At 41.8% G+C, this 67,001-nt stretch overlaps 1 protein-coding gene across 6 annotated transcripts; it reads left to right on the top strand.

Moving 5' to 3' along the window:
* The first annotated feature begins 9,490 nt into the window (after positions 1–9,490).
* Positions 9,491–66,648, top strand: fam131ba (family with sequence similarity 131 member Ba). Of its 6 annotated transcripts, none has more exons than XM_062990048.1 (11): positions 9,491–9,615; positions 39,479–39,516; positions 40,861–40,989; positions 47,245–47,280; positions 51,874–51,976; positions 58,593–58,811; positions 60,798–60,938; positions 62,190–62,479; positions 63,628–63,885; positions 65,865–66,112; positions 66,198–66,648. In XM_062990048.1, exons 1-10 carry the CDS (start codon positions 9,588–9,590, stop codon positions 66,090–66,092), a joined length of 1,470 nt encoding a protein of 489 aa, XP_062846118.1. In that variant the 5' UTR covers positions 9,491–9,587; the 3' UTR covers positions 66,093–66,112; positions 66,198–66,648. The 6 variants fall into 6 exon arrangements, with proteins under 6 accessions (XP_062846118.1, XP_062846113.1, XP_062846128.1 ...); XM_062990043.1 differs by having other exon boundaries at positions 66,237–66,647; XM_062990058.1 differs by having other exon boundaries at positions 51,874–51,967; positions 65,865–66,648.
* Positions 66,649–67,001: the final 353 nt, after the last annotated feature.

Here is a 67,001-nt window from a genome sequence, read left to right as displayed (position 1 = left end):
TCCTGGGAGAGTCCTGACCACTGAAGAACAGCATGAAAGGGGGCTAACAGCATGTAGAGAAACAGATGGACTACAGTCAGTAATTGTAGAACTACAAAGTGCTTCTATATGGTAAGTGAAGCTGATAAAATGGACAGTGAGTGTAGAAACAAGGAGGTGGTTTTAATGTTATGGCTGATCAATACGATAATACTGTATATCAGCATAAAACTCGATGTATCAGGCTGCACACTGAACAAATGAGAGCTAAATTAGATTTTGACAAGTATTAAAGCTTTACATCATTGTGACTGAATACAGTGCAAGCAAGTGTGGCTTAAGGTCCTTGTTCAGGGATTTAATTTAGGTGGGAATTGAACAAGCAACCTCCTTAATACTAGTCCAGTACAGTCAACACTGAGCTACCGGTGGCCTTTTAGCTGCTAGTTTAAGCACACTATAGGAAATTATGACAGTATTGTCCTCTCTGCTCCGTGTTCATTTACATTTGTGACATTTAGCAGACACTTTTATTCAAAGCAATTTACACTTATGACTGAATACAATTTGAGCAATTGTGGGTCAAGGGTCTTGGTCAGGGGTCCAACAGGGTAACTTGGTGGTGATGGGGCTTGAACTGTCAATCTTCTAATTACTAGTCTATTTGCTTAATTGCTGACCTGGCACTGCCCAGCATAAATCAGCTATTGTCATTAAAACTATCTGTCATTTGACTAATTGTAATATTTTTACATAAATCTTCTCTTTTTATTATTATCTCTATACACTGATTAGGAATGCAACTATGCGACTACATCCTCTGCTGGCTGATTGATGGCACCTGCACAGAGACGAGGAAAGAGTGCGTTGATCAGGGTGTGTCTCTCCGTACACAGGGCTGATCCGCATATGCACTCGTCAAGAGTAGGTGACAAAATGCATACGGCTGCTGCCCACGTGTCGGAGGGGGCATGGGTTAGCTTCGTTCTCCTCGATCAGAGCCGGGGTCGGCATTAGTGGAGAGGAAGCATGATGCAATCTGGCAACTGGGCGCACTACAGTTGGGAGAGAAAGGGAAAAAATGCATAAACACACAAAAACAAAATACAAAATTGTATCAAAAGAGTGTAAAACATGATGTTAAAATCCTAATAAACAAACAAACTGTCAATCAGATTGTGTCCTTGGTGGAAAACTCCACGGTCAGTGTGTAGTAATTTGCCTGAAGGATACATTTCAGCAGCAATGCTAATATGCATTAATGGTCTTGAGCACAGTATGAAGAGAGATCATTATGCCACTTTTTTTTTAGACAGACTGGCTATCAAAATGCCTGTAATGTTCATTAGGCGTAAGGGCAAACAAACACATGGGGTACAGACGTAAGATGACTGTATTTCTGTAATATGAAAAAAATAAAGGCCGTTATTTGAATGTGAGCTGTGCACAAGAGTATTGACGATCATCTACCAGCCAAATTGAACCCAAACAGAACAATTGGATTAATGTAAGAAATCGAACTTCACCAATAATTCAATTACTATAATTATACACTATATTGAACATCTAACCATTATCTTGCTGGACGTTTCAAACCAATGGGCCTCTTTTTGTGAATATAATGGCCTCCACTCTCCTTCAAGTGAGAGTTTGGAGTGTGTTGTGAATATTTGTGCTCATTCAGTCATCACGCCACTTACTCCAATGAGTTTTTACTGTGGTTGTATTTATGGATCTGGATTTGTATACAGGGGCACAATACTGTTCAATAAGTTAAATAATACTTAAGTATATTTTCCAAACATACTTTTCAGATGTCTAATATTTTCTTATGAATACATTTCCATACAAACATGACTTGCCAATACTGGGGCAGCACGTTGGCTCGTGGCACAGCAAGAAGCACCTGGGTTTCGATCCCCAGGTGGGGCGGTCCGGGTCCTTTCTGTATGGAGTTTGCATGTTCTTCCCGTGTCTGTGTTGGTTTCCTCCGGGAGCTTTGGTTTCCTCCCACAGTCCAAAGACGTGCAAGTGAGATACAAAACTGTCCATGACAGTGATTGACATTAAAGGCTTGAACTGATACATCTTGTGTAACAAGTATCTACCTGCCTTGTCATGAATGTAACCAAAGTGTGTAAACTATGACATTAAAATCGTAATAAATAGACAAATAAATGAATAAATTGCCAATACTGACCCTCAGTTGTGAAATATGCTAGTAAAAACAGTAAACAATTAATTGTATAGAGTAATTCATATTAAATTCACACACTGCATGTGTGTGTGTGTGTGTGTGTGTGTGTGGCTATTTTGAGAATGAAAGACAAGGGGGCCAAAGTGAGAGAACGTGAGAGGTAAGTAAATAAGGAGTAAAAGAAAGATGACTCATTCTTTGAGAAAACCTCCTGTAACTTCCGGCAAGCACATCAGTCCCATGAATAAATAATGTAAGGTCCCGATGCAGGATTTAGAAGGAAGAGATGAGGCATATCTCTTCTTTTGTGTCACTAAGAGTCAGAGATCCCTTTTTTCTTGTCATAGGTAAACTCTTTAGTACAACCTCAGATCAGAAAAAGTTGGGACGGTATGGAAAATGCAAATAAAACCCAGTGTTTATTAAATTTACTTTGACTTTTATTTCATTGCAGACAGTATGAACCCATTATACTGTATATATCTTTTATTTTTTTTTATTTATTTTTTTTTTACAACTTTTACCAACTGCATTATGCTTCCACTCTACTGGTGCTGACCCCCATCCATGATAGAGGAACAGACACAGATTGCATATGCTTGACTGGCCTGCCTGCAGTTCAGGTCTGTCCCCTGTTTAAAATGTACAGCGTATCATGAACAGGAGACTCGGACAATTGCAACCATGGATTGTAGAGCAACTGAAGTTTTGCATTAAGCAGGAATGGACAGAAATTTTATTTGTAGAACCTCAACAATTCGTATCCACAGTCCCAAATGATGAAACAGTGTAATTAATAGGAAAGGTGATGTAGTGCAGTGGTAATTATGCCTCTGTCCCAACTTTTTAAGATGATAGATAGATAGATAGATAGATAGATAGATAGACAGACAGACAGACAGACAGACAGACAGACAGACAGACAGACAGACAGACAGACAGACAGACAGACAGACAGACAGACAGATAGATAACTAACATTGGATAGATAGATAGATGGATAACATTAGATAGATAGATAGATGGATGGATGGATGGATGGATGGATGGATGGATGGATATAAAGACAGACAGACAGACAGACAGACAGACAGACAGACAGACAGACAGACAGAGACAGATTCTAATAAAGTGGTTGGTAAAATCATTGAAGATCTTTGGTTTTGCATCTTTATCAGTTAAACGAAGGTACAAGAAAATTAACAAATTACAGTTTCTTGTTTTTACAAAATGTATCATTTTGGGGACACTGGAAACTGGAGATGGGGTTTGTAATATAAATAGAAATGTGTTTTCTTGGTGGATAAGAAGTCAGCCTCATCAGTTCCTTAGATAGCTTTCAAAACACACACACAGCTTCTTTTAGATCAGAGCAGGAATAAAACAGTGAATCTTCAGGCTGAAGGCAACAGGAGCGTGCACGCTGATGCAGTCGGATCTGTCCCCTGTGCACACAAGCCCGTGTGCATTCAAGGTTACAGAGCCATTCGAACAGACTGCACATGACAAACGCACAAGATGTACAGATGCAGGTTTTTTTTGCCCTGCAGCAGAGTGTCTGTGCTCGTATTTTAAGGAAGGAGGAGATGGGTGACTTTCACGGTGGTTTATATGTCAGTGGTCTGCAGGGGATTATGTGCAGTGGTAGCTTAATGGTTAAGGAATTGGACTGGTATTCAGGAGGTTGCTGGTTCTAAATATAGATGGTTGCATTTTTATGGGTGTTATGATGTGACATGGAATAAGGGTGATAAGGATGGATGAAAAGAGTGAAGATGCCTCGGTTCTATGAATTAGAATCAAGTAAATGTAGTAAATATAAAGAGGTATCTCTCTACAGACACAGTTGACCGTGTCAGAGGGAGGGAGGGCTAAATGCCGTAAATGTGAAATGCAAAAAGTCAGAGCATCAGAGCTAGGGACTGGACTAGTATTCAGTAGGTTGTCAGTTCAAGCCCCACTGCCAAATTGCCAGTGTTGGGTCTTTGATCACACAAGGGAGGGAGGTCCAGATGTGGCAACAGCGACTCCTACTGTCTGGACAAGGCGCTAGACAGTATTTAAACATGTTAATGCTTTAAGCAGGAATCTGTGTGTCTCAGGAGGTGTGTGCTAGCCTGTGTTCGACAAAATTCACATATGAACTAAAAGCAAGCATAACAAAAACCAGGTCTGTTACATTACCTTTAGTTGGGACTTCTAAATGCCCAAAAAAACCAAAACGTGTGCAGTCCACCAACCCCTTCTTATTCACCCATACTTCAGAGGTGAGACCAGTCTCGCGCATGGAGAGTCACACACTGATAACAGTGTTCTTCCACTTCTGTACAGGCGTCTCGTGCTTCTAACCAGGGTCCCTTCACAGCATCAAAGACCCCACCCTTTTATTTGTTTGGTCTTTTCCCACCCAGCTGACTGGTGGCCTATTTTGTCTGATCCAGGCACTGCCAATTGTGCCTGCTAGATGGCACCCTGCTGACTGGTAGCAGAGGTGAAATTTAAATTCGGGGAGTTCAGAATCCTAGTGCTGGAGTGCTAGCGGAATATCTGTAATAGTTAATAATGAATTACTATAGCATGAAATGGGGCTAACAAAGTATGCAGAGAAACAGATGGACTGCAGTCAGTAATTGTAGAACTACAAAGTGCTTCTATATGGTAAGTGGAGCTGATAACATGGACAGTGAGTGTAGAAACAAGGAGGTGGTTTGAATGTTATGGCTGATCGGTATATATTATGGCAAGCCAAACAGGAAATACTGTATATAGCAAACACTGATGTATATGGAATGAAACTCAATATATATGGAATGGAAACTGATATATAGATCATTGACAAGCTCCTCCCGTGTAATTCTGGACTGACCTCACCTTTCTCAGAATCATTCTTACCCCACCAGGTGAGATCTTGCATGGAGCTCCAGAGCGAGGGCGATTGACTGTGATCTTGTATTTCTTCCATTTTCGAATTATCACACCAACAGTGGTCTCTTTCTCACCAAGCTTCTTGCTGATGGTCTTGTAGCCCATTCCAGCCTTGTGCAGGTCTACAATCTTGTCCCTGACGTCCTTTGATAGCTTTGGTCTTGCCCATGGTGGTCGAGAGATTTAAATGGAAGAAACTGATTCTGTGACAGGTGTCTTTTATACAGGGACAGGACTAATTTGTGTGCTTTTTGTGCACATAACCAGTCTGTGGGGGTCAGAATTCTTGCTGGTTGGTAGGGGATTAAATACTTATTTCCCTTAATTAAATACAAATTAATTTATAACTTTTATTTAATGTTTTTTTTCTGGATTTTTTGTTGATATTCTGTGTCTCTCTGTTAAAATAAACCTTCCATAAAAATTATAGACTGTTCAAGTCTTTGTAAGGGGGTAAACTTACAAAATCAGCAGGGGATCAAATACTTATTTTCCCCACTGTGTGTGTGTGTGTGTGTGTGTGTGTGTGTATGTATATATATATATATATATATACAGTGTATCACAAAAGTGAGTACACCCCTCACATTTCTGCAGATATTTAAGTATATCTTTTCATGGGACAACACTGACAAAATGACACTTTGACACAATGAAAAGTAGTCTGTGTGCAGCTTATATAATAGTGTAAATTTATTCTTCCCTTAAAATAACTCAATATACAGCCATTAATGTCTAAACCACCGGCAACAAAAGTGAGTACACCCCTTAGTGAAAGTTCCTGAAGTGTCAATATTTTGTGTGGCCACCATTATTTCCCAGAACTGCCTTAACTCTCCTGGGCATGGAGTTTACCAGAGCTTCACAGGTTGCCACTGGAATGCTTTTCCACTCCTCCATGACGACATCACGGAGCTGGCGGATATTCGAGACTTTGCGCTCCTCCACCTTCCGCTTGAGGATGCCCCAAAGATGTTCTATTAGGTTTAGGTCTGGAGACATGCTTGGCCAGTCCATCACCTTTACCCTCAGCCTCTTCAATAAAGCAGTGGTCATCTTAGAGGTGTGTTTGGGGTCATTATCATGCTGGAACACTGCCCTGCGACCCAGTTTCCGGAGGGAGGGAATCATGCTCTGCTTCAGTATTTCACAGTACATATTGGAGTTAATGTGTCCCTCAATGAAATGTAACTCCCCAACACCTGCTGCACTCATGCAGCCCCAGACCATGGCATTCCCACCACCATGCTTGACTGTAGGCATGACACACTTATCTTTGTACTCCTCACCTGATTGCCGCCACACATGCTTGAGACCATCTGAACCAAACAAATTAATCTTGGTCTCATCAGACCATAGGACATGGTTCCAGTAATCCATGTCCTTTGTTGACATGTCTTAAGCAAACTGTTTGCGGGCTTTCTTGTGTAGAGACTTCAGAAGAGGCTTCCTTCTGGGGTGACAGCCATGCAGACCAATTTGATGTAGTGTGCGGCGTATGGTCTGAGCACTGACAGGCTGACCCCCCACCTTTTCAATCTCTGCAGCAATGCTGACAGCACTCCTGCGCCTATCTTTCAAAGACAGCAGTTGGATGTGACGCTGAGCACGTGCACTCAGCTTCTTTGGACGACCAACGCGAGGTCTGTTCTGAGTGGACCCTGCTCTTTTAAAACGCTGGATGATCTTGGCCACTGTGCTTCAGCTCAGTTTCAGGGTGTTGGCAATCTTCTTGTAGCCTTGGCCATCTTCATGTAGCGCAACAATTCGTCTTTTAAGATCCTCAGAGAGTTCTTTGCCATGAGGTGCCATGTTGGAACTTTCAGTGACCAGTATGAGAGAGTGTGAGAGCTGTACTACTAAATTGAACACACCTGCTCCCTATGCACACCTGAGACCTAGTAACACTAACGAGTCACATGACATTTTGGAGGGAGAATGACAAGCAGTGCTCAATTTGGACATTTAGGGGTGTAGTCTCTTAGGGGTGTACTCACTTTTGTTGCTGGTGGTTTAGACATTAATGGCTGTATATTGAGTTATTTTGAGGGAAGAATAAATTTACACTGTTATATAAGCTGCACACAGACTACTTTTCATTGTGTCAAAGTGTCATTTTGTCAGTGTTGTCCCATGAAAAGATATACTTAAATATCTGCAGAAATGTGAGGGGTGTACTCACTTTTGTGATACACTGTATATATATACACAGTGTATCACAAAAGTGAGTACACCCCTCACATTTCTGCAAATATTTCATTATATCTTTTCATGGGACAACACTATAGACATGAAACTTGGATATAACTTAGAGTAGTCAGTGTACAGCTTGTATAGCAGTGTAGATTTACTGTCTTCTGAAAATAACTCAACACACAGCCATTAATGTCTAAATAGCTGGCAACATAAGTGAGAACACCCCACAGTGAACATGCCCAAATTGTGCCCAAATGTGTCGTTGTCCCTCCCTGGTGTCATGTGTCAAGGTCCCAGGTGTAAATGGGGAGCAGGGCTGTTAAATTTGGTGTTTTGGGTACAATTCTCTCATACTGGCCACTGGATATTCAACATGGCACCTCATGGCAAAGAACTCTCTGAGGATGTGAGAAATAGAATTGTTGCTCTCCACAAAGATGGCCTGGGCTATAAGAAGATTGCTAACACCCTGAAACTGAGCTACAGCATGGTGGCCAAGGTCATACAGCGGTTTTCCAGGACAGGTTCCACTCGGAACAGGCTTCGCCAGGGTCGACCAAAGAAGTTGAGTCCACGTGTTCGGCGTCATATCCAGAGGTTGGCTTTAAAAAATAGACACATGAGTGCTGCCAGCATTGCTGCAGAGGTTGAAGACGTGGGAGGTCAGCCTGTCAGTGCTCAGACCATACGCCGCACACTGCATCAACTCGGTCTGCATGGTCGTCATCCCAGAAGGAAGCTGACGCACAAGAAAGCCCGCAAACAGTTTGCTGAAGACAAGCAGTCCAAGAACATGGATTACTGGAATGCCCTGTGGTCTGACGAGACCAAGATAAACTTGTTTGGCTCAGATGGTGTCCAGCATGTGTGGCGGCGCCCTGGTGAGAAGTACCAAGACAACTGTATCTTGCCTACAGTCAAGCATGGTGGTGGTAGCATCATGGTCTTGGGCTGCATGAGTGTTGCTGGCACTGGGGAGCTGCAGTTCATTGAGGGAAACATGAATTCCAACATGTACTGTGACATTCTGAAACAGAGCATGATCCCCTCCCTTCGAAAACTGGGCCTCATGGCAGTTTTCCAACAGGATAACGACCCCAATCACAACCTCCAAGATGACAACTGCCTTGCTGAGGAAGCTGAAGGTAAAGGTGATGGACTAAACCCAATTGAGCACCTGTGGCGCATCCTCAAGTAGAAGGTGGAGGAGTTCAAGGTGTCTAACATCCACCAGCTCCGTGACGTCATCATGGAGGAGTGGAAGAGGATTCCAGTAGCACCTGTGCAGCTCTGGTGAATTCCATGCCCAGGAGGGTTAAGGCAGTGCTGGATAATAATGGTGGTCACACAAAATATTGATACTTTGGGCACAATTTGGACATGTTCACTGTGGGGTGTACTCACTTACTGTATGTTGCCAGCCATTTAGACATTAATGGCTGTGTGTTGAGTTATTTTCAGAAGACAGTAAATCTACACTGCTATACAAGTTGTACACTGAAATGTGAGGGGTGTACTCACTTTTGTGATACACTGTATATATATATATATATATATATATATATATATATATATATATATATATATATATATATATATATATATATATATATATATATAAAGAAAGCATGTTGTGCATGTTGTGTTTCTTGTTTACCTTCGCTGTTACCTTTTAGCCTACTCCCATTTTTAGGAAGTAATGTTTAGATTTATTAGGACTGGCAGTAAATACGTCTACCTAAACCAAGTTATTCATTAAATTGGATTTGGGTGATTTTCTCCATACCATACACCACAAGGGTATCGGATAATTATTTACCACCTTTTGCTTACGGAGTTTGTCCATGTTTGACATACGCTGACATGAATTTTTTCTTTATACTATTAAGCCTATGGAAATTGGAAACATAAAAAATGACATATTAACGTTCTGTCAGAGATCATTTATACGGTGCTTCATTTATTATGTCCACCTCTTATGTTGTCAAATAAATACGAAATGCAGCCCACTCCCAGTCACACTGACTTACTGACTCCAACCTCCTTGCATACCACAGAGTCAGTGTGTGTGTGTATGTGTGTGTGTTCATGTGTGTGCGTGGGGTGGGGGGTGTAGAGGGAGGAGATGATGACGGGGCGAGTGAGCCAACCACACGCTCGCATGCATCCTTGCAGAGACAGAGGGACACCGAGATGAGGACAAGGGAGAGACAGAGTGAGAAGAAAGACGGCAATGTCTGCTGAAAAGACGCCTCTTCTTCAGTCACTCGCCGGCCCTTACTGAGACACCATGGGCTGCATAGGCTCACGCACTATCAGTAAGATGCTTGTTTTATTTATCACATCTTTACTAGCCTATAGATAGGAACCAGGATGGGGGGGAGTGGACGATGCTCGTGAGCACGCCCCCCCACCCCACCTCACGGGAAAAGTGTCTGGGTTTCTATGGAAACCCTCTGGTTAAAGGCTGTATGTCTTCAAGGATAGATCGTGATTTCTCATGGTACCCGAGGACTGCTAGGAAGAAATATATCAACTTAGGAAAGGTGGATGAGGATCGCGGGCGAGGGCTTGACCGCCGTCAATCAGTGAATCAGAGCTAGAAGTAGTGAGAATGTTTATGGGTGTTATGATGTGTGTGGAATAAGGGAAATAAGGATGGATTAAAGGTGTGAAGATGCCTTGTTTCTTGATGTAAATTAGAGTAATGGCAAAAAGCTGAGAGCTTGGATGTGAGACATGTGAGTGCATGTGTGTGGTGGCTAATCAAACGTCAAGAGGTGGATTTGCAGCCGAGCGCAATGCTTGCATTCAAGTGAAATACTGTTTAACAGCATGACCTGAAATATGTCAGTTCGCTCATGTTCATGGCTGATTGTTCTTCAGGGACATTCACAGCTGACACCGAGGGAGTGGAGCTTATCACAACATACCCAGCCAATGCTGGAGCCGGAATGAAACAATTGGCGCCATATTTGACCTTTGATTGTCATTGAGACAGCATGAGAAAGACAGGCTGGAGACAGAGTGCTGTTTTGTTGCCTATGCAAATACAGACCTATGTTCACTTGAAAGCTAAAAAGTGGCAACCGGGGGTAGAAATTCTGACCAGTTTTTTGGAGACCTTAGACTACGTTTTTGGGTTTGATCCCCAACATAGTAAGACGTTGCTACTGTGATAATGAAGCTTCTATTTCAATCCCAGACCTCAATATTTTGGTTTAGTGTTTGTGAAGAAAAGTGCGTCTATCATATTTAGCGTGTTGAGCTATAAATAGAGTCTGATTTAAAGTGAGGAAAAGAGACGAGTGTTGGGAAAATGCATCTAATACGGGTCAAGTGCTTCAAGTCCTTAATCACAAGATACCAAAAGCTTGTGACCAAAAGTTTGTGGACCCCTGACCACGTGCATTACTATTGGGTTGCCTTCCTGCATCCTTTATGATTAAGACTAAAACCCTTTGGAGATGCTGTTCACAAGATTTTGATACATACACTGATCAACCATGTACTTGTTTCTACACTCACTGTCTATTTTATTAGCTCCACTTACCATATAGAAGCACTTTGTAGTTCTACAATTACTGACTGTAGTCCATCTGTTTCTCTGCATGCTTTGTTAGCCCCCTTTCATGCTGTAGGACCACTACAGTGCTGCTGGAGTTTTTAAATACCGTGTCCACTCACTGTCCACTCTATTAGACACTCCTACCTAGTTGGTCCACCTTGTAGATGTAAAGTCACTAAAGACGGTCGCTTATCTATTGCTGCTGTTTGAGTTGGTCATCTTTTAGACCTTCATCAGTGGGCACAGGACGCTGCCCACGGGGCACTGTTGGTTGGATGTTTTTGGTTGGTGGACTATTCTCAGTCCAGCAGTGACAGTAAGGTGTTTAAAAACTACATCAGCGCTGCTGTGTCTGATTCCTTTATACCAGCACAATACACACTAACACACCACCACCATGTCAGTGTCACTGCAGTGCTGAGAATGACCCACCACCTAAATAATACCTGCTCTGTAGTGGTCCTGTGGGGGTCCTGACCATTGAAGAACAGTGAAAGAGAAATGGACTACAGTCAGTAATTGTAGAACTACAAAGTGCTTCTATATGGTAAGTGGAGCTGATAAAATGGACAGTGAGTGTTGAAACAAGGAGGTGGTTTTAATGTTATGACTGATCAGTGTAAATAGAATCTGATTTACAGTGGGGAAAGGAGAAGAGTGTTGGGAAAATGCATCTAATATGGGTCAAGTGCTTCTAGTACAATAAACCACTGTTTACCAAATGTTTGTGGACACCTAATCATGAGCTTGTTGGACGTCCCATTCCAAAACCATGTGCGTTATTACAGGGTCGCCTTCCTCCATCCTTTGATATAAAGTTAAAAAAAAACTAAAAAAAAACACCTTGATGACCCACAAATCTCTTTTTGCATCAGATCGCATCCAAGGAAACTATATTGGCCTGACACACTCTCCCTCTAACGAGTGTGGAGTCCACCAACCCCTTCGCATTCCTTCACTTCTGTGTATTTCGGGCTACTAACCAGGGTCCGTACACAGTCTCGATGACCTCTTCCGCTCTTTAGTCCGGTGTATTCACATGATAAAAGCAGGGGTGGCACGGTGACTCGGTGGGTAGCACTGTCGCCTCACAGCAAGAAGGTCCTGGGTTCAATTCCCAGGTGGGGCGGTCCGGGTCCTTTCTGTGTGGAGTTTGCATGTTCTCCCCGTGTCTGTGTGGGTTTCCTTTAGGAGCTCTGGTTTCCTCCACAAGACATGCAAGTGAGGTGAATTGGAGATACAAAATTGTCCATGACTGTGTGTTTGACATTAAAGACGTGAACTGATGAATCTACCTGTTCTGTTCTGTCCTGCCCTGTCATGAATGTAACCTAATTAATAAATAAATATGAATGATAAAAGCAGAAACTTCATTGTATTTTGTACACATAAACACATTTAGAATCTGATGCCTGCAACACACTTCAAAAAAGTTGGGACAGAGGCGTGTTTACCCCTGTGTTCCATCAACCTACCTACATTTACATTTTCAGCATTTAGCAGACGCTTTTATCCAAAGCGACTTACACAATGAGCTGAACACGATGAGCGATTGAGGGTTAAGGGCCTTGCTCAGGAACCCAACAGTGGCAACTTGGTGGTGGTGGGGCTTGAACCGGCAACCTTCTGTTTATTAGTCCAGTACCTTAACCACTGAGCTATCACTGCCCACTACCTATTAATAAGACTTTTTTAACTGAACTGAGGACACTAATTGTTGCAGTTTTGCAAGTGGATTGCAAGTTTTTTTGTCCATTCACACTTGATACGAGACTTCAGCTGGACTTCAGCTGGACCATACGTTTTGTACAAGAGACCGATCAGGACTGCAGGCAGGCCAGTCAAGCACATGCATTGTGTCTATGAAGCCACACTGTTGTAGTGCATACAGAATGAGGCCTGGGATTGTCTTGCTGAAATAATCATGGACTTTCTGTAAAAAAGACTTTGCCTTGATGGCAGCATTTGTCTCTCTAGATTCCCAATATGCATCAATGGTACCCTCACACATATGCAAGTGACACATGTTGGCTTTTGCATCTTTTACTGATAACAGTCTGGATGGTCCTTTTAATCTTAAGCACAGAGAGTTTGACGTCTGTTTTTCCAAAAAACAAGCCCAGAGAACAGCAAGACAGCCTCACAGCAAGAAGGTCCTGGGTTCGATCCCCAGGTGGGGCGGTCCGGGTCCTTTTTTTGCGGAGTTTGCATGTTCTCCTCTTGTCTGTGTGGGTTTCCTCCGGGTGCTCCGGTTTCCTCCCACAGTCCAAAAACATGCAAGTGAGGTGAAATGGAGATACTAAATTGTCCATGACTGTGTTTGATATAACCTTGTGAACTGATGAATCTTGTGTAATGAGTAACTAACGTTCCTGTCATGAATGTAACCAAAGTTAGAATGTAAAATCCTAATAAACATAAAAAAACATACTTGCAGTTCTTGAAGCAGCGGCAGCCTGTGTTTAGTGACAACGCTTTTCTGAAGTACTCTTTTTTTTTTCTATGTTGTTTATGCATTTTCTCCCCTTTTTTCTCCCTTTTAGCGTGTCCAATTGCCCAATTGTGTCATGCTTCCTCCCACCAATGCCGATCCCTGCTCTGATTGAGGAGAACGAAGCTAACCCATGCCTCCTCTGACACGTGGGCAGCATGCCGTATGCATCTTATCACCTACACTTTGACGAGTGCAGTGCAGCTCAGCGTTGTGTACAGAGAGACACACCCTGAGAGCACTCTTTTCTCATCTCTGTGCAGACGCCATCAATCAGCCAGCAGAGGTAATTCGTAATTGCACCAGTCATGGGAGAGAGACCCCATCCGGCTTAGTCCCGCCCATATCTGAACAACAGGCCAATCGTTGTTCATGTGGCCGCTCAGCCTTAGCCGGCAGGCAGAGCTGAGATTTGATACGATGTATTCGAGGTCCCAGCTCTGGTTCCAGCGTGTGTTTTTACCGCTGCGCCACCTGAGTGGCATTTTCTGAAGTACTCTTGTGCCAATGTGGCTATATTTATCACAACATCATGACAGTTTCTAATACATTTACATTCTTGGCATGTAGCAGATGCTTTTATCCAAAGCGACTTACAGTACACAGTCTAAGCAATTGAGGGTTAAGGGCCTTGCTCAAGGGCCCAACAGTGGCAACCTGGCAGTGGTGGGGTTTGAACCAGCAAGCTTCTGCTTACTAGTCCTGTACCTTGACCGCTCAGCTCTGCCTGCCGTCTAAGGCTGAGCGGCCACATGAACAACAATTGGCCGGTTGTTCAGATATGGGCGGGACTAAGCCGGATGGGGTCTCTCTCCCATGACGGGTGCAATTACGACCTCTGCTGGCCCTGCAATGCCATTCGAGAGCTTAAACGTCATGCACATTCAGTAGTGTTTTCTGGCTTTGCTTTACAAGCACTGAGATCTCTCTGGCTTCTCTGAATCTTCTCATAATATAATGAGCAGTAGATGGAGAATGACTAAATTATTTGCAATGTTGCATTGAGAAATGTTCTGTTTGTACTGATTGACAATTTTGGCATTGATGCCTTTGTCATCCCGGAACTGCCAACACACTCGGGCCACATGAGGCCGGGCATTGTTCTTCACCAGGTGGAGCCCAGGGCCTGACATTGGCAGCTAACAGCAATCAGGGTACCGTTGGCTATCACATAAACGTTTGTGCGACTCCCCAAGGATATGCCTCCCCAGGCCATCACTGATCCACCGCCAAACCGTCATGCTGCGTGATTTTGAAGGCAGCGTGATGTTCACCACGGCGCCTCCAGACTCTTTCACATCTGTCAATATCAGTCACGCTCAGTGTGAACCTGCTGTCATCTGTGAAGAGAACAGGAGCACCAGTAGAGGACCTGCCAATTCTAATGTTCTCTGGTGAATACCAATTGAGCTGCACAGCGCTGGGCTGTAAGCACAGGGTATTGCTAAAGGATGTCGGGCCTTCATGAAGTCTGTTTTTGACAGTTTGGTCAGAAACATTCACACAGGTAGCCCACTAGAGGTCATATTGCAGGGCTGTGGTGGGGATCCTCCTTGTTCCTTCTTGCACAAAGGAGCAGGTGTCGGTTCTGCTGGCTTGTCCAGCTCTCCTCATGTAATGGACAGTGTCCTGGTATCCTATGACCTGATGTCTCTGGAAAATCACAGAAAATACACACATAAAAGGGACAAAAGTGTGTGGACCTTCATACAAATCTAAAAAAATCAGTTGTTTTTTGTCAACTATTTGAGAGGCCAGAATGTTTACACAGACCATTTACACAGAGCGAGTTTGACAAGGGCCAAATTGTGATGGCTAGACGACTGGGTCAGAGCATCTCCAAAACTGCAGCTCTTGTGGGGTGTTCCCGGTCTGCAGTAGTCAGTATTTATTAAAAGTGATCCAAGGAAGGAACAGTGGTAAACCGGCGACAGGGTCATGGGCGGCCAAGGCTCACTGATGCAGGTGGGGAGCAAAGGCTGGCCCGTGTGGTCCGATCCAACAGACGAGCTACTGTAGCTCAACTTGCTGAAGAAGTTAATGCTGGTTCTGATAGAAAGGTGTCAGAATACATAGCGCATCACAATTGCGTATGGGGCTGCATAGTCGCAGACCAGTCAGGGTGCCCATGCTGACCCCTGTCCACCGCCAAAATTGCCAACAATTGGCACGTGAGCATCGGAACTGGACCACGGAGCAACGGAAGAAGGTGGCCTGGTCTAATGAATCACGTTTTCTTTTACATCACGTGGATGTCTGGGGATACTTAGGGAACACCAGAATGCACTATGGGAAGAAAACAAGCCGGCGGAGGCGGTGTGATGCTTTGGGTTATGTTCTGCTGGGAAACCTTGGGTCCTGCCATCCATGTGGATGTTACTTTGACACGTACCACCTACAGGGGTCTAGTGAAGTCAATGCATCGACGAATCAGGGCTGTTTTGGCAGCAAAAGGGGGACCAACACAATATTAGGAAGGAGGTCATAATGTTGTGCCTGATCGGTGTATACAAATATACAAACCTCAAATCTTTAATGTAAGTATTATGAACTTTTACTCCATATTAGGTCTATTTCCTATGTTTTTTGGAACTGATTATCCATCATATGGTCAGGTTTTCACATCATTTAACTTAATGCTGTGTGTAATAATGCATATTTCAATAAAGATTCTGCACTGGATTTATTTATTACTACTGAATTGGTTTCTAAGGCAATTTCATTAACTGTTACATAAAATCTTATTAAGTGTAATGACTTTTTTTAATTGCAGTCATTTACTGGATGCAGCAAGCATTTTAACTACATAGTTAAATGTAATGAGGCTACATTTACACTGCAGGTTGTAATTACTTTTAAATTTAGGCATTACTATAAGTATAAAACAGTGTTTTACAGGGCACTTGAAGTATTTCAAGATAACAAGATCTGTTGGCACCTGCAGGAAAGCGCTCTTTGTCAAAGGGTTTAAGTTAGTTAGTTAGTTGGACCCTTGACTGATGTCGTAGGGGTGCCATGCAGGAGAGGGCAATCAGCGACCTCCATTGCTCTCGGTCCTCGTTTTTTTGCAGTAATGTGCCAGGTCCGGTCTATTCTTTGATGTTGTCAAGCCAGGACTTGCGTCGACTCCCTCTACGCCGTTTGCCCTCCCACTGTGCCTTGGAGGATGAGGATTGTCTTGGCCAGTGAGTCATGGCGGGTCACATGGCCATACCAGGCAAGCTTACGGTGTCGCACTTTGGCAAGAAGAGGCTCCTGATTTCCGGCGAGTGTGGTGATTTGCTGTATTCGTTGGTCTTATGCTCGGTTTAGCGAATGCGCAGGAGTCGCCTGAAGTTCTTGTTCTCGAACGCTTTAATTCTGCGTTCAGTTTCAGCGTTTAGAGTCCAGCTCTAGCATCCATACAGGAGGATGGATACCACCAGTGACTTGTACAGCTTGACCTTAATGGAGAGGCTGATGTCTTTGTTTCTCCAGAGAGTGTTCAGCTTGCTCATGGCAGACGAGGCCAGGCCGAGTCTTGAAAGGATTTCTTTGGTGGAGCTACCATCTTTTGTGATCATGGACCCCAGGTATTTAAAATGGTCCACTTCTTCTAGTTTCTGGCCATTCAGCATGATATTGATTGCTTGGGTTTAAGACGCGTGTTGATGACTGGTGGCCAATTTTGTCTGGTGCAAGCACTGCCAATTGTGCCCAGCTGATCGGTAGCAGAGCTGAGATTCATTTACATTTACATTTTTGGCATTTAGCAGACGCTTTTATCCAAAGCGACTTACAATACTGTGACGGTATACAGTCTAAGCAATTGAGGGTTAAGGGCCTTGCTCAAGGGCCCAACACTTGCAACCTGGCAGAGGTAGGACTTGAACCGGCAACCTTCTAATTACTAGTCCAGTACCTTACCCATTGGGGAGTTCAGAATCCTGGTGCTGGTGTGCTAGTGGAACATATTAGTCTGGTCGTTTCCCACCGTAGACAAAATCACTAACCAGAAAACATTTTCTTCAGGCATGAGTAATGATGCGCTCATGAAACGGTGCGACATGCCCATCAGCAGCCAGTGCAGTGCTGCCATGACTAAAGACAATCAACAGAAAAGTTCTGTCAGTGGTGGAAATGTAGGATCAAAATCTCAGTGGGACTAATGCTACAGGGATCATCTAAGACAGGGTGTCTCATTTTCACAGAGGGCCACATTAAGGTGGCCCTCAAAGGGCTGATTGTAATGTATCCTGCTGTGTCCTGGACAATTTGTTTTTCTGGAGGCTAAATTCTTTGTTTGGTGTCAAAATGGCAAATTTATACTGTATATTTATAATATATATCTACTTTTATATTGTACTCCTTTACCACAGACATGGCCTCATAACACGAGAGATGTACCGGTTTTCCTTTTTGAAGCACAAACTCGTGTTCACTTTGCCATATTTCATTAAATGACCTTCCATCTACTTCAATTTTCTCCTATTGGACATTTTGGGATTATTTGTAGATATTTCTCAACATCACTTGTTGGAAAAACCGCCTCAGTTAAACGCTGATGTGGAAACACGGCCATCTAGTGGCAGGATGCGGTCACTTTGCGGGTCACAAAATCGGCATGCATTGTGGGAGATGCAGTTTATGTACAATTTTACAGTGTATTTTAATGCATTCATACATCTTTTAATCTCCCACCACGTCAGATTTGGCACGCGGGCCTTGAGTTTGACACATGTGATCCAAGATCTAAAATAGAAGGACAGCAGAAGATTACTTTTATAAACTAGTACAACTCAACTCTAAGTCTTTGAAACTCAACACCCTTCGAAACCCTTAAATTAACACTAAACAGCCTCTTTGTTCAGCGTTTGGCTTGAGCGGTGCAGTAAGACGTCATCAAAGTGCGAACAGAGACAAATCTATGTCTGTGTTTAGCGGGATTTTTCTCATGTTTCACTTTTAAACTTGTCTTATAGCTCGGGGTTCTGACAAATTGTAAGAATCAACTATTCTGAGAGAGTCTAAAATGTATTAAAAGAACGACAAAGAAACACTAAAAGCGGGATATTCCGCTAGCACACCAGTGCCGAAAATCTGAAGTCCTCGATTTGAAAATCGGTGTTGCCACCAGTAGGCTGGGCACCATCTAGCAGGCGTAATTGAGGGATGACTCAAACGCTTCAAACGCTGTGTAAGGACCCTGATTGGTGAATAGAGGCACTTGTGCGGAGTGCATGGGTGGAAAAGAGTTCCGTTAAAGACTGCGAGGGGGTTGGAGGGGGTGTGAGCAGCAATAACTTTGTAGTTCTACAATTACTGACTAGTCCATCTGTTTCTCTGCATGCTTGTTAGCTCCCTTTCATGCTGTTCTTCAATGGTCTGGACTCTCCTAGGACCACTACATTGCAGGTATTATTTGGGTGATGGATCATTCTCAGCACTGCAGTGACACTGACATGGTGGTGGTGTGTTAGTGTGTGTTGTGCTGGTATGAGTGGATAAGACACAGCAGCGCTGCTGGAGTTTTTAAACACCTCACTGTCACTGCTGGACTGAGAATAGTCCACCAACCAAAAATCCAACCAACAGTCTAGAACAGACCTGGGCATTGTACGGCCCGCGGGCCACATCCTGAGGTTCGTGGCAATTAAAAATTAGATGTAAATAAATGTACATCAAACATGCAATATAACAGGATTGATTTTGACGGGGCGCTGTGTCTTTAAATATCCACAAGTTTCGAGTTGCGTATGCGCGTGTGTGCGCGAGTGTATCAGCTTCACTGTAATGCGTACTGAACTGTGTGTGATTGACGGTGGAGTTTTTAACAAGACATGAACTTCTGAATTGTTTATTTACTAAAGTCAGATGTAACGCTGGTTAAGGATCAGAATTTAGGCTCTAAATCGCTGTTATGGTACTAAACAGAAATACAAGCATATGAACGATGTGGAGCGTCACACCTGAAGCTTCTCTAACTAAACTGCAAAAGCAACAAATACTGTTTTATAAAGTTTAACACATCCAGAACTGAAGCAGTTAGGACCAGCTCTGTGATTTTAAAAATAATATTAAACAATAACAAAGGACTGAAAAACAAATGAGGTAATTAGACTCAAAACAAAATAGTGTAAAGTTTAAAAACCTGCACATTTTGTTCACATTTGTTTTTGCATTTGTTTGTTTAAACAGTAAAACAATGTTGATGTTTTTACTCTGCATACTTCTAATTTTCTAAATGTAACATCAAAACATTAACAGCTTATTAGAACTGTACAATTCACTGCTTTTCATAAAGAGTGGACAGTTGTAGCTTAGTGGTTAAGGTACTGGACTAGTAATCAGAAGGTTGCTGGTTCAAGCCCCACCACTGCCAGGTTGCTGCTGTTGGGCCCTTGAGCAAGTCCCTTAACCCTTAATTGCTCAGACTGTATACTGTCACTGTATTGTAAATTGCTTTGGATAAATGCGTCTGCTAAATGCTGAAAATGTAATGTAAATGTAAATAAAAAGATCAAATTAATATTGAGCAGAATTAAGTTCACCTTATTGGTCCGGCCCTCCAAAACAGTCCCAGTTTCTTATGTGGCCCCTTGGAAAATTTAATTGCCCACCCCTGGTCTAGAAGATGACCAACTCAAAAAGCAGCAATAGATGAGCGATCGTTTTAACTGTTTTATATTATATTTGTATTATTTGCAGTGTATACATGTCAAAAACTACCCATTTTTTAAATTAGTCTAATGCAGTTCCACAGGACCATGGAACTCATTAACAGGTTTCCCATCAGGGCCGGCGCTAGGGGGGGGCGGCTGAGGGGGGCATTGCCCCCCCAAATTGTGTCTTTGCTTTCCCAAGCACAATGCAAGCAACGGCTATTTTTAAAATGATCTCTGAACCAATCACAAAAATGCATTTTGTTTTACAGTGTGAAGATATTTCCTTGCTTATTCCTGATTGGCTCTTTGAGTCATATAAAAATCGGCAGACTGCCCCAAACAGTTCAGTTCGGCAGTATATGTTCTGTTAGTGTGAGCGAGAGGCAGGTATACTGGTAAACACTTTTTTTTTTACAGAATTAGTATTCTTTTGTTTTCTTTATATTTTAATTTCCCAATTATATAAATATTCTCACTCATTCCTATTTCCACGTTTGAATATTCTCAGTCTGTGTGTAGGTACATTTGTCAGCTTTGACTTAAATTTGTATTAAAGCCTTTCAAGAAATAGAGTTGTTCTATTAGTAATGGCAATTTAATTAAGGGGGCGTATTAAAATGAAATACAATTAGATAATCTTTTTTCTCCATTTACATAATCAACATGTATTTTTTAATCATTGGGTTTTAAGTTTAAGTTCGAAAACATGCATTTTTATTTCTTTACCTCATACATCACTTTAAGCCAGTATCAATAGCTTGTCTGTCATCATTCATGCACAAATCAAGCCTTGAATATATTTCTGGCTTCAAAAACATGACTATCAACATGCCCCCTCATTAGGTTTTACTGCCCCCCCAAGCAAAGCAGTCCAGAACCGGGGCTGTTTCCCATACATCCTTATTGTAATAAATACCTTGAAACTCTATGCCTTTTAAACCCAACGCCAGTCCCAAAACCAACTGACGTTGAGTTACCACTGTACCAATATACAAAGGTTGGTCTGAGCTAACAATTCCACAGCAGCCATCACGCAGGATAGATTGGACAAATAGCTCCAAACTTCCCATCTTTGCTTTTTAAACTGTGTTTTTGTATTTATTTTGTATTTAAGTGTTTTTGTAATAGATGATGCAACATGATGTATTTGCAGGTCTGTTTTTAAAGATTCTCATGTTATAATCTGACTCTGTGTACTAAGAGATGGTAGTGTTCACACATTGCTTCATTGTACCAGGTGGCCGGACACTTAGTTGTCACTGTTAGAGAGCTCAGCTGTGCTGCATTGATTAAAACATTCGTTTCTACAGAGACGAAGATGGAAAAAGTTACACTGTAGCTGTCTGCAAAATGTACCGATCATATTTCTCATGGATCAGATCTGGTGGCTGAGATAAACACGTCTAGACTTTTATTGATTCAATTGTTGTTTACAATCAACATGCTGATGGATTAAAAAGTCTTATATATGTATTTTCTCTTTTTGTATTTACTTATCATGTTTTCTTTTTGACATACACCAATCAGCCATAACATTAAAACCACCTCCTTGTTTCTACACTCACTCTCCATTTTATCAGCTCCACTTACCATATAGAAGCACTTTGTAGTTCTACAATTACTGGCTGTAGTCCATCTGTTTCTCTGTATGCTTTGTTAGCTTTCTTTCATGCTGTTCTTCAATGGTCAGGACCACCACAGAGTAGGTATTATTTAGGTGGTGGATCATTCTCAGCACTGCAGTGACAATGACATGGTGGTGGTGTGTTAGTGTGTGTTGTGCTGGTATGAGTGGATCAGACACAGCAATGCTGCTGGAGTTTTGAAATATCGTGTCCACTCACTGTCCTCTATTAGACACTCCTACCTAGTTGGTCCATCTTGTAGATGTAAAGTCAGAGACGTTCGCTCATCGTCTCTCAGTTGGTCATCTTCTAGACCAGGGGTGTCAAACTCATGAGCCCGCGGGCCAGATCCGGCCCGCCACATCATTTTATGTGGCCCGCGAGAGCTTAAAGGACTATGATTGTTGTGATGGTTCAAGTCGTTACAGAGATGTACTTGTAATTTCATGGGACACCTGTGCCTTTAAACGGCAACCGTGACATCGTAGTCATGGCAACTAACTTTGACCTTCGCTGAGAAGCCATGTAAGTAAGTAAGTAAGTAAAGTTTATTTATATAGCGCTTTTCTAGGACCAAGCCACAAAGTGCTTTACAATGCGGTCAAGTATAATACAATAAAAAGTAAATGTAAATGTAGTAAGTAGTAAATGTGTCTTACGGCAAAAGAACGCGGGTAGTAATGTAAACAATAATAATAAATATAAATAATTATCTTGTAATATAATACCAAAGCATTTTCTGTAAGTAGTGGCGTTTATATTCTCAGTTGTTAGTAAATGTTTAGTGAGTATATCACAGCGTTTTAGTTACAAATTTTCCGTAATTAAATACAATTGTTACTGTTACTATAGCAATTAGAATCTTTACACAAAATGCTAACTCGTTAGCGCTATTTTACGTTTGGTTAAAGCTCATATTGTACCAGATGTAACACTTGACTACAGCTGTGTGCTTGTACTGTATTACGTTCTTTATTGTTTTTATTGTTTGTATTTTTTACTTCATTCTGGTGCACACAGTGTATCACACAGCTGGGAAGCAAATAAAACCGACTGTATTCTGAAGAGAGCTGTCTGTCTGTATGTGTCTGTCTGTCTGTCTAGCTGAGAAAGGGGGATAAACTATAAGTGAGGGCAGAACAATTGTCTTAAAATACACTGTAAACTCCTACATTAACTGCATCTCTGAAAATGCATGCTGATTTTGTGACCTGCAAAGTGACACATCCCGCCAGTAGATGATGTTAAGAAATATTTACACATGATCCCAAAATGTACAAGAAGATAATTAAGAAAATTAAGCAGAAGGAGGAAATTTAATGAAAATGAAAACAAGATTGTGCTTCAGGAAGAGAAACCGGTGCGTCTCTTGTGTTATGAGGCTGTGTCTGTGGTAAAGGAGGACAATATAAATGCAGAATTTAGCCACCAAGAAAAACAACAGACTGCCATCACAGCTGAGATCTCGAATACATGGTATCGAATCTCTGCTCTGCCTGCCGGCTGAGGATGAGCGGGCACATGAACAACGATTGGCGGGATTAAGCCGGATGGGGACTCTCTCTCAGACTAGTGCGATTATGACCTCTGCTGGCTGGTTGGTGGCGCCTGCACGGAGATGAGGAAGGAGTGCGGTATAGGGTGTGGCTCTCCGTACACAACGCTGTACCGCACTGCACTCATCAAAGTGTAGGTGATAAGATGTTTGATTGCTGTGCACGTGTCGGAGGAGGCGTGGAGCAGCCTCGTCCTCCTCAATCAGGAGCAGGTACCAGCATTAGTGAGAGGAAGATTGACACACTAACACACCACCACCATGCCAGTGTCACTGCAGTGCTGAGAATGATCCACCACCTAAATAATACCTACTCTGTAGTGGTCCTGGGAGAGTCCTGACCATTGAAGAACAGCATGAAAGGGGGCTAACAAAGCATGCAGAGAAACAGATGGACTACAGTCAGTAATTGTAGAACTACTGTACAAAGTGCTTCTATATGGTAAGTGGAGCTGATAAAATGGGCAATGTGTGTAGAAACAAGGAGGTGGTTTTAATGTTATGGCTGATTAGTGTCTACAGATGTCCACACTGTGAATGACTTGGTCCAAAGTGACTGATCCATACCCTGACTGATGGCAATACTTTTAAATAAATGATTCAAAATAAGGAGGGGTAGGAGAGGAGAGGAGAGGGAGTGAAATTAGGAAGACTGCAAAGCATGAGTCACAGGATATGAAGGGAGGGAGGGAGAACAAGTTAAAGGAAGGTGGAGGATGACGTTAGAGGAAAGTAATAAATTATACAGCAGAAAAAATTGAGTCTCAAGAACAGAATCAAATTTTGAAAAGTAATGAACTGACTGGAAGGTGAAATTTCTTGAGAAACAAGGTTAAATTCTGGTTAAAAGGTAACTGTTACTAAGCGTACTCTTGTTCTCATTGTTTTATATCACAGCACTGTAAATACAATGAAACAAAGCATAAACACTGAAATAATACCTATTACATTTATGTGCAACAGCTAATTAACAATACAATTACAAAATGTAGTCTTATGTGCCAATAAACCTTTGCTTGTTGTTCTATTGGTACATCTTTTGTACCTTTTAACATACAACACCAAATCAGAAAAAGTTGGGACAGTATGAGAAACAGCTCAGTGTTTCTTACATTGACTTTTGAACCCAAGAGATTTTATGTTTTGTCTGGTCAACTTTATTTCATTTCGTTGGGACAGTAAAGCATTTACCACTTTGTAATGTTGCCAATCCTTCTCACAACACTTAAAAGACGTTTTGGCATCGAGGAGACCAAGTGATTTAGTGTTTCAGCTTTATTTGGTCCCATTCTTCCTGCAAACACGTCTTAAGATGTACAACAGTACGGGGTCGTCGTCGCATTTTTTCTTTCAAAATTCTCCACACATTCTCTATTGGGGACAGGTCAGGACTGCAGGCAGGCCAGTCCAGTACCTGTACCCTGTTTTTCCGCAGCCATGTCTTTGTAATGTGTGCAGCATGTGGTTTTGCATTGTCTTGTTGAAAAATGCATGGACGTCCCTGGAAAAGATGACGTCTTGAAGGCAGCACATGTTGCTCTAAGATTTCAATGTACTTTTCTGCATTAATGCTGCCATCACAGAAGTGTAAAAGACCTTTGCCAAGGGCACTGACACAGCCCCATACCATGACACACCCGGGCTTTTGGACTTGTTGCTGATAACAGTCTGGATGGTCCTTTTCGTCTTTGGTCTGTAGCACACTGTGTCCATTTCTTCTAAAAAAGACCTGGAATGCTGATTCATCTGACCACAATAGACATTTCCACTGTGTGATGGTCCATCCTAGATGCCTCCGAGCCCAGAGAAGTTGACGCCGCTTCTGGACATGGTTAACATAAGGCTTCTTTTTTGTGCATGTAACTCTGTATTGTAGTGCTCGACAAAGGTTTGCCAAAGTAATCCCTCACCCATGTGGTTATATCAGCTATTGTTGAGTGACGGTTCTTGATGCAGTACCGTCTGAGGGACCGAAAATCACGGGCGTTCAGTTTAAGCTTGCGCCCTTGGCCTTTACATACTGAAATTCCTCCTGATTCCTTGAATTGTTTAATGATATTATGCACTGTAGAGGGAGAAATATGCAAATCCCTTCCAATCTTTCTTTGAGGTTCATTGTTTTTGAACATTTCAATAATTTCCTGACACATTTGTTGATAAACTGGAGATCCTCTGATCATCTTTGCTCTTCTGCTTTTGTACCAAATCATGATTACAATCCCCTGTTGACATCACATCATTATTTCATTATTTTTATCTCATTACTAGTCCGAAATTGTCCCCGTCCAACGTGCTGCAGGCCTAAAATGCAGGTATGAATGTATAATAACAAATGAAATGAAGTTGACCAGACAAAATGAAACATCCTGAGACACTTGATCACACCTGAAACCAGTCACAAACATGCAGTATAGAGGTAGGGCTTTCTATAGATTAGATATACTTTATTTTTCATACATACATATACAGTTATACAGTACAATGAAATTCTTTCTTTGCATATCCCAGCTTGTTTGGAAGCTGGGGTCAGAGCGCAGGGTCAGCCATCGTACGGCACCCTGGAGCAGACAGGGTTAAGGGCCTTACTCAAGGACCCCACAGTGGCTGCATAGCAGAGCCTGGATTTGAACCGCCAAACTTGATAGCCCAAAGCTCTACCCACCAGGCTACCACTGTCCCTGGAACAGAGTCTGTCTGAACCTTGGGTTTGTTTCTCACTTTTACGTAAAATGTGTAGCTGATTTCTATTCTGCATAAAAGCAAAGTCTAGTGCTTCTTGTTTGTTAATTCTGGCAAAAACACTGAATTAATTATCTGAAAAAGGCTTGATCTGTTGAAAGCAAGAGTAAAGAAGCACTTGGTGAAAAAATAACATTAAGAGGAGCAGTGAAAAGATGTTTAAATGAATTACTTTTCCATTTTGCTTGGGTTTTCTGCAGAATGATGTGACCATTATTTATATCACACAATTGTATTATGTTAGAAGCTTAGTATCCTCCAACACAGTGAAGCCCTTCCTAGCTATTCCCAGAATGCACTGAACATAGATAAGGGGTATGGATTTGAGTTTGTGTTTGTGCTTTTTTCACACCTTTGTGATTATATTTCGTTAAGAAGAGTTTAATAGCACCCGTCTCAGGATGATTTGCACAGGGATGTTTAAAGTTTGATATGACTTCTTTGTAGCCAGTTTTCATTATTAAACCTTATAAAGCTCTTTCATCTTTGCCATGATTGCCACTAATGGCAACAGATGGTAGTGTATTTTAAAATTCATCCAGGATTGTTTTTCAAAAGGACATACACCGATCAGCCTTAACATTAAAACCACCTCATTGTTTCTACACTCACTGTCCATTTTATCAGCTCCACTTACCATAGAAGCACTTTGTAGTTCTACGATTACTGACTGTAGTCCATCTGTTTCTCTGCATGCTTCGTTAGCTCCCTTTCATGCTGTTCTCCAATGATCAGGACCCCCAAAGGACCACTACAGAGCAGGTATTATTTGGGTGGTGGATCACTCTCAGCACTGCAGTGACACTGACATGGTGGTGGTGTGTTAGTGTGTGTTGTGCTGGTATGAGTGGATCAGACACAGCAATGCTGATGCAGTTTTTAAACACCTCGCTGTCACTGCTGGACTGAGAATAGTCCACCAACCAAAAATATCCAGCCAACAGTACCCTGTAAGCAGCATCCTGTGACCACTGATGAAGGTCTAGAAGATGACCAACTCAAACAGCAGCGACAGATGAGCGATAGTCTCTGACTTTACATCTACAAGGTGGACCAACCAGGTAGGAGTGTCTAATAGAGTGGACAGTGAGTGGACACGGTATTTAAAAAATCCAGCAGTGCTGCTGTGTCTGATCCACTCATACCAGCACAACACACACTAACACACCACCACCATGTCAGTGTCACTGCAGTGCTGAGAATGATCCACCACCTAAATAATACCTGCTCTGTAGTAGTTCTGACCATTAAAGAACAAGGTGAAAGCAGGCTAAAAAGGTATGTAGAGAAACAGATGGACTACAGTCAGTAATTGTAGAAATACAAAGTGTTTCTATATGATAAGTAGAGCTGATAAAATAAGGAGGTTGTTTTAACGTTATGGCTGATCAGTGTATGTGTATGCTCAGCCAGTTGATAGCACTGCTGGGATTTAAACCTGCGCAATAGTCTGCTACACTACCCGAGTGCCCACTGTCTTGATTTACTTAAATCAAATCTTTGTCTCCATCTGATGTGCTGTAATTGTTTTGGTCTGATGTCTATCATTTGTGTCCAGTAATGATAGTAGACAGGCATTGAGGCAGCTAAGACCCACAAGTTGATGCTTCCTCCGCTATCCTTTGGAGCTAGAATAAGGTTTTGGTGGCAAATGTAACAGATCTCGGGTCCTCTAGGGTCCTTACACAATGTCAGAGACCCCACTTTCTTATTAGTCTGGTCCTTTTTCCACCCAGCAGACCGAGTGGCCAATTTTGTCTGCTGTAGGTACTGGCAAGTGTTCTCACTATGGGGCACCCAGCTGACCAGTAGCAGTGCTGAGATTCGTTCATTGGCGCCCGTGAACGGAGACTTAAGAAAGATCTGGAAATTTCTGGGTTTTATTTTCACCTATAATATATATAACATAGTGCTCTTGATGTTATCTTTGCAGGACACTCACTCCTAGAAAAAAAAAAACTCCACTAAATTCCCCCATGTCCAGATAATTGGTTTTATAGTTGCTCGATGAACACCCAGTTCTTTATGAATGTAATCTTTTTCAATCTTTTTCACTCATTCCACCTCCACTCACACACACACACTCAAATTCACACACTGGGCATATCACTATTATATCACTTCAGACTACAGTTACAACCCCAAATCAGAAAAAGTTGGGACGGCATGGAAAAAGCAAATAATAAAAAAGTATGACTGCAGTTACAATGACATGGTGGTGGTGTGTTAGTGTGTGTTGTGCTGGTATGAGTGGATCAGACACAGCAGCGCTACTGGAGTTTTTAAATACCGTGTCCTAGTTGGTCCACCTTGTAGATGTAAAGTCAGAGACGATCGTTCATCTATTGCTGCTGTTTGAGTTGGTCATCTTCTAGACCTTCATCAGTGGTCACAGGACGCTGCCCACGGGGTGCTGTTGGCTGGATATTTTTGGTTGGTGGACTATTCTCAGTCCAGCAGTGACAGTGAGGTGTTTAAAAACTCCAGCAGACAGACAGGATGAACCTGAGATATTTAATGTTTTATCTGCTCAACTTCATTTCATTTAATAATAAACCTTCATTCCTGCATTTCATTTGCCAAGGGCACTGACACACCCCATACCATGACAGGCTCTGACTTTTGGACTTGTTGCTGATAACAGTCTGGATGGTCCTTTTCGTCTTTGGTCCGGAGCACACGACGTCCATTTTTTTCCAAAAAAGACCTGGAATGCTGATTCATCTGACCACAATACACGTTTCCACTGTGTGATGGTCCATCCTAGATGCCTCCGAGCCCAGAGAAGTCGACGCCACTTCTGGACATGAGTAACATAAAGCTTCTTTTTTGCACAGTAAAGTTTTAAGTGGGATTTGTGCATGTAACTCTGTATTGTAGTGCTTGACAAAGGTTTACCAAAGTAATTCCTCACCCATGTGGTTATATCAGCTGTTGTTGAGTGGCGGTTCTTGATGCAGTGCCGTCTGAGAGATCGATAATCTTTATGCACTGAAATTCCTCCTGATTCTTTGAATGGTTTAATGATATTATGCACTGTAGAGGGAGAAATATGCAAATCCCTTCTCATCTTTCTTTGAGCTACATTGTTTTTAAACTTTTCAATCATTATCTCACACATTTGTTGACAAACTGGAGATCCTCTGATCATCTTTGCTCATCAAAGACCCAGCCTTTCCTGGATGCTGCTTTTGTACCAAACCATGATTACAATCACCTGTTGACATCACCTGTTTGGAATCACATAATTATTTAGTTTTTTCACCTCATTACTAGCCCTAAATTGCCCCCGTCCCAACTTGTTTTGGAATGTGTTGCAGACCTGAAATGCAGGAATGGATGTTTATTAATAAATGAAATGAAGTTGAGCAGATAAAACATGAAATATCTCAGATTCATCCTGTCTGTAATGAAATAAAAGTCAAAGTAAATGTAAAGTAAAGGAACACTGCAGTGAGCTCCAAAGCTTTGCATGCAGAGCTCTCCAGGGTGAGAGGCTAATTAAGGCAATGGCTTCAAGACTCAAAAAGATCCACTGTACTTACAGAGAAAGAGCCCAGCAATTAACACACACACACACACACACACACACACACACACACACACACACACACACACACACACACACACACACACACACACACACACACACTTAGAGCAGCAATTACAGCATTTAGAGAAGTCCAAAGTAGTATTATAGAAAGGAAAGAGTGAGTGGATGCACAAATGACACATTTCCTCTATTAGTGCACATCCTGATGTTTCATCTTCTCGAGCAATAATTGCAACTGAGAATAAAATACAGGAAAATCTTTTGGGATTAATAAAGTATCTATCTGTCTGTCTATCTGTCTATCTGACCTAACTGAATGATTGGAACACAGACTACTTTTCCTATTATACATTTTAAGTAATTTAATCCGTTGTTTTGCATTTTTTCCAAATTTGCCCAATTACCTGATTGCATTTTTGCTTCCTCTCCCACCACTCTACTCCTCCACTCTATTTTACAACCTTCCACTCCTGAATGAGGAGAGCCGTGACCAGGGGCGATTTAATGCACGGGCTTACCTGGGCTTACCTGGGCTTCAGCCCAGGGGCCCCGAATAATTGAGGGCCCCGGATTGGCTGTTTTATTTTTTATTTATTTTATTAGTTATTTTGGTTAATAGGAACGGGGAAGCTTACAAACCAATGACTTTGTAAATCATTTACACGTTATTCATATTTCTGACTGTTGATTGGCCAGATAAACTCTAACGAGCTGCTGTAATTCTGATTGGTGGTTTCAGTTAAGCAACGTGAACGTTAGAGCCTAGTATGTGAGTGACATTCAGCTCAGCCAATCAGAATGCAGCACCAGGTTTATACACGTGCGTTCGGACGTTCTGCAGTTAGTTTTGTATATGAGACTTGCCTTATGGTCCCAGCATTGAAGTTCGGGTTCGGGAACTAGGCGGTGTAAAGTGCTGTAACGCTCATTGAAGTCCTGACTAAACAGTTAAAGTGACTCTGCCTTTATTCCCACACCTCTACCACCGCACAGCAAAAGACCCGTAGCACGCCCACCGGACAGCGGTAGGCGCTCTGGGTGAGCCGACCCTCTAGTAGCAAGTGGCTAATGCTAGCGGTAAAGTGCCGCTATAGCGAAAGTAAAAACACGACAATATTTTTGTTAAGTAAAACATAAAAATAACTAAAAGACAATGAAATATCAGAATACATGTAATCACAATACACAGTGAGTGCACAGCAAGGGATTTTGGGAATCTGCGTAACCTGCTCAATGTTACTAGACCTATATACAGTATATATATATATACAGTGTATCACAAAAGTGAGTACACCCCTCACATTTCTGCAAATATTTTATTATATCTTTTCATGGGACAACACTATAGAACTAAAACTTGGATATAACTTAGAGTAGTCAGTGTACAACTTCTATAGCAGTGTAGATTTACTGTCTTCTGAAAATAACTCAACACACAGCCATTAATGTCTAAATGGCTGGCAACATAAGTGAGTACACCCCACAGTGAACATGTCCAAATTGTGCCCAAAGTGTCAATATTTTGTGTGACCACCATTATTATCCAGCACTGCCTTAACCCTCCTGGGCATGGAATTCACCAGAGCTGCACAGGTTGCTACTGGAATCCTCTTCCACTCCTCCATGATGACATCACGGAGCTGGTGGATGTTAGACACCTTGAACTCCTCCACCTTCCACTTGAGGATGCGCCACAGGTGCTCAATTGTTTTTAGTCCATCACCTTTACCTTCAGCTTCCTCAGCAAGGCAGTTGTCATCTTGGAGGTTGTGTTTGGGGTCGTTATCCTGTTGGAAAACTGCCATGAGGCCCAGTTTTCGAAGGGAGGGGATCATGCTCTGTTTCAGAATGTCACAGTACATGTTGGAATTCATGTTTCCCTCAATGAACTGCAGCTCCCCAGTGCCAGCAACACTCATGCAGCCCAAGACCATGATGCTACCACCACCATGCTTGACTGTAGGCAAGATACAGTTGTCTTGGTACTTCTCACCAAGGCGCCGCCACACATGCTGGACACCATCTGAGCCAAACAAGTTTATCTTGGTCTCGTCAGACCACAGGGCATTCCAGTAATCCATGTTCTTGGACTGCTTGTCTTCAGCAAACTGTTTGCGGGCTTTCTTGTGCGTCAGCTTCCTTCTGGGATGACGACCATGCAGACCGAGTTGATGCAGTGAGCGGCGTATGGTCTGAGCACTGACAGGCTGACCTCCCACGTCTTCAACCTCTGCAGCAATGCTGGCAACACTCATGTGTCTATTTTTTAAAGCCAACCTCTGGATATGACGCCGAACACGTGGACTCAACTTCTTTGGTCGACCCTGGCGAAGCCTGTTCCGAGTGGAACCTGTCCTGGAAAACCGCTGTATGACCTTGGCCACCATGCTGTAGCTCAGTTTCAGGGTGTTAGCAATCTTCTTATAGCCCAGGCCATCTTTGTGGAGAGCAACAATTCTATTTCTCACATCCTCAGAGAGTTCTTTGCCATGAGGTGCCATGTTGAATATCCAGTGGCCAGTATGAGAGAATTGTACCCAAAACACCAAATTTAACAGCCCTGCTCCCCATTTACACCTGGGACCTTGACACATGACACCAGGGAGGGACAACGACACATTTGGGCACAATTTGGACATGTTCACTGTGGGGTGTACTCACTTATGTTGCCAGCTATTTAGACATTAATGGCTGTGTGTTGAGTTATTTTCAGAAGACAGTAAGTCTACACTGCTATACAAGCTGTACACTGACTACTCTAAGTTATATCCAAGTTTCATGTCTATAGTGTTGTCCCATGAAAAGATATAATGAAATATTTGCAGAAATGTGAGGGGTGTACTCACTTTTGTGATACACTGTATATATATATACAGTGTATCACAAAAGTGAGTACACCCCTCACATTTCTGCAAATATTTTATTATATCTTTTCATGGGACAACACTGACAAAATGACACTTTGACACAATGAAAAGTAGTCTGTGTGCAGCTTATATAACAGTGTAAATTTATTTTTCCCTCAAAATAACTCAATATACAGCCATTAATGTCTAAACAACCGGCAACAAAAGTGAGTACACCCCTAAGAGACTACACCCCTAAATGTCCAAATTGAGCACTGCTTGTCATTTTCCCTCCAAAATGTCATGTGATTTGTTAGTGTTGCTAGGTCTCAGGTGTGCATAGGGAGCAGGTGTGTTCAATTTAGTAGTACAGCTCTCACACTCTCTCATACTGGTCACTGAAAGTTCCAACATGGCACCTCATGTCAAAGAACTCTCTGAGGATCTTAAAAGACGAATTGTTGCGCTACATGAAGATGGCCAAGGCTACAAGAAGATTGCCAACACCCTGAAACTGAGCTGCAGCACAGTGGCCAAGATCATCCAGCGTTTTAAAAGAGCAGGGTCCACTCAGAACAGACCTCGCGTTGGTCGTCCAAAGAAGCTGAGTGCACATGCTCAGCGTCACATCCAACTGCTGTCTTTGAAAGATAGGCGCAGGAGTGCTGTCAGCATTGCTGCAGAGATTGAAAAGGTGGGGGGTCAGCCTGTCAGTGCTCAGACCATACGCCGCACACTACATCAAATTGGTCTGCATGGCTGTCACCCCAGAAGGAAGCCTCTTCTGAAGTCTCTACACAAGAAAGCCCGCAAACAGTTTGCTGAAGACATGTCAACAAAGGACATGGATTACTGGAACCATATCCTATGGTCTGATGAGACCAAGATTAATTTGTTTGGTTCAGATGGTCTCAAGCATGTGTGTCGGCAATCAGTTGAGAAGTACAAAGATAAGTGTGTCATGCCTACAGTCAAGCATGGTGGTGGGAATGCCATGGTCTGGGGCTGCATGAGTGCAGCAGGTGTTGGGGAGTTACATTTCATTGAGGGACACATGAACTCCGATATGTACTGTGAAATACTGAAGCAGAGCATGATCCCCTCCCTCCGGAAACTGGGTCGCAGGGCAGTGTTCCAGCATGATAATGACCCCAAACACACCTCTAAGACGACCACTGCTTTATTGAAGAGGCTGAGGGTAAAGGTGATGGACTGGCCAAGCATGTCTCCAGACCTAAACCCAATAGAACATCTTTGGGGCATCCTCAAGCGGAAGGTGAAGGAGCACAAAGTCTTGAATATCCGCCAGCTCCGTGATGTCGTCATGGAGGAGTGGAAAAGCATTCCAGTGGCAACCTGTGAAGCTCTGGTAAACTCCATGCCCAGGAGAGTTAAGGCAGTTCTGGGAAATAATGGTGGCCACACAAAATATTGACACTTCAGGAACTTTCACTAAGGGGTGTACTCACTTTTGTTGCCGGTGGTTTAGACATTAATGGCTGTATATTGAGTTATTTTGAGGGAAGAATAAATTTACACTGTTATATAAGCTGCACACAGACTACTTTTCATTGTGTCAAAGTGTCATTTTGTCAGTGTTGTCCCATGAAAAGATATACTTAAATATCTGCAGAAATGTGAGGGGTGTACTCTTTTTTTTTTTAATGCATTTAATATATATATATATATACAGTGTATCACAAAAGTGAGTACACCCCTCACATTTCTGCAAATATTTCATTATATCTTTTCATGGGACAACACTATAGACATGAAACTTGGATATAACTTAGAGTAGTCAGTGTACAACTTGTATAGCAGTGTAGATTTACTGTCTTCTGAAAATAACTCAACACACAGCCATTAATGTCTAAATGGCTGGCAACATAAGTGAGTACACCCCACAGTGAACATGTCCAAATTGTGCCCAAATGTGTCGTTGTCCCTCCCTGGTGTCATGTGTCAAGGTCCCAGGTGTAAATGGGGAGCAGGGCTGTTAAATTTGGTGTTTTGGGTACAATTCTCTCATACTGGCCACTGGATATTCAACATGGCACCTCATGGCAAAGAACTCTCTGAGGATGTGAGAAATAGAATTGTTGCTCTCCACAAAGATGGCCTGGGCTATAAGAAGATTGCTAACACCCTGAAACTGAGCTACAGCATGGTGGCCGAGGTCATACAGCGGTTTTCCAGGACAGGTTCCACTCGGAACAGGCTTCGCCAGGGTCGACCAAAGAAGTTGAGTCCACGTGTTCGGCGTCATATCCAGAGGTTGGCTTTAAAAAATAGACACATGAGTGCTGCCAGCATTGCTGCAGAGGTTGAAGACGTGGGAGGTCAGCCTGTCAGTGCTCAGACCATACGCCGCACACTGCATCAACTCGGTCTGCATGGTCGTCATCCCAGAAGGAAGCTGACGCACAAGAAAGCCCGCAAACAGTTTGCTGAAAACAAGCAGTCCAAGAACATGGATTACTGGAATGCCCTGTGGTCTGACGAGACCAAGATAAACTTGTTTGGCTCAGATGGTGTCCAGCATGTGTGGCGGCGCCCTGGTGAGAAGTACCAAGACAACTGTATCTTGCCTACAGTCAAGCATGGTGGTGGTAGCATCATGGTCTTGGGCTGCATGACTGTTGCTGGCACTGGGGAGCTGCAGTTCATTGAGGGAAACATGAATTCCAACATGTACTGTGACATTCTGAAACAGAGCATGATCCCCTCCCTTCGAAAACTGGGCCTCATGGCAGTTTTCCAACAGGATAACGACCCCAAACACAACCTCCAAGATGACAACTGCCTTGCTGAGGAAGCTGAAGGTAAAGGTGATGGACTAAACCCAATTGAGCACCTGTGGCGCATCCTCAAGTGGAAGGTGGAGGAGTTCAAGGTGTCTAACATCCACCAGCTCCGTGATGTCATCATGGAGGAGTGGAAGAGGATTCCAGTAGCAACCTGTGCAGCTCTGGTGAATTCCATGCCCAGGAGGGTTAAGGCAGTGCTGGATAATAATGGTGGTCACACAAAATATTGACACTTTGGGCACAATTTGGACATGTTCACTGTGGGGTGTACTCAGTTATGTAGCCAGCTATTTAGACATTAATGGCTGTGTGTTGAGTTATTTTCAGAAGACAGTAAATCTACACTGCTATACAAGTTGTACACTGACTACTCTAAGTTATATCCAAGTTTCATGTCTATAGTGTTGTCCCATGAAAAGATATAATGAAATATTTGCAGAAATGTGAGGGGTGTACTCACTTTTGTGATACACTGTATATATATATACAAGTATTGAAATGAAACAATGTTCTTCCAGGACCAGGGTGCAGTACAATATACACAGTGCAGATAAAAAAACAGTACAATAAATACAAAAAAAATTATCTAAAAGAATTGAGAGGGACGAGACTGAGTACTGAGTAAATGCCAAGTGATGTAAACATATATTCTGATATACAGTTAACAGCATAGGGTTTACATATATAGCAGCGGAGACTTAAAACAACTAAGGTGCAAAAGTACAGTATTGTGCAAATTGTCATTGTACAAGGATGCAGATGGTCAGGTGCAATCCAAGAACCCTTCAAGAATCTAAATAAGAAGCTTCTAATACCAGGGTGACACTAGCTAAAGACAAGCAAGAGAAGCCCATGGTTTTCAACAATTTCAGTCAAGTTTTAGGCACATATTTTGGCTAACCATGTGCCAATGTAAAGCTTGCTTGCATGTAAACACAACCATCTGTGTTCCAGTTCATTCATATTTATGGCAGACCTGTTTTTGGTAGTTTTTGTAAAATCAAACCATCTGTAAAATTAAAAAAATCTGTTATAAACAGTCTTGGCAAAGAGACCACTGTTCCATGCACTTTCTGTAGAATGCAGCAAAACTAGTACAGTGTTTCCTTAAAACTCGACGTCAATTGGTTCTGGCAGTGCTGTAATTTAAAAGGCATTGAGTTTCATGGAATTTTGCTGTATGGGATGTATGGGAAACCTGTTAATGCGTTCAATAGTCCTGTACTGCATTAACTATATAATGGGGCTGTTTTTGACACTTATACACTGAAAATAACACAAATATAATCTAAAAATAATTTAAAATTGTTAATAGATTTTGATCTTCCTTCTTTATTGTTTCCTTATGCTTCTTAATCGTGGAGATGGTTGATAATAGAATACCGTATTCCTTAGCGAGTTCAGTAAAACTAAGAATGCTCTCATATTTTGCTATTATCTCCTTATTTACTTTTACTTTTCTTCTATCAGCACTATCACTTTCACCTTCTTAGGAGCCAAGATAAAGATTAAGGGCAACAAATGCACATAAACATGAGAAACTGTTTAAGAAGAATTGCACTGTGACGTTCAATGGGCGAGAGCTACCGCTTGACTAACGATTACCCATTTGTTTATATCGCTCACTGAAACTTAAAAATGACCACAGACAACATTTCAGCTGAGGAGCAACTGTAGTTTTGATCCGTCTAGATGAATTGGCCTAGGTTACATTGGCGTCTTTGCTGGAGTTGCAATTTAAAAATCTGCCATAGTCAGAAGATTAGCTAGGTTTTAGGTTTGGGATTACTGTGCTGTTGAATCTATTTTGCAGATTTAGTTTCTGCTGTCATATATTCTGGACCTTCTCTTTGCTGATGTTTTCTATATGACATTTAATGCCCTAGTACTGTACCCAGTACAGCCCCCCTTCGCTGTGGGGATGGTGTGTTTTGGAATTATATTCATAGCCATTCTATTTACACATGACTGTATTTTTGTATACAATATTGTACATGATATAGTGTAATATAATGCACTATTACTATTATACTATTACTGTTATTACTATTATTACACTTGTATAATACACTTTTTCTTTTATAGTAGAGGAACTTTGCATGGGTCGTACAAACAGAGACGATTGATGTAGTGTAACTGTTGTTCCCGCTGTATTCTGGTCTTCTTGGTCATTCTGGTCTTCTTGAAATAATGTGTGGTGAACCGAGGATGATTTGTGGTTTCATGAATTTTCATTTATTCATCTGTTTTACCACCACTTTATCCTGGTCAGGGTCTCGGTGGGTGCAATTCACTGGGTGATTAATAGGAAACTGTCACGAATTGAGCCTCTTTGCTCCTGGACTTTGTTTATGTGCCATGCCCCTCATTCCAGGAGCACGTGTTGTTTTGTTTTCAGTCAAGCCAACGCCCCTTTTTGTGATTGGGTACCTGTTAATGATCCACAGGTGCCTCTGGTTTAGGGAGAATGCTCAGGGGATTTAGGGAGGCCTGTGGATCAGGCAAGCGGAGACTATTTTGCCTTTGTCATGTCGGTTTTCTATCTAGTTTATGCCTTTGTCTAGTTTATACTCTTGTTTGTTCATGCTTGGTGTTAGTCATGTTTAGTCTTGTTCATGTCTGGTTCATGTCTTGTTGGTCTAGGTTCATGTTTAACATTAGCATAGCATTAAGTTTAGATTTAGCTTTGTTCATGTATGTTTAGATTAGTGTTAGCATTTAGCATGAGCATTTAGCATAGGTCATGTGTTTGTCTTGTCTTGTGTAACCCTGTGGTGTCTTTTGTTGTTATTAAACTCGTTATTAGAAACCTCTCTGCGTGTGTGTCCACCACTCTTGTTTTGTCCTGGCCCATAATCGTTACAGAAACACCCTGGACAGGTCGCCAGCCCCTCACAAACAAGTATCCACACATGACTATTATATAACAGTCTGTTTTTCTCTTTTAGTAGAGGAACTTTGCATGGGTTGTAAAAACAGACATGATTGATACAGTGTAACTGTTGTTCCTGCTGTATTCTGGTCATCCTGCCAGTCTTTTCAAGTGACTGCAGCCTTCTCTCCTACCTTTCTTATTTTTAGTCTGAATGCATGTTGTAAAATCATGTTTAGTGAACCAAGGATGATTTGTGGTTTCAGGAATTTCATTTGTCAGTTTTACCACCGCTTTATCCTGGTCAGGGTCTCAGTGGGTGCAATTCACTGGGTGAAAGGTAGGAAACACCCTAGACAGGTTGCCAGTCTTTTACAGGGCAAACACTGTATCCACACATGACTGAATTCTAGTATACAATATAGTGTAATATAATACACTATTATATAACAGCCTCTGTTTTTCTCAGACATGATTGATACAATGTAACTGTTGTTCCTGCTGTATTCTGGTCATCCTACCAGTCTTTTCAAATGCCTGCAGCCTTCTCTCTTATCTTTCTTATTATTAGTCTGATATCACATTGTAAAATCATGTGTAGTGAACCAAGGATGATTTGTGGTTTCATGGACTTCATTCATTCGTCTGTTTTATTATCGCTTTATCCTGGTCAGGGTCTCAGTGGGCGCAATTCACTGGGTGAAAGGTAGGAAACACCCTACAGCCTTCTCTCTTATCTTTCTTATTTTTAGTCTGAGAGCACATTGTGAAATAATGTGTAGTGAATCAAGGATGATTTGTGGTTTAATGAATTTTCATTTATTCTTGGTCAGGGTCTCAGTGGGTGCAATTCAATGGATGAAAGCTAGGAAAAACCCTGAAAAGGTCACCAGTCCATCACAGGGCAAACACACTCTCTCTTACACACATGCACTCGCAGTCATACCTATGGGCAATTTTCTATCTCTAATTAGCCTGACTGCATGTTTTTGGACTGTGGGAGGAAACCGGAGTACCCAGGGGAAACCCACATAGACACGGGGAGAACACCCAAACTCCACACAAAAAGGACCCAGATCACTCCACCTGGGAATCGAACCCAGGATTTTCTTGCTGTAAGGCAACAGTGCTACCCACTGGCTCAATCAAACCAATTGGCTCTGCAGCTTTTTCCACTCGAGTTAAAATCATTTGACTTTATGATTGTGTTTGAAGCTTTTTTATCTTCACTATGGATACTACTTTTTGTGTTGGGCCCTTGAGCAAGGCCCTTAACCCTCAGTTGCTTAGAAAATATACTGTCACAGTATTGTAAATCAATTTGGATAAATGTGTCTGCTAAATGCCAAAAATGTAAATGTATTATAAAGTCAGGTTGAGCTTGCACTTGAGCAAGAAGAGCATGTCAGTTTATTTTTACTGGTGATACTGAGGTTATGTAAGCATTTTCTCCTAATTCCTTATTATCTTTCTCTTTTCAGCGGCTGAAGCAGTTCCAGTAAGGAAAGATGGAGAGCAGGTAAGGACCATGTTGAACAGTCTCCATATACTTAGTTCTTGACTCAATATACTATTGGCTCAAGCCAAAGTGTATTGCACGTGAACACTAATTCAGTATTAATGAAAAAATGTATGAAATATAGTTTTGTTGGACCAGACTATAGGCAATCATTTAAATACGCCTGCCTATTGAGTGGAATTTGAATTTGTGCCCATTTAGATGAAAGAGCCTTTTTACTGTCACTGACAGTACTGACACTGGACCTTATCAATCAGTCTTGCACTGATTGATTGTATACAGATGTTGGCAGTGGGTGTGGTTTAAACATCCAAACACAATAATTAGGAAGGGTGATAAGATACTTAGTCCATCCATCCATCCATCCATCCATCTAATTAAAACCTGAGTTCATAAACCTTTAAAGAAGTCCTAAGCTCAACCATATTAAACAAAAAATTGATCCCAGACAGCACAAGCAGTGTTTTTCGATTCATTTTGCAGTTTGGTTGATTAGGGATGAAAAAGGGCATCCCCCACCACACCCACACCAAGAAACATCTAGAAGAAACCAAGATTTAATCCCAGACAGCACCAGCAGTGTTCTTAATTCATTTTACAGTTTGGTTGATTAGGAATGAAAAAGAGAATTACCCCCCCCCCCCCCCACCACACCCACACTCACACCCACACCAAGTAACATTAGTTGGTAACAAAAATTTGATCCCAGACAGCACAAGCAGTGTTCTTAATTCATTTTACAGTTTGGTTGATTAGGAATGAAAAAGGGCATCTCCCACCACACCCACACCAAGTAACATCAGTAAGTAACAAAAATTTGACCCCAGACAGCACAAGCAGTGATCTTGATTCATTTTGCAGTTTGGTTACTTAGAGATGAAAAAGGGCATCCCCCACCACACCCACACCAAGTAACATCAGTAAGTAACAAACATTTGATCCTGGACAGCACAAGCAGTGTTCTTGATTCATTTTACAGTTTGATTGATTAGGATTGAAAAAAGGCATCCCCCACCACACCCATACCAAGTAACATTAGCAGTCCATGAGAGAATCACATGTTCTTCAGAGGCCACTTTATAAGGGTAGCAAGGTATAATTTCATATGATGTATGAATTACATATACCAGTTGCATATTACATATTACGGTGTTAACAAGTAGTGGTGGGGTAGGGGTTGGGGTTGGTCCTTGCCATCCAGAGGTTTGATAACATTTACATCCCTTGCTCTAACGAAGCCCCGAGGATCTTCTGCCTCTATGATTATACTTTATAGCTGTATAACTGGGTTTCTGTCCTGAGAGACATAACCTCATCTATCAAGTGTCTTCCCTTCCCGCCTAGGGGCAGCAGCTTATGGATTATTACCCTTACACAAAGATTGGATTGGCTCACAAACAGCTATTTTGTATCCTGGGACCCTGTCAGGCTTCTGCTGAGAAAGACGGAGTGCTGAATGTCAAATCTGGGCCAGTGAGTGATGTCATTGTTGTTTGTCGCTCTGGCAGAAGCCTTGTACTGCACAAGGTTAGAAAGGGGCATGATGACTAATTTCTGGTTGTGAGTGTGTGTAGGTGGGTGTGTGTGTCAGAGATACACAGAGACGGTTAAATAATGGTATAGACATTGGCTTCTGAATAATAAGAAGACAAAGAAAGCTGTTTTTAACCATCCTTTTAGTTTACATGTTTTTTCTGTAACTGCTTCATTAGGACCAGGCAGGTACGAAATCCATCCAGGAATACACCCTGGAAATGATGCCATCCAACACACTCAAACTTATCCACTTACTTACATCTAGAGACAATTAAGAGCAGCTAATCAACCTACTGCTATGTTTTTGGAGTAAATAAAGGTGATGGTTTACTGGACATCCAAACTGCCTGCTGTGCCACTGTCATGCCTGTGTTGCTATACTGACAGATATACACTGATTAGCCATAAGATTAAAACCACCTCCTTGTTTTTACACTCAATTACTGACTGTAGACCTTTTACTTCTCTACATACTTTTTAAACCTGTTTTTACCCTGTTCTTTAATGATCAGGACCACCACAGAGCAGGTATTATTTAGGTGGTGGATCATTCTCAGCACTGCAGTGACACTGACATGGTGGTGTGTTAGTGCGTGTTGTGCTGGTATGAGTGGATCAGACACAGCAGTGCTGCTGGAGTTTTTAAATACCGTGTCCACTCACTGTCCACTCTATTAGACACTCCTACCTAGTTGGTCCACCTTGTAGATGTAAAGTCAGGGACGATCGCTCACCTATTGCTGCTGTTTGAGTTGGTCATCTTCTAGACCTTCATCAGTGGTCACAGGACGCTGCCCATGGAGCGCTGTTGGCTGGATATTTTTGGTTGGTGGACTATTCTCAAGTCCAGCTGGGACAGTGAGGTCATCAGCACTGCTGTGTCTGATCCACTCATACCAGCACAACACACACTAACACACCACCACCATGTCAGTGTCACTGCAGTGCTGAGAATGACCCACCACCCAAATAATACCTGCTCTGTAGTGATCCTGGGAGAGTCCTGACCATTGAAGAACAGCATGAAAGGGGGCTAACAAAGCATGCAGAGAAACAGATGGACTACAGTCAGTAATTGTAGAACTATAAAGTGCTCCTATATAACATGTCTTGTTTGTGCACACTTTACACCGATTAGGCATAACATTATACCACCTTCCTAATATTGTGTTGGTCCCCCTTTTGCTGCCCCATACACAACAACCTGTGATACACTGTGTATTCTGGCACCTTTCTGTAAGAACCATCATTAATTTCTTCAGCAATTTGAGCTACAGTAGCTCGTCTGTTGGATCGGACACACAGGCCACACGGGCCAGCCTTCACTCCCCACGTGCATCAGTGAGCCTTGGCCGCCCATGACCCTGTCGCTGGTTTACCACTGTTCCTTCCTTGGTTCACTTTTGATAGATACTGACCACTGCAGACTGGGAACACCCCACAAGAGCTGCAGTTTTGACCCAGATGCTCTGACCCAGTCGTCTAGACATCACAATTTGGCCTTAGTCAAACTCGCTCAGATCTTTACACTCGCCCATTTTTCCTGCTTCTAACACATCAACTTTGAGGATAATGGGGTGGTTTCCCGGACAGGGTTTAACTTAAGCCAGGAGTAGGCCTTAATCTGGAATAGTAAATCCTGTCTTTAAAAAAGACTTTCTGAAACACAGATTAACTACTGATTACTAACACCTGGACTATGGAGTCCCAAACTAGCTTAATTTAAAACCACCTGTGCTAGTCTGAATTAGGTGGAGCAAAGCTGCCTACAAAACATGGAATGGATCCAGAAACGCTTACAATTGATTGAAGTGGAGAAGCAAACACAAGTATGACCATGGCAGCAGAGAAGAGACTGCGATCAAAAAACTTTAGAAAAAGTTGGGACAGTATGGAAAATGCAAATAAAATAAAAACACACAGTTTCTTACATTTACTTTAACTTTTATTTCATTGCAGACAGGATGAAACCAAGTTTGAACCCAAATTCATGTTTTGTCTGCTCAACTAATTTTATTTCTTAATAAACCTCCATTCCTGCATTTCAGGCCTGCAACACTTTCCAAAAAAGTTGGGATGGGGGCAATTTAGGGCTAGTATTTTGTTTGTTTTTTAGGATTATAACGTTGTGTTTTACACTTTGGTTACATTCATGACAGGAATGGTAGTTACTCATTACACAAGTTATTATCAGTTCACAAGTTTATATTGAACACAGTCATGGACAATTTAGTATCTCCAATTCACCTCACTTGCACGTCTTTGGAAACCGGAGCACCTGGAGAGAAGCCACACAGACACGGGGAGAACATGCAAACTCTACACAGAAAGGCGATCAAACCCAGGACCTTCTTGCTGTGAGTCGACAGTGCTACCCACTTAGCCACAGTGCCGCCCTTTAGGGCTAGTAAAGGTGGTGAGAGACTAAAACAGGTGAAAAGACTAAATAATGATGTGATTCCAAACAGGTGATGTCAACAGATGATTGCAGCATCCAGGAAAGGAAAGTCTTTAATGAAAGTCTTTGTTTGTCCACAAATGTGTGAGAAAATGATTGAAATGTTTAAAAACAATGAACCTCAAAGAAAGATTGGAAGGGAAGGCATGTTCTCCCTCTACAGTGCAAAATATCATTAAACAATTTAAGGAATCTGAAGGAATTTCAGTGTGAAAAGGCCGAGGGTGCAAGCTTAAGCTGAACACTCGTTATCTTCCATCCCTCAGATGGTATCAACAACCACCACTCAACAACAGCTGATATAACCACATGGGCAGGGGATTGCAAAAAAGAAGCCTTATGTTAACCATGTCCAGAAGCGGCGTCGACTTCTCAGGGTTCGGAGGCATCTAGGATGGACCATCACACAGTGGAAACGTGTATTGTGGTCAGATGTGCCAGGGTCCGTCATGGTATGGGGGTGTGTCAGTACCAGGGTCTGTCATGGTATGGGGGTGTGTCAGTGCCCTTGGTAAAGGTCATTTACACTCTGTGATGCAGCATTAATACAGAAAAGTACATTGAGATCTTCATTAATAAATGAAATGAAGTTGTAAAACATTAATTATTTCAGGTTCATCCTGTCTGCAATCAAATAAAACCAAAGTAAATGTAAGAAACTCTGTGTTTTTATTATTTGCATTTTCCATACTGTCCCAACTCTTTCTTATTTGGGGTTTTACATTCTAAAACGATCTCAAAAACTAATGTCATCAAAATGATGTAATGGGTCACTTTTGTCAGCAAGAACATGTCTAGCTGGTGGTACTTGCTGATCTTCTTTGACAAACAACATTAATCTGAAGTTAAACCTGCCTCCTGTGAGGTTTAAATTAAGCCTCAATTTAGTCCTGCAATAGCTCTAATCTTCCTTCAAGAAATCAAATTAGATAATTCAGAATTAGGCTTAATCTAGGCCTATTTTAAGCCATGACTGAGAAAGCAGATTTCTTTTAATCTATCCACAAAGTTGAATCAGTTCATCTGGACACAAGTTTGTTGTAGAGATACGTTTCGTCACTCAATCCGAATGACTTCTTCAGTCTGAAGAAGTCATTCGGATTGAGTGATGAAACGTATCTCTACAACAAACTTGTGTCCAGATGAACTGATTCAACTTTGTGGATTTGTGTACCTGGATTATTGAGCATGCAGCAACAGATTCTTTTAATCTAGTTTAAAAGGCCGTTTTAGTCTAGGACTAGGCTTAATCTTCGTCCGGGAAACCACCCCAATATGTTCACTTGCTGCCTAATATATCCCACCCACTAACAGGTGGCATCATGAAGAGATAATCAGTGTTATTCACTTCACCAGTGTTATTCAGTGGTCATAATGTTATGCCTCTTTGGTGTACCTTTATTAAGTGTTTTAATATAAACAAGGTAGGATAAATCTAAGGCTTTACAAAGGATTAGCGGCAGTGCAGGACAAGATATGCCAAGTCAAGACACAGTGGCGTAATTAGTAACTCATAGGCCCCAGTGCAAAAAAAATTTGGGCCCCCCTTAACAAATTTCATATAAATAAAAGCAATGTGCAGCAGAGGGGGGGCAGAGCAGTGGGGGGTTGAGTTCATGTCGTGGAGGGCCCCCCCCCTCACCATGGGCCCCAGTGCACCCGTCCCCTGGTAGTTACATACAATCCATGCACAGAAACACAAAAATGACAACATAAAGATTTAACCACCTAACAAATATACAAAGGACTATGCCTACCCCAAGAAATTATAATGTATGTGCCGTTCAGGTGGCGCAGCAGTAAAGACACACGCTGGAACCAGAGCTGGATCTCGAATACATCGTATCGAATCTCAGCTCTGCCTTGCCGGCTGAGGCTGAGTGGCTACATGAACAACGATTGGCCTGTTGTTCAGATGGGCGGGACTAAGCCGGAAATGGGTCTGTCTCTGTCAGACTGGTGCAATTACAACCTCTGCTGGCTGATTAGAGGCTCCTACACAGAGATGAGGAAAGAGTGCTCTTACGGTGTGTCTCTCCGTACACAACGCTAGGTGGCACAACACTTGTTGTCAATGTGTGGGTGATAAGATGCATATGGCTTGCTGCCCATGTCTGAGGGGACGTGGGTTAGCTTTGATTTCCTCGGTCAGAGCAGGGATCGGCATAGGCAGAGAGGAAGCGTGATGCAGTTGAGGGGAGAAAATTAATTAAAACAATTTATTTGAATAATTATTAGAGATATAATATTAGACTACCAGACCTAACTATTTAAAGCTACTTGCATCACCCAAACTACAAAAGAAAACGGGTGTGAAATCCCATTTTACTGTCATTTGTAATGCAATTAAAACCTACATGCAATACATAGAAGGAATATTGTGGTTATACTCAAAATTATTTAAACTACATCATGCAAATGTGACCTCAAATCAAATGTGTGCACCATAAAAACATATGTGCAAAATAAAAGAAACTGTCAGGATTGTACTATATGGAGAGAAGAATCTGCCCAAGGTCAACTGCATGCTCAGAACGGAGTGGTTCACCTGCTGCTCTGCTGCTGTGCAACTGACCTATATATAACCTCTATTATTGATCCATCTTAATGAACACTGAAAGGCTGTTGCTGTTCCTACCGACGACAGTGTTGCTCCAACCGTTTTAGCTACGATTTATAATCGATCAATAGCGAGCTGTTTGTTTGGGTTGGCATGTCTTAATATAGCACGCCACATGAAACCACTCCAACCTTGCTGCTGCCGCCTTCACTAAATATGAAATATACCTGGGAGATATCCGGGAAGGGCATTCTGTGCAGCGGTTTTGGTTTTCTTGTTATCGTTTGCTCCCTTTTTCCTCATTTCTGATCAGCCATAACATTAAAACCACCGCCTTGTTTCTACACTCACTGTCCATTTTATCAGCTCCACTTACCATATAAAAGCACTTTGTAGTTCTACAATTACTGACTGTAGTCCATCTATTTCTCTACATACTTTTTTAGCCTGTTTTTACCCTGTTATTTAATGGTCAGGACCCCCACAGGTGCAGTTACAATGACACGGTGGTGGTGTGTTAGTGTGTGTTGTGCTGATATGAGTGGATCAGACACAGCAGCGCTGCTGGAGTTTTTAAATACCGTGTCCACTCACTGTCCACTCTATTAGACACTCCTACCTAGTTGGTCCACCTTGTAGATGTAAAGTCAGGGACGATCGCTCATCTATTGCTGTTGATCATCTTCTAGACCTTCATCAGTGGTCACAGGATGCTGCCCACGGGGCGCTGTTGGCTGGATGTTTAGGTTGGTGGACTATTCTCAGTCCAGCAGTGACAGTGAGGTGTTTAAAAACTCCAGCAGCGTTGCTGTGTCTGATCCACTCATACCAGCACAACACACACTAACACACCACCACCATGTCAGCGTCACTGCAGTGCTGAGAATGATCCACCACCTAAATAATACCTGCTCTGTGGTGGTCCTGGGAGAGTCCTGACCATTGAAGAACAGCATGAAAGGGGGCTAACAAGCATGCAGAAAAACAGATGGACTACAGTCATTAATTGTAGAACTACAAAGTGCTTCTATATGGTAAGGGGAGCTGATAACATGGACAGTGAGTGTAGAAACAAGGAGGTGGTTTTAATGTTATGGCTGATATTGCTTTTAAAACCATTACTGCCCCTTGACTTTGTGTCCTATTTACCGTCTTGTTGCCTGCTTTCCCTCAGCCTGGACGCACTGAGTTTTCTTGGGAAGGAATCAATGTAAGTTGTTCATTTGCCTCTCTTTTCTCATTTTATTTCCATAATGATGCTTGTAAATGAATACGAAAATGAAATGATTCTGAGTAGCAGAGCGTTCTCAATGGTTTAGCTAAAATAGAAGTTAATAAAGGGGATTTAAGTTATTCCAGTGTGTTCTAATGTTTTGCTAGTTTGTAAAGACTATCTTAATCAAATTAAGACAAAAATGAGCATTACCATATGCATTACATTATATAAATACCTAAAATGTGGTTTTACCACAGTAAAATTCTACACTACAACCCAGAGTCACATTTCCAGTGCCCCTATTTTTGCATACATCGATCAGCCCTAACATTAATACCACCTTGTTTCTACACACATTGTCCATTTTATTGCCTTCACTTACCATGTAGGAGCACTTTGTAATTCTACAGTTACTGACTGTAGTCCACTGTTTCTCTGCATGCTTTGTTAGCCCCCTTTCATGCTGTTCATCAATGGTCAGGACTCTCCCAGGACCACTACAGAGCAGGTATTATCTGGGTGGTGGATCATTCTCAGCACTGCAGTGACACTGACAACAGTGGTGGTGTGTTAGTGTGTGTTGTGCTGGTATAAGTGGATAAGACACAGCAATTCTGATGGAGTTTTTAAACACCTCGCTGTCACTGCTGGACTGAGAATAGTCCACCAATCAAAAATATCCAGCCAACAGCTGACCGTAGGTAGGAGTGTCTGATATAGTGGACAGTGAGTGGACACGGTATTTAAAAACTCCAGCAGCGCTGCTGTGTCTGATCCACTCATACCAGCACCACCTAACACACACTAACACACCACCACCATGTCATTGTCACTGCAGTGCTGAGAATGATCCAACACCTAAATAATATCTGCTCTGTGGTGGTCCTGACCATTGAAGAACAGGGTGCAAGCAGGCTAAAAAGGTTTGTAGAGAAACAGTTGGACTACAGTCAGTAATTGTAGAACTACACAGTGAGCGTGAAAACAAGGAGGTGGTTTTAATGTTATGGCTGATCAGTGTATTTGTTACATTAAATATTTGCCATGTTGAAGATTGCCTTTATTTGTGGTATATACATATACACTCGTTTGGAAGCTGGGGTCAGAGCTCAGGGTCAGCCATTGTACGGCGCCCCTGGAACAGACAGGGTTTAGAGCCTTGCTCAAGGACTCAACAGTGGCTGCATAGCAGAGGCTGGATTTTACCCACTCTACCCACTAGGCCACCACTGTCCTAAATTGTCCAGACCCAAAGCAGCAAATCCCACACTATAAGACCACCATATCAGACTGTTAGAATTAGGTTCATACATCATCTCAAATGGTTTGGGAGCCATTTAGGTGCTTGTTAGGAAATATAAACCAGTAATTTTTGCCTTATAAGTAAGGGAAATTCTGAATACTGACCTTCTAAGGTGAGTGAGGCCTAAAAATTCATCACTGTTCCAAGTTTTGTGTTAAAATATTAAAATACTATCATATTAAAATGGCATAATAACCTTTTTCAGACTAATAGATTTTAATAACATTGTTTTTTTTTTAGGAATTTATTGTTAAGACTTTTAAGTAGGGATGTAATGATACACTACCCACGATGCGATACGATTTACGATACTGGGTTTACAACACGATTTTTTCCCGATTTATTATTTTTTTTTTTAAACAAAATGAAATTGAAGACAAATGATGACAGAGTTTCCTTTTATTATTTCTCTTTAAAGAAATAAAATAAAATACTGTATTTGTGCTTATTGTTTATTTATCAAAATAATGAATGCCTTTTTATTTCTGAGGTAGGTACAAACTATGCCAAATAATGCTTATAATGCTTTAACTTAAATGGAATTTTAAAACAAATCCAACATTATATAAATAAATGAATAATACAAATAAAAAAAGTATCCTCATAAATAAATTTGGCTGGAAAATTCCAAACCTGGCAACTTTGTTAAGTGCCGTCAACCAGGCGAGGTGATTAGCGCCAGTGCCCTCTGCTGTTAAAAGTAAATATCGATTCATCTTAAATGAATAACTGATTCGAATCGTGGCACGTGTGCACCGATTTTTAACTGTCTTGTGGTGCATCGTTACATCCCTACTTTTAAGTCCCCTTTACATTGTGGAAATGTTTAAATGTATTAAGTCTGGCAGTAACAAGCCAGTATGTTTAGTTTAAATGAACTCAATTATGTTACATAATAATTAAATCATGTAATAATAATCATATAAGTAAATGGGCAAATGCATTTATTGTAACAGAGCGAGTTGGTATTGGACAACATTTTAATTCTTGTAAGATTGTTTTTGACCTGCTAGATTAAACAATTACATATAACAATTATGCAAAAATGTAAAAATCTGAAGGGGTTCAAATATTTTTAATGGCACAGTATATTTACAACATTAACAGACACTCATATCCATAGCAAAAACCTGTCATTATAAAATTAATTAATATGAATTAAAATAAATAAAACACAGTACAATTTCATTCTCCTCAAATCACATGATGAAGGTTTTTTTAAATGCAGTTTTCCCAAAAAAGTTCCTTCCAATCTGGTCATATTTACCCAATTACCCTATCAAAATTAGCTTCTGCTGCTGCATACCTCCACTCGTGTGTCTGTGGCAATCATGTGACTGTGTAGGCGCCCAGCCGGCTGATAGCAGAGCCAAGATTTAAATGGAAGAGCTCACAAGAACTGGTGGGCTAGAATATTTTACAAGCTATTAGTTATTTTTAGCCATACTCTCTGACCTGTGACTCTTTTTATGAAGATATTATAATGCACTGGAACTAAATAAGAAAAACACAGAGTTTCTTACATTTACTTTAACTTTATTTGATTGCAGACAAGATGAACCTGAGATATTTCATTGTTTGTCTGCTCAACTTAATTTCATTTATTAATAAACATCCATTCCTGCATTTCAGGCCTGCAACACATTCCAAAAAAAGTTGGGACAGTAAAGCATTTACCACTTTGTAATGTTGCTATTCGTTTTCACCACACTTAAAAGACGTTTTGGCACCGAGGAGACCTTTTTGTCTCATTCTTCCTGCAAACACGTCTTAAGATGTGCAACAGTACGGGGTCGTTGTCGCATTTTTCCTTTTAAAATTCTCCACACATTCTCTATTGGGGACAGGTCAGGACTGCAGGCAGGCCAGTGCAGTACCTGTACCCTCTTCTTCCACAGCCATGTCTTTGTAATGTGTGCAGCAGGTGGTTTTGCATTGTCTTGTTGAAAAATGCATGGACGTCCCTGGAAAAGATGACGTCTTGAAAGGCAGCACATGTTGCTCTAAGATCTCAATGTACTTTTTTGCATTAATGCTGCCATCACAGAAGTGTTAATGACTTTTACTGACACAGCCCCATACCATGACAGACCCTGGCTTTTGGACTTGTTGCTGATAACAGTCTGGATGGTCCTTTTCGTCTATTATTTCCAAAAAAGACCTGGAATGCTGATTCATCTGACCACAATACACGTTTCCACTGTGATGGTCCATCCTAGATGCCTCCGAGCCCAGAGAAGTCGACGCCGCTTCTGGACATGGTTAACATAAGGCTTCTTTTTTGCACAGTAAAATTTGCAGTGGCATTTGTGCATGTAACTCTGTATTGTAGTGCTTGATAAAGGTTTGCCAAAGTAATCCCTCACCCATGTGGTTATATCAGCTATTGTTGAGTGGCGGTTCTTGATGCAGTACCGTCTGAGGGATCGAAGATCACGGGCGTTCAGCTTAAGCTTGCGCCTTTGGCTTTTACACACTGAAATTCCTCCCGATTCCTTGAATTGTTTAATGATATTATGCACTGTAGATGGAGAAATATGCAAATCCCTTCCAATCTTTCTTTGAGCTACATTGTTTTTAAACATTTCAATCAGTTTCTCACACATTTGTTGATAAACTGGAGATCCTCTGATCATCTTTGCTCATCAAAGACTCAGTCTTTCCTGGATGCTGCTTTTGTACCAAACCATGATTACAATCATCTGTTGACATCACCTGTTTGGATTCACATCATTATTTAGTTTTTTCACCTCATTACTAGCCCTAAATTGTCCCCATCCCAACTTCTTTTGGAATGTGTTGCAGGCCTGAAATGCAGGAATGGATGTTTATTAATAAATGAAATGAAGTTGAGCAGATAAAACATGAAATATCTCAGGTTCATCCTGTCTGCAATCAAATAAAAGTCAAAGTAAATGTAAGAAACTCATTATTTTTATTTTATTTGCATTTTCCATACTGTCCCAACTTTTTCTGATTTGGGGTTGTAGTAACAGGTCATACCTGTTTCTTATTCCAATCGTTTATAATAGAATCTAATTTTGAAAGGATCCATTAGGGTAACAGTAAGGTCACAATCTATGCGTTTGTAAAACATGATGTTAAAATCCTAATAAATAATAAATACTTGGAGGAAAAAGTATCTTTAAAGTCATAGCATTAGATAACAGTCAGTAATTTTATTGAATGAATTTAGTAAATACGCTCTAAATATATTATTTTTTCAATTTTCTGTCCTCTTTCTCCTCTTCATACACTCTCCCTGTAACATTTCTATTCTACAGCTGTCTATGGAGGACACCACCTCCATCCTGCCTCGTCTCAAGCGGAACTCCAACGCCTATGGAATTGGAGCTCTGGCTAAGTCCTCTCTGTCAGGTGTGTCAGGTGTGTGTCTGTCCCGGTAGCTGGTAACTGACCCCATGTTGGCTCCAGCGGAGGAGATGGCGTAACGGAGCCAACATGGCTGCCCCCCTCTCCCATTTCAGTTTCACTTTCTACCTCCATTTATCAGTGCCTGTCAATGGCCACGGTTGCCATTGACGAACGCTCAATCAGATCCAACAAGAATGAAAACGACGGCTCCCGCAATTGCACAACCCATTACCACAGGCTTGCTGCTGGGAATTGAAGTCTTTGGGTGGTCAGTGGTGAATAGAGTTTGTTTTGTGGTGCCCTTGTGGTTTGTGTGAGTTCGGCGGTTTTGTGCTCAGTGAATTGTTAGTGAAGTGTGTTGTTTATGTGTATACATGTGCTGTGTATTGATACGTTGAACTGTGCAAAGGTTTAGCCCACACTGTTAGCCCGGACTTTATATTTAATCAAACATTTTTAGTACAACATACATAAATTATTTAAGTTTTTTTGCTCTACTATAAAATGCGGAGTACATTGTACTAATTTGAGTACACATTTAAATGTGCTAAAAGATTTAAGTTTACTAAACAAAAAAAATTACTTTTCTATCAGATTAACTTAAAAAAGTTAAGTTAAGATAATAAAACAGAAAAACGCCACCATTTACATGTAAGTCCGCCTTTTCTCAGCTTGCTGTTGGTGAATCAGGCAGCCATTTGTTTTAACTTTTGAAACCTGTTGTTGCAAATTACTTTTTACTTTTCATATAAGGCTTTTTGCACAAGTAAACTTGTCTTCCTGAAATGTCTTTTGTGAAGTGGAACCTTTGTTAAACTAAGTGGACAAACATTTTCTTCCTCATTATGCTATTTTTGAGTAGCATATACACCAGTCTGATGGGGCTTTTTCATCTTCCGTCTAATTTTGGTAAGTGTTGTACTTTACTTAACAATTTTGTTTAAAATAAATGAGCTTAATGTTGACACTAAATAAATAATCAAACAGCACTGCTTTATTTGCCGTATTTAGGCTACATGCTAGCATGTTAGCATGCTAGCCTTCATACGAAGCAAATCGTGTGCTGGCTTGGTTTATTTTAATCCTTAAATTAATGCTGTTAATGTTGTTTTTGTTGTTTTACAGGTTCATGGTTACTGTGAGGAGCTGTTTGTGTTTCATCAGAACTTTATATACAGTTTGTACAGTTTTAAAGATGTTTTCTTGACATGTTGTATTTTAAGTAAATACTTCTGAAGTGAAATAAAGAAAAATAATTGTATAATTGTGTCTGTTTCTCTATAAACATTTGTAATTCATATTTAAAATGTAATTAACATGAAAACTAAGAAGAAATCAATAGTTTTTTCCATTGAGCTCAAGATATTAAGTAGAATTATTGGGAAAAGCAGTTGGTATAACAAAAAAAAGAAAGTTTAATCAACTTGCCTTTTAGGTGTAATAACTTAATGTTTTAAGTTATGCTAACTCAAGTTTTCATTATACATTACTTCACTTTTTTAAGGCAACCGGTTTCCTCAAATTTTTTAAGTAGATTGAACTTATCCGGGCTTACACTGCATCTAAGAAAATTATGTTTTATGATCAATTCCACAATTACATCTAATCTAGACTTATTTTTTTGCTGCAGATTAAGGTACAGGACTAGTAATCTGAAGATTGCTGGTTCAAGCCCCATATCTGCCAGGTTACCACTATTGAAACCTTAAGCAAGACCCTTAATACTCAATTGCTTGGATTGTATACAGTCACAATTGTAAGGTTCTTTGGATAGTTTTAGACCAGTGGTATCTCTTGGCAGTGGTAGTTAAGATACTGGTTCAAGTTGCTGGTTCAAGCCCTCTACTACCAGGTTGCCACTGTTGGTCCCCTGAGCAAGGCCCTTAATCCTCAATTACTTGTAAGTCGCCCCATAACATTAAAACCACCTCCTTGTTTCTACACTCACTGTTCATTTCATCAGCTCCACTTACCATATAGAAGCATTTTGTAGTTCTACAATTACTGACTGTAGTCCATCTGTTTTTCTGCATGCTTTGTTAGCCCCCTTTCACTCTGTTCTTCAATGGTCAGGACCCCCACAGGACCTCCACAGAGCAGATATTATTTAGGTGGTGGATCATTCTTAGCACTGCAGTGACACTGACATGGTGGTGGTGAGAATAGTCCACCAACCAAAAATATCCAGTCAACAGCGCCCTGTGGGTAGCATCCTGTGACCGCTGATGAAGGTCTAGAAGATGACCAACTCAAACAGCAGCATCAGATGAGTGATCGTCTCTGACTTTACATCTACAAGGTGGACCAACTAGGTAGGATTGTGTAATAGAGTGGACAGTGAGTGGACACAGTATTTAAAAACTCCAGCAGCACTGCTGTGTCTGATCCACTCATACCAGCACAACACACACTAACACACCACCACCATGTCAGTGTCACTGCAGTGCTGAGAATGATCAACCACCTAAATAATACCTGCTCTGTGGTGGTCCTGGGAGAGTTTTGACCATTGAAGAACAGGGTGAAAGCAGGTTAAAAAGGTATGTAGTGAAACAGATGGACTACAGTCAGTAATTGTAGAACTACAAGGTGCTTCTATATGGTAAGTGTAAGACAGTGAAAGGACAGTGAGTGTAGAAACAAGGAGGTGGTTTTAATGTTATGGCTGATCAGTGTAATTTTATTCATTCTATCTATCTTGTTGTTAATTAACTTCTGTGTAAGAAATTATTGAAATAGTTGTTTGATTGATTATTAATGTTCATGGATCAACTGTTAACAAGGATAAGATTAAGTCAAACTTTTAAGCTGATGTCCAAGAAGCTCATAACCAGGCATCCACATACTTTCGGCCATGTGGTGTATGCAGCTCAATAAATTGCTTTTAATTATTATTAGGTATTTCTTAAGTAAGATAAGTTGCTTTAAACATAATTTTCTTACATTGTGAAAAACTTCAGCACAGTCTTTTATATGTGTCAATATTTTGTGTGACCACCATTATTATCCAGCACTGCCTTAACCCTCCTGGGCATGGAATTCACCAGAGCTGCACAGGTTGCTACTGGAATCCTCTTCCACTCCTCCATGATGACATCACGGAGCTGGTGGATGTTAGACACCTTGAACTCCTCCACCTTCCACTTGAGGATGCGCCACAGGTGCTCAATTGGGTTTAGTCCATCACCTTTACCTTCAGCTTCCTCAGCAAGGCAGTTGTCATCTTGGAGGTTGTGTTTGGGGTCGTTATCCTGTTGGAAAACTGCCATGAGGCCCAGTTTTCGAAGGGAGGGGATCATGCTCTGTTTCAGAATGTCACAGTACATGTTGGAATTCATGTTTCCCTCAATGAACTGCAGCTCCCCAGTGCCAGCAACACTCATGCAGCCCAAGACCATGATGCTACCACCACCATGCTTGACTGTAGGCAAGATACAGTTGTCTTGGTACTTCTCACCAGGGCGCCGCCACACATGCTGGACACCATCTGAGCCAAACAAGTTTATCTTGGTCTCGTCAGACCACAGGGCATTCCAGTAATCCATGTTCTTGGACTGCTTGTCTTCAGCAAACTGTTTGCGGGCTTTCTTGTGCGTCAGCTTCCTTCTGGGATGACGACCATGCAGACCGAGTTGATGCAGTGTGCGGCGTATGGTCTGAGCACTGACAGGCTGACCTCCCACGTCTTCAACCTCTGCAGCAATGCTGGCAGCACTCGTGTCTATTTTTTAAATCCAACCTCTGGATATGACGCCGAACACGTTGACTCAACTTCTTTGGTCGACCCTGGCGAAGCCTGTTCCGAGTGGAACCTGTCCTGGAAAACCGCTGTATGACCTTGGCCACCATGCTGTAGCTCAGTTTCAGGGTGTTAGCAAACTTCTTATAGCCCAGGCCATCTTTGTGGAGAGCAACAATTCTATTTCTCACATCCTCAGAGAGTTCTTTGCCATGAGGTGCCATGTTGAATATCCAGTGGCCAGTATGAGAGAATTGTACCCAAAACACCAAATTTAACAGCCCTGCTCCCCATTTACACCTGGGACCTTGACACATGACACCAGGGAGGGACAACGACACATTTGGGCACAATTTGGACATGTTCACTGTGGGGTGTACTCACTTATGTTGCCAGCTATTTAGACATTAATGGCTGTGTGTTGAGTTATTTTCAGAAGACAGTAAATCTACACTGCTATACAAGCTGTACACTGACTACTCTAAGTTATATCCAAGTTTCATGTCTATAGTGTTGTCCCATGAAAAGATATAATGAAATATTTCAGAAATGTGAGGGGTGTACTCACTTTTGTGATACACTGTATATAGATAGATACACGTAAATAGATAGATGAACAGAGAGAGACAGACAGACAGACAGACAGACAGACAGACAGACAGACAGACAGACAGATAGATAGATAGATAGATAGATAAATAAACAGATATATAGACTCAGACAGACAGATAGACACAGACAGACAGACATAAATAGATAGGTAGATAGATAGACACATAGAAAGACAGACAGACAGATAGATAGATATATAGAGAGATAAACAGATATATAGACACAGACAGACAGACAGACAGACAGACAGACAGACAGACAGATAGATAGATTTTGGTTTATGCATGTCTTATTTGCCACAAATATTTGCATTATAATGGGTCATTTTCATATAATTAATCATATTTCTTCAAGCATTCATTATTGCATTGTAATAAATAATGCTTAATGAGTTAATCTGTAAATAGATTCAAATTTTTTGGCATAATTTGTCTGAATTAAATGAACTAAATTGATCGTCAATCAAAAACGTCAACAAGCTGTTTTAATGTAATTCTATCAAATTCACTCATATTGTTACTAGCACCTTTGCTACATTGGGTTTTACATCCTTATACATAGAAAAGGTTACTGATTCAGTTTGGAAGGTGGCCATAATGTTATGCCTCATCGGTGTATATGAAACATTGTCCCACAATTACTGTGGCCATTCTTTCATTTTTTTACAACAAAGGTGGCCTATTATTGGGACCATTTTCCTTCTAATGTATTTGTTGCCAATTTCCCTGTCCCAGTTCTCCTGCCACTTGCGATGGTGGGAAGGAGTCTCTTGAACTCCATCAATACCCCACTTATGATGAAGTCTTCTTGACCAGACAGAGGTCAAAATTGTACAGCAATACAGCAGTAATAAAACACGGTCAACCTCCTTCCCTCGGGAACAGCCATTTGCGACTGTTTGGATACCTGGCCAAGTGGAAAAAACACCACCTGTGATTCAAACTCTAGAGCTTGAGAGCTCAGCATTGGTGGGCTAACACAGTAGATCGCTATACCATCCGTTTTTCATAGTGGATTTATGAATAGAGACTTTAGCAAGTTTAAGGTACACTATATTGCCAAAAGTATTCGCTCGTCTGCCTTCACATTCTTAATCCATAGGGTTTAATTTAATGTCGGCCCACCCTTTACAGCTATAACAGCTTCAACTCTTCTGGGAAGGCTTTCCACAAGGTTTAGGAGTGTGTTTATGGGAATTTTTGACCATTCTTCCAGAAGCACATTTGTGAGGTCAGACACTGATGTTGGACGAGAACGGTACTTGTCTGGATGCAGTCAGACAAGTACCGTTCTCCTGGCAACCGCCAAACCCAGACTCGTCCACCGGATTGCCAGACGGAGAAGCGTGATTCATCACTCCAGTGAACACGTCTCCACTGCTCTGGAGTCCAGTGGTGGTGTGTTTTACACCACTGCATCCGACGCTTTGCATTGCGCTTGGTGATGTAAGGCTTGGATGCAGCTGCTCGGCCATGGAAACCCATTCCATGAAGCTCTCTACACACTGTTCTTGAGCTAATCTGAAGGCCACATGAAGTTTGGAGGTCTGTAGTGATTGACTCTGCAGAAAGTTGGCGACCTCTGCGCACTATGCACCTCAGCATCCACTGAACCCGCTCTGTCATGAGTTGCTGTCGTTCCCAATCGCTCCCACTTTGTTATAATACCACTGACAGTTGACTGGAATATTTAGTAGCGAGGAAATTTCACGACTGGACTTGTTGCACAGGTGGCGTCCTATCACGGTACCACGCTGGAATTCACTGAGCTCTTGAGAGTGACCCATTCTTTCACAAATGTTTGTAGAAGCAGTCTGCATGCCTAGGTGCTTGGTTTTATACACCTGTGGCCATGGAAGTGATTGGAACACCTGAATTCAATGATTTGGATGGGTGAGTGAAAACTTTTGGCAATATAGTGTATTATAGCGAGAGTGCATTTCCTTTGTAAGTAAGTACTTTTCCCTAAAGCTGTTTAATAGAGACCCATGCATTTCTAGCTATTTTTTATGGCTTAGATAAAAACCGGGTCACATTATATGAGGTTTTATAAACAAGCAGAACTTAAAATATCTTCTTTGTGAAGATAAAATACATTGCTTATAATGCATTGCCTTGCTTCCGTCATTACCCCCTTCACTAAAGCTGCACATTCACCAGCTGTGTCCGAATTTTCTTCACTTCAATTCACTCTAGTTGTAAGATTTCTCTCCAGATTGGATTATGTACCATCAAACCATAATGAAAGTTACTAAAGTTCAAGTATCTTCTTCTATAGGTGTGACCCGATCTATGAAGGACAAGGTAACCAAACCCACAGCCATGGCTCAAGGCCGTGTAGCACATATGATCGAGTGGCAAAGTTGGGGAAAACCATCTGCTGGGCCAAACGGAGGAGCAAGACTTACCAACTTGCATCGTGAAAGAGAAAGGAGACTGGAGAACGATGCCTACAGTGATCTAAGCGATGGAGAAAAAGAAGCACGAATGACTGCAGGTATTTTTCAGGCCATGAAAGGTTTTGTGGAGTAAAAAAAACGTTGTTACAGAAGGCAGAAAATCAGCAGCAGTGGTAAATCAGTTGTAACGCTTTATGGGCTATGACAGACAAGAGGGTGCGGACACACACTCAGAGATGTATTAACTGAAGTTTATTAATAACATGACACAACAAGGTTACACAAGACAAACACACAACCTATGCTAAATGCTAACTACAAACGAACAAAGCTGCACATGAACTGGACAAGAGACAAACCTGACAAACAGGGCAAACAGGAATAATCAAACAGAGTCGGTCGAAGAGCGCTTTCTGAACCAATCAGACCTTCTGATTTTAATTTTTAGTTATTTGCATGTATTCAGTTTGCAGTGTCACACAGATGATTGTCAATGAAACGCTTGTTTGGCTTTCTAACGAGTTAGTGTTTTACTTCACAACCAGTAAAAGCTTGGAGGTTTTTAATTATACGCACATTTACAAAATAACGGATTCTATTCCTAATGGGACAACACACGGTTATAAATTTAATAGCATCTGGAAGAACATAAGTTAAGGTAAGCAGTATTATGGATTTTTTTTGCTGTGTTTTTTGGCTGCTGTGCCGTAATTTGCAATGAAAACAAAACGTCAGTTTAAGCTTTTAACAGGTACCTAGGAAAGTAAAACAGCAAAATACAGTCACTAATCTGTTGTTGTTTTTTATCTGAACTTACATATTGTTTATTTCTACACTACATTTTCAAAATATGTTTTGTGTATATTATATTGACTCGTGACTTGACTCGGACTCTAGCCTAAAGACTTGTGACTCGACTCGAACTCGTATTTTGTGACTTGTGAACATCTCTGATTAAATGTCATTGGATGTACTTCTACCTAACAGAGTTCTGGTGGGATAGTGTCTAATTAGGTAACCTTTTAAAAATCACCACAAAAAATGCTAATGTTACTTGTCATTACATATGTTTCTAATTTAAACCTGGACATGCTGCAGGTAGACCACCACAGAGCAGGTATTATTTAGGCAGTGGATGATTCTCAGCACTGCAGTGACACTGACATGGTGGTGGTGTGTTAGTATGTGTTGTGCTGGTATGAGTGGATCAGACACAGCAGCACTGCTGGAGTTTTTAAATACCGTGTCCACTCCCACTCACTGTCCACTCTATTAGACACTCCTACCTAGTTGGTCCACCTTGTAGATGTAAAGTCAGAGATGATCACTCATCTTTTGCTGCTGTTTGAGTTGGTCGTCTTCTAGACCTTCATCAGAGGTCACAGGACGCTGACTACGGGGCGCTGTTGGCTGGATATTTTTGTTTGGTGGACTATTCTCAGTCCAGCAGTGACAGTGAGGTGTTTAAAAACTCCAGCAGCGCTGCTGTGTTTGATCCACTCATACCAGCACAACACACACTAACACACCACCACCATGTCAGTGTCACTGCAGTGCTGAGAATCATCCACCAACCAAATAATACCTGCTCTGTGGTGGTCCTGGGAGAGTCCTGACCATTGAAGAACAGCATGAAAGGGGGCTAACAAAGTATGCAGAGAAACAGATGGACTACAGTCAGTAATTGTAGAACTACAAAGTGCTTCTATATGGTAAGTGGAGCTGATAAAATGGACAGTGAGGTGGTTTTAATGTTATGGCTGATCAGTGTACATATTAATGCATTTCCTGCTGTCACTGGCAGGTAAATGATTATAGAGGATGTGTTCATATTCTCATCATGATCTTTAATTCTATTGAGCACCAGGAAGACAATTTGGACCTCAGAATTATATCAAGCTGTATTAAAAGGACAAATTTCCACAACTGTTCATTCATAAGCACATTGACTAACTCAGCCAAATGTTTCAAGCAGTGAAGGTGTTCCCACTTTGTTAAGTATTTGAGTATATTGTTGATTTTTTTCATTAATATAATTTCCATTGCCCATGCTTACTAATTCAGTGATAACTTTCCTTTTACAGGAATAATGCAGCAATTTGCAATCTCTGAGGCGACACTGCAGGGGTGGAATTCCATGGATGGAGACAGCTTCTGTGCCGACTCCAACCACGGCAGTGTGGCCCACCTCAGCGAAATTAACCAAGAGAGCATCACCAGCAGAGGTAAGGATGGCAAGTACACTATATTGCCAAAGGTGTTCACTCACCCATCCAAATAATTGAGCAGGGTCAGTGGATGCTGAGGCGCATAGTGCACAGAGGTCGCCAACTTTCTGCAGAGTCAATCGCTACAGACCTCCAAACTTCATGTGGCCTTCAGATTAGCTCAAGGACAGTGTGTAGAGAGCTTCATGGAATGGGTTTCCATGGCCAAGCAGCTGCATCCAAGTCTTACATCACCAAGCGCAATGCAAAGAGTCAGATGCAGTGGTGTAAGCACGCCGCCACTGGACTCTAGAGCAGTGGAGACGTGTTCTCTGGAGTGACGAATCACGCTTCTCTGTCTGGCAGTCCGATGGACGAGTCTGGGTTTGGCGTTTGCCAGGAGAACGATACTTGTCTGACTGCATTGTGCCAAGTGTAAAGTTTGGTGGAGGGGGGATTATGGTGTGGGGTTGTTTTTCAGGAGTTGGGCTCGACCCCTTAGTTCCAGTGAAAGGAACTCTTAATGCTTCAGCATACCAAGAGATTTTGGACAATTTCATGCTCCCAACTTTGTGAGAACAGTTTGGGGATGGCCCCTTCTTGTTCCAACGTGACTGCGCACCAGTGCACAAGGCAAGGTCCATAAAGACATGGATGAGCGGGTTTGGCGTGGAAGAACTTCACTGGCCTGCACAGAGTCCTGACCTCATTCTGATAGAACACCTTTGGGATGAATTAGAGTGGGGACTGTGAGCCAAGCCTTCTCGTCCAACATCAGTGTCTGACCTCACAAATGCGCTTCTGGAAGAATGGTCAAAAATTCCCATAAACACACTCCTAAACCTTGTGGAAAGCCTTCCCAGAAGAGTTGAAGCTGTTATAGCTGCACAGGGTGGGCCGACATCATATTTAACCCTATGGATTAAGAATGGGATGTCACTCAAGTTTATATTCGTGTGAAGGCAGACGAGTGAATACTTTTGGCAATATAGTGTATATCTGTCATTTTATGTGGCCCGCGAGAGTTTTAAACAGCCCTTTGAGGGCAACCAACTCTTGGGCTGTTGATGACACTTCCTATCTGAGTTAATGGGGTGATTTAGTAACCCCTAATAAAACAAATGGCAAAAAGCATCAGAAAATTGACTTGTGCTGGTCAGGATCCAGTGAAGAGATAAGGCTAAGTCAAGTCAGGCTATTGGAACTGTAGTTTTTATGTGTTGGTACCAGTCATACTGGTGCTTTACATACTTTTTTCCTGTACTCTAGATCAGCCGTTGCACCACTTATCTGCAGACGTGTGGCCTCACACCTACGTCTCCCAGGGTCTCTACTGCCTTTCCTCCTCTGACGGCTGGGAGCCGATCAACAACGAGCTGTCGGGAATGGCTTCTCCTGCTGGCTCCTACGTGGCAGGTGGAGCTTCTGGAGAAGGTTACGATGCCTCTGGCCACTATCTGTCCCAGCAGCAGCTGGAATTTCAACAGCAAAGCCACTTACAACAACTTCAGCAGATTCAACAGTACCAGCAGCAGCAACTTCTACAGTACCAGCAACAGGTTTGAATGGTTTAAGTATTTCTTGCAGAACCAGGAGGTACAGGTTGGTACAGGTCAAGACAAATGTAGCCTAGCGGTTAAGGTACTGAACTAGGGCAGCACTGAGGTGCTGCAGCGGTAAAACCCGCTAGTACACCAGAGCTGACATTTCGAACTCGTTGGTTCCTACATGAACAACAATTGGCTTGTTGTTCATACAGGGTGGGAGCTGGACGGGACCTCATAACTGATGCAACTATGACCTCTGCTGGCTGACTGATGGTGCCTGCAAGTGTCAAGTCGAATGATAATGCATTGATCAGGGTGTGGCTCTCCATACACAAAGCTTTTTTTTCTATTTATTGATGCATTTTCTCCCAATTTAGTGTAGTCAATTTGTCTTCCGCTGCTGGGGGATCCCTGATTGCAGTCGAGGTGGGTATATTGCTGCTCACGCCTCCTCCGACCCGCGTGCAGCCCTTAGCGGAACCATTTTTCACCCATGCACTCTGCACAGGTGCCTCTCTATCTGCTAATCAGGGTTCTTACACAGCATTTGAGAACCCCACCCACATAGTCAGGTCATCCCGCCATAGCAGAAACGTGTCTGCTGCAGGCACTGCCAATTATACCCACTAGGTGGCGCCCAGCTGACCGGTGGCAAAACCGAGGAGTTCAGAATCTTGGCGCTGGTGTGCTAGTGGAATATCCCGCTGCACCACCTGGGCACCTCTCCATACACAAAGCTGAATATGAACTCGCCTCGTGCAGGTGAAAAGAGGCAGTAGGTACTGCTTACGTGTCGGAGGGGGCGTATGTCAGTCTTGTTCTCCTCAATCAGGAGTGGAGATCAGCATCAGTAGAGAGGAAGCGTAATGCAATCGGGTAATTGGATACGACTAGATTGGGAGGAAAATTGGGGAAAAAAAGGTACCGAACTAGTAATCAGAAGGTCGCTGGTTCAAGCCCCACCAATGCCAGGTTGCTGCTGTTGGGCCAATTGCTCAGACTGTATATTGTCATAGTACTGTAAGGATTATTCTCCAAATGTAAAGTAAATGCGCTAGTGTTTTAAAACCTTGGTAGATCCTTCATGAACTATGCAACATTCAGCTTTGCTTGTGTCTATATTGACAGCATTTCTGATCTATATGTTATGTTTCTTCAAGTCACTGGAACATCGGCTACACAGCACCCCTCACTCCTTGCAAGCCACGCCGAACAGCACCATTCATAGCTTGGGTCCACCCACTCACCCCAGACTGGCAGATCTGTGGGCAGCAGCACAAGTGGAGCAGCATCAGGTGGACGTGTTGGGACACATGAACGTAAACCTGGCGGAAATGGGCACGCCAGAATCATACGCCGAGGAGGTCATTACGGAAAATAAATGCATCCTTGAACAACAAGAGGAAGAGGAGGCAAAGGTGTGTTGATTGCAGTCTTATAAATGGTGTTCTGAATGAATCAATGTGGCTTGTGATTGCACTATAAATCAATACAGAGTCGATTTGTTTGCTAAGGGCTAGTTTTTCAAGCTAGTTTGTTAGCCTTATCTATGCAGAACATCCTGCCTGATTTGTGTTTTGGATTAAAATATATGCATTTTATGGCGTATTTAATTACTGCTGTCAAATATAAAAGCTTGTTCATTATAACTACCTTCATTTAGGGCAATAAGTGTGATATATGAAACCTTGGTGCAGCAGGTTGTGTGAGAGCCACACTGCTTTCCATCAATTTCCCAAGAACATGCCAGTAAAGTTTTCAAGATGCATTTTTGAACCTTATATGGGCAAAAGTATGTGGACACAATCCAAATGTTTGAGTTCAGGAGTTTCAGCTGGATCCATTGCTACTGGGGGTATTAAAGTCTTTGTTGGCCAGCAGACAAGTAACTGATACATTGAAACACTCTCTTGGGTCCAGCCAGACAGTCTTGCCAGCAGCGAAACCCAGCTTAATAATGCTAGCATGTAATCCATAACAAACCCTAACCCCTTACCCTAACCCTAACCCTAAACCCTAGCCCTATCCCTAACCCCAGACACTATATCAAAACTATGATGGGTGTTTTAGCTTATTATGCTTGGGGAATAGGACGTGGATGGTGTAGTTAATGTAAGTGTGGTGGATCCTGGGAGACAAGTCCTGAGAGTGTGTAAAATGGAAACCATGATGTAAGCCAAATTCAATTCAGTTCAATTCAGTTATAATAGTACACAGTTGTACAGTAAAATGAAATGCTGTCGAAACATAAGACACACAATATATACATACGTAAGAAAAGTACATGCAATATACACCGATCAGCCATAACATTAAAACCACCTTCTTGTTTCTACACACAGTGTCCATGTTATCAGCTCCACTTACCATATAGAAGCACTTTATAGTTCTACAATTACTGACTGTAGTCCATCTGTTTCTCTGCATGCTTTGTTAGCCCCCTTTCATGCTGTTCTTCAATGGTCAGGACTCTCCCATAGTAGGTATTATTTGGGTGGTGGACACTGGGTGGTAGACACTGACATGGTGTGTTAGTGTGTGTTGTGCTGGTATGAGTGGATCAGACACAGCAGCGCTGCTGGAGTTTTTAAACACCTCACTGTCACTGCTGGACTGAGAATAGTCCACCAACCAAAAATATCCGGCCAACAGCGCCCCGTGGGCAGCATCCTGTGACCACTGATGAAGGTCTAGAAGATGACCAACTTAAACAGCAGCAATAGATGAGCGATCGTCTCTGACTTTACATCTACAAGGTGGACCACCTAGGTAGGAGTGTCTAATAGAGTGGACAGTGAGTGGACACGGTATTTAAAAACTCCATCAGCGCTGCTGTGTTTGATCCACTCATACCAGCACAACACACACTAACACACCACCACCATGTCAGTGTCACTGCAGTGCTGAGAATGACCCACCACCCAAATAATACCTGCTCTGTAATGGTCCTGTGGGGGTCCTGACCATTGAAGAACAGGGTGAAAGCAGGTTAAAAAAAGTATGTAGAGAAACGGATGGACTACAGTCAGTAATTGTAGAACTACAAAGTGCTTCTTTACGGTAAGTGGAGCTGATAAAATGGACAGTGAGTGTAGAAACAAGGAGGTGGTTTTAATGTTATGGCTGATCGGTGTATATATATATGCTATATCAGAATGAATTAAAGGTACTCACTCACTTCTAATATTTTACTTAATGAAAATATTATAATATAATAACGACCTGGCGAGTGCAGCCAATAGGGGGGCAGTGCGGTGGGGGGTTTAGTTTATGTCGTGAAGGGCCCCCACCCGCCATGGGCCCCAGTGCACCTGCTATCCCCGGTAGTTACGCCCCTGGTCTTATACTAATATATTCTAAAACTAATATTATTTTTTTATTTTAAATTTTGATCAAGGGGGATGACATCACATTAACCCTGGAACCAGAGGCGATGTCAGTTCCGCCCAATCTGCCTCACAGAGATGGTCCAACCCCACCCGGTGCGGTAAGCCCGGCCCAGTCACTGGCAAAACCCACAGCTGAGCACATGACCTTCGAGGTGACATCCTGCATCATCCAATCCCTGGAGGAGAAAGAAGAGGAGGTGGAGGATGGGACCATTGTTGTCGTGGCAACAAATTGACATCAATAATTACGGGAGAGGTACTGAATAAGAAACATTCAAAATTGAACCATCATTACCAAAATATTCAAGTAATTCCTCTAACGTATACTCACCCCTCCTAAGGTGTATTCTTCTTTTTTTTTTTTGTCTAAAAACTTAAAGGACTCTGCCGTGAAATGCACTGACTTATAGATTAATAAATGTGATGGATGACATAGTCATAAAACACACTCCTGGATCGCAAAAGTGTACTGACCAAGGCGGCGAGAGCATTAAAGTGACCGTGCTCTTTGATGTGTTGACCGGGGGAAATAAGATAAAAGATGCAAGGCCACATGCAGAAGATAATGAAGAAATAAAGGAAAAAGTGGAATACTGACAACCTCCATAACCAAAAGAAAGTGCATGCATTATGAACATTTACATGACTGAATTATCCATATACACATAGTAATAACAGACGTTGATTTTTGTAAAAAATCATTGAAAATCAATAAAAACTTCTGTATTTGTATGTATGTATAGTATGTACGTATGTGTGAAGTTTGTATGAATGTGTGAATGCATGTATGTATATAAAGGTATATTCAAAAAACCATTATCAAATACTCGCCCTTGGCAATAATGTTGTGTGACGTGTCTTATGTATGTATTTTACCTCCAGCAGCCACACACACACACACACTCACACACACAGTATTCATTTCATGTCTGTTTTACCACCACTTTATCCTATTCAGAGTCGCGGTGGGAACAATTTACAGGGCGACAGGTAAGAAACACTCCAGACAGGTTGCCAGACACACACACACATTCACATCTAGGGCCATTTGTGTATCTTCAAGTTTTTGGACTGTAGGAGGAAACTGGAGCTCCCGGATGAAACCCACATGACAACGGGGATAACATGAAAACTCAACACAGAAA

The sequence above is a fragment of the Trichomycterus rosablanca genome, chromosome 2 (genome assembly GCF_030014385.1).
Source record: "Trichomycterus rosablanca isolate fTriRos1 chromosome 2, fTriRos1.hap1, whole genome shotgun sequence".
NCBI classification, from domain to species: Eukaryota; Metazoa; Chordata; class Actinopteri; order Siluriformes; family Trichomycteridae; genus Trichomycterus; species Trichomycterus rosablanca.
The sequence above is the reverse complement of the archived record's forward strand: the minus strand, read 5'-3'. Positions and strand labels throughout refer to the sequence as shown.

Coding starts and splice junctions, on each gene's coding strand:
- fam131ba (XM_062990048.1), top strand. CDS start 9,588: ATGGGCTGCATAGGCTCACGCACTATCA. Junction 58,812..60,797: donor AGAAGCACGAATGACTGCAG/GTATTTTTCAGG, acceptor TTCCTTTTACAG/GAATAATGCAGCAATTTGCA. Junction 63,886..65,864: donor AAGAGGAAGAGGAGGCAAAG/GTGTGTTGATTG, acceptor ATTTTGATCAAG/GGGGATGACATCACATTAAC.